The sequence below is a fragment of the Bidens hawaiensis genome, unplaced genomic scaffold (assembly GCF_021521415.1).
Source record: "Bidens hawaiensis isolate Kalapana, Puna unplaced genomic scaffold, B.hawaiensis_p1.1 tig00001087_1, whole genome shotgun sequence".
Taxonomy (NCBI): Eukaryota; Viridiplantae; Streptophyta; class Magnoliopsida; order Asterales; family Asteraceae; genus Bidens; species Bidens hawaiensis.
The window spans coordinates 1,476,548-1,548,636 of record NW_027491062.1 but is presented as its reverse complement, the minus strand read 5'-3'; the positions used below and the strand labels follow the sequence as shown (position 1 = coordinate 1,548,636).

The following is a 72,089-nucleotide window of genomic DNA, read 5'->3' as shown; positions in this document are numbered from 1 at the left end:
GGAGGTGTGTATGGTTGGGCAGGAATATGGTGCGCAGGTGAGGATACGATTGTGGGGTGGTTATTTGTGTTAGATGAGACAGTAGTGGGATATGTGTTTAATTGGGAATGTTGGAATATTAAAGGTGATGGCTCATGATCCAAAAAAGAATAATCCGATTGTTTTGTGGATACATGTTTGCTAAATGGGAAACATGTTTCATCAAAGGTCACATGGCGTGACAAAATGATTTTGCCTGTTGAGAGATCGAGGCAACGGTATCCGCGGTAATCAGCCGGATAACCGAGGAAGACACACGCGTTGGACCGGAGAGCAAGTTTGTGTGGACGGGTAGATGATATGTTGGGATAACATGCGCAACCAAAAACACGCAAGTGAGCATAAGATGGTTGGCGGAGGTATAGGGCTGTGGTTGGGGTTTGGTATTTTAGGCGAGTGGTTGGAAGGATGTTGTGTAGGTAGCATGCAGTATGGAGCGCTTCTACCCAAAAGGTGGGAGGTAGAGAGGCATGGGTAAGAAGGGTTAGCATGATCTCATTTAGACGCCGTATCATGCGTTCGGATCTACCATTTTGTTGTGATGTATGCGGACATGAAAAACGGAATTGAAGACCATGGTTATTAGCAAATGATTTGAATTGATTGTTGTCAAACTCACCCCCTAAGTCACTTTGAAAAGATTTAATAGGGGTGTGAAATTGGGTTTGAATATATTTGTGAAAACTGGAAAACTTTGCGAAGGTTTCCGATTTAAGTTTAAGTGGGAAAACCCATGTGTAATGTGTGTAGTCGTCAACAAGTACCATGTAGTACTTGTACCCGTTTTTACTAACAATGGGCGATGTCCATAGATCACAATGCAATATATCAAAAGGTAAAGCGGTACATGATTGTGAGCTAGAAAACGGTAATCTTTTACTTTTAGATAATTGACAAGACTTGCAAACAAGATTCTTAGGACATTTATTACATGAAATAAATTTATTGGAAACAAGAAAATCAAAGACCGGTAATCCCGGATGTTCCAAGCGATCATGCCAAAAGTCTTGAAATGTAGAGGCCAAAACGGTAGGTGAAACAGGATACGTAAATGGGTAAAGGTGACTCGAGCATTGTGGCGGGAAAGAATCCGTCCACTCTTCAGTTCCTTCACAGAAAAACCAAATGGGTCAAAGTCAACTGAGACATTATTATCAATTGTAAATTTATGAACCGAAATTAGATTTTTAATAATGTCGGGAGTGTAAAGCATGTTTTTAAGGTGTAGGATTCGTGAAGGTGTTTTTAAGGTGGAGTTTCCCGATCCATGTACTTTTATGCTAGCGCCATTACCTTCAAGAATCGAACCATGTGGACAATTATACAAGGGAGTATGTATCATACCTTGGTCTCCGGTTAGATGGTCAGAAGCTCCTGTATCCATGTTCCACTCCCCATCATCATTGTTCATATTTAATGCTTGAAAGGCCTCACCAAGCTGGGTTGGGATAAGTAGGTCGAAATCAGCCATGTTTGCTGATGGGTTTGAGGGAGTTTGAGTTTGTTTGTGGTTTTGGCCCGAGTTATGTTTCTGTTCACGGACCGAAGGGTTCCAGTTATATGGACATGCCCATGGAGCCCAGCCGGATTGGGTTGGGTAGGGGCAGGGTGGAGGTGTCCACGGGTATGGGCTGGTCCAGTTGGGCCAGGGCTGATTGGGCGTGTACTGGGGAGCCCAATGGGTCTTCAGTTGAGGTGGTTGGCCTTTAGGGCGTGTGGAACTGCTACCCTGTGAGGAAGATTGGCGTCGGTTGTTGTAGGTTGGCCGGGAGTTATTGCGACGGCGAGGGGGGGCTTCCGACGGGGTGACTGCTATAGCAGTTGGAGGTGACAACTTATCACGCGCAACTATGCGTCGATGATCCAAGTCCAACCTTCCTATAGCCTCTTCCCAATCTGGCTGAGATTGGTTTATGATTGAGGCAGTCGTGTCGTATTCTGTGGGCAGACCATGGACTAGTTGCATAACTAGCTTTTGATCATTCACAGGAACATCAACGGCTTTTAGTTGATCACCTACTTCCTTGATCTTTTGGCAATACGCCTCAATCGATGGCATGGATTTCAACGTGATACTGTTGAATTCATGCTCCAAAGCCGTTGCTCGAGCGCGCTTGTTGTTGAGGAAAATCTTCTCAATGCGAGACCAAGCTTGAAATGCCGTGGACTTGGTCTCAAGAACACGGACAAGAAGATCATCAGACAAGGTTCCATAAATCCATTGAAGGACGATGGCATCGATTTCCGACCAATCGGGAAACTTTGGATCATCTTGGGCGGGTGGCGGCGTACCGTCAATGTGAGCTGAGACTTTGTATCCTTTAGCATGTAGTTTAAAAAGCTTGACCCACGATGGGTATGAAACCTTCACACCGTCGAGCACACGCACCTTATTTTGAATGTTGGTAACGGTGTAAACGGGATGAAGAGGTTTGAGGTTCATTGAGCTTTCTGCTTTATCACCCATGGGTGAGAGGTTGGAAAAACAGTTAACAAAGGAAAAAAATAGCAAGCCGTAGCTTGGTGGCCGGAAATAAAGAAAAGAAAACGGTGGTAAGGAGCCCTATGCTCTGATACCATGTAAAAAATTGATTTCCAAGGATGATTTTCATTATTATTAAAGATCCTATATATACAAGAATATAGCTAATTTACAGGAGCAGATCATGCTCATATCCTTAGACTTAGCTAATTGATTTGACTAAAAATAGGAAAATCTAAATAATAATAATACAGTTAATAAATATTACATTTATTTTAATGAATCGAAAAGTCGAGGTTGTCACATTCTCACCCTGTTAAGAGAATTTCGTTCCGATGGGGTTTGAGTTTGCGTCTAAGAGTAAACTGGTTTCATGGTGTTAGAAACTTATACAAAAGGTTATAAAACTGAAGAACAAGATGATTGAAAATGTTAAGAAGGATTTAGCCATAAAGAGGAAAGTTTAGAATTGAAGGTAAGATTGATGAATTTTAAGGAGAATCTGTTTAATTTGTCCAAGTTGCAGGAAAACTGACATAAGCTAATATGATTTGTAAGGGACAACGATAATATTTTCATCATGCGATAAGGTGGGGTTGAATCTCCGGTGTATGTTTTCAATCTTTTTGCGATCTTCGTGTTCTTATTTGTAATATGTATGGATTTGTGTGTGGTTTGGTTAAAAACTGTATAAACTGTACTTTGATTCTGTAATAGTTGTCTTAAAGTTCTATGCATCGTTTTCAGTTTAACTAAAATTTGACAATTTAAAGTAAAAAAAATTATCATAGGAATGATGATATATTTGCTAAAAGATGCATATACTCTTATGCCTTCAACTTCATGTTACACACGCTATAGTCATCAAACACAATCCCATTTCTTTAATCCGATAAATAGTGAGGGTTATGTCAGTATTTATCATAAAAACTACAATTCATTTTCATCTTAATGAAATGAAATTAAGAAAGAACTAATTAATGACATTACAAGGGAGATATATGTATTTTATCTACACTTGCAGTTTTGTTTCCACACCTACGCTGAGCTGAGTTCCGATGAAGTTTCTTATTGTCCACGACGACTCCAGGTCTTTTGTAGATTTAATTGAATATGTGGTTATGTTCGAATTTATAGAGGTAAATACCAAATACCCTTAAGAACTACTCACGGTTGAAAGGGCACTTCCTCAGGAGTCACCCGCGGGACATATAAACCACCCGCTATGAGTGAGCAATTTAACCGCCATAACCGTTTAACCGAACCATAACCGACATAAACGGTGGGTCGGTTTAATGAAAGTTTAAAAACCGTCAAATACGGGTCGGTTTCGATTAAAAATAATTTCAAAACCGCCATAACCGAACCGACCCATTTATTTAACCAACAATATGTTTGGGATTAACTTCCACCAAACATGTTTGATGGATCATGTCATTTTGATGTTTTGATTAACGTTTGTTATCAAATTAAATTGAATTACATTGTTGGATTATATAATGTCATTCTTTTTTTGAATATTTGGTATTAATATTAATGATTATATACTTTGTTAGATTATGCCATGTTGTTTTTTGTAATAACTGGTACCAAACTTTTAAGTCCAATTACATTTTTTTGGTTACGGTTAACCGACCCATAACTGACTCACTATAACCTACAAAACCGATTAACCATAACCGCCATAACGGGTCGGTTATGGTTATGGTTATCCATTAACTGACATATCGGTTTTGGTTAGGGGTGTTCAAGAAATCCGAAATCCGAAAAAAAACCGAAATCCGAACCGAAACCCAAATAAACCGATCCGAATTCTTATTCGGATATTCGGATCGGATCAATCCGAATATCCGAATAACTAATTCGGATTCGGATATGGAATTTGAAAAAATTCGGATTGTTCGGATTATTCGAATATCCGTTTAATCCGAATAAAAAACATGTTTTTAGTGGTATTTTCCGGTTTCGTATATTTATTAGACTATTATTTGAAGTTTAAACTTTAAATTTGTGTTAAGAGTAATTCGTATTTTTTGGTGTGTATGTTTATTGTGATTTTAAACTATTAAATGTTAGGAACAAAAAAATACGAAAAATTTTTAGGTTAATTTCGGATTATTCGGATATTATCCGAATCCGATCCGAATTGAATTCGGATAGATTCGGATCGGATAGAAATATTCCTAATTCGGATCGGATCGGATTTCGGATAGGGTCCAAAAATTTTCAAATCCGAATAACCCGAATAATCCGTTATCCGATCTGATAAACACCCCTAGTTTTGGTTATGGGTTTGACTCAAAACCGACCCATGCACACCCCTACCATCCGCATAACTCAAGAAAAAGGAAGAACAATAATAAATCTTAGAGATTATGTGCGGGAGGATCCAGACGCCCTCGCCCTCAGAAGTCATCCGCAGGACACTGTTCTCACCTGCGAAGATAACCAAAAGGCAACGTCAGAGGACATCTGTAATTAACCAACTTATTTCTAGAAGATTTACCAAGATCATTTCTTGGAGAGCACGAGACGTACCAGCCAATAGAAAGAAGACAGTTGGCCAAGTTGTTATAACCGTGCACATGGCCAGAATAGCTCATCCTATTATATGAAGACACGTGTCCAGGATGTTATAACCGTTTACATGGCCTAGAGGGTTCATCCTATTGGGTGCGAACACGTGTCCAGGTTGTTACGAAAGCATCTTCTAGGAAATGACAGTTGGGCCAATCATATTCCCACATCATTCGTCTATAAATACCCTTCATCATCTCCATGAGGTATTCATTCACTCCCCAATATCTACTCAAAATACTTAAGTACTTTATCTTTATCGGAACTGTACTTATTCTCACGCCGGAAGGTGGTTAGGGAAGACCCCCCCCCCCATCTTTTCCTTCCCGTAACGAGCTCACGGTGGTTGTTTTGCAGGTTTTCTGTCATTGGACTTAAAAGATTATACTTGAATCGTTGTTTGTTAGTTGTTTGCCCCGTACCCTGTGGACTCATTAGATCTAGGCCCTTAAGAAATTATATCTGTGTTTCTTCGTAATTGAATTTGTGTATGGTGTTTTTGCACTTTTGTAACTTGTACTTCACATCCAAGAGTTAAGTGCCACTACTCACTTTTGTCTTGTTGCCCTTTTATGGTAACATTTAGGACAGGTGGTTTTCTAATTATTTATTAAATTTCATTATGGATATGTTAGCCTTTTGCTCTTGTTTCTTTGCTTACTCAACTCAAATTTTAACTCCATTGAAGCTTTCTAGAAATCTACAATATTGATGTGTATATCCCATTTTTGTTTGTGGATAGACCATCAAAATGATAATGATAATGTTACTTAGACAATAGTGTGTGTGCATATGATCATTTGTAGATCTTTTTTCTTTACACGGTAAGATTTTATTAAATTGCAAATGATACATAAAACTCTTTAAGACAACTATTACAGAATCAAATTAAGCAGAATAACACACATTACAAATAAGAAAAGTTTAATACACAAATTCTACTAGTCCACCTTATTGAATTCGAAAGTTTTATTCTCGACTTCAAACAAACTTACATTGTTAACGTCTCAATTCATGTTAGCTTCTGCGAGTTTTACATCCAACTTGGACAAAACGGATTCTCCCCAAAACACATCTTCATTCGCTATTTTCTTATCAGATTTCCACTTTTCAACCTTATTCTTTATGCTCTCCAAGTCATTCTTAACCTGCTCAATCGTCTTGTTCTTCGGTTTTATGACCTCATTCATAAGTTCCTCAACCTCCGCAACAAAGTTACTCTCGGAAACCAACTCAAACCCTGTCACATTTGCATGCTCATAGCATCTTTGTGTAAACTTATACCTCTTTGGCCTAACTGCCAAATACTTAGCTCCAGTATCTTCACCTTTGGAGTGTCGGTAATAGTTTGCTATATCCAATGGCTCATAGACTCTTCTGAATCGAGTCCCTAACTCGACGAACTCATCCCACACTTCAAATTCATCAGGTAAGTCCTTACGCCTTATCATTTCAACAATTACATCCCATATCTTAGCTTGCTCTAAACGGTTCACGTTAGCTTCAAAGTCGTTTTGAAGATCGTTTTGGAGTTTGAAAGCTTCGTAGTAATCATTTGGCCCATCCCCGTGTTTTTCTTTGTACTTGAGGATCTCGTCTAATAAATCTTCAATGATCTTCGGTTTTTTGTTTTTGGTTTCGGTTTCATTTAATTTGTACTTTCTCATCGATTCTTTTACCTCATTCTCGTTCTTTTTCTTCCTCGCTTTATCTTCTTCCACTGCTAATAGACACCATTTTGCGCTTGGAGTCTATAAAACATAAATGTACGGTTTAGTTTGAAAACCCGAAAATAGATACAAGAAATGCATTGAGGTGGAGAAATTGAGCGACGGGTCTAAATTATTTTGCATCAGGTTGAATTGACCCGAAACATTTTTTTCCTTTACCAAATTTGATTAAAAAATGTTATATTGAACTAATAATACGATGGGCTTTGGTATTCTTTTTTTATGACTAAATCCATTAATTTATAAAACTTTTGTGATAACATTCTCATTCAAGACTAAGGTATAGAATCATACTAACCAGTTCAAATAGAGCTTTGTTGCTTGTATGAACCCTCGCACTACTGGTCTCGTTTGACGTCCACAAGTCTTCATTAAGGTCTTGCAAATTAACCCGTTGTTCCAACTGTAATCCGTTCTTGTTCAGTTCTTCTACATAACCAAAACTTTCAGTTAAACTCTCAACAGCAAATTGAGCTAAATCTTGATCTTCATTGGGTAACTGCAAGAAATAAAACAACAGCTGCATAGCAGCATTCGGGTTTTCTACAAGAAGTTGTTGTCTGGGTGAAGACGAATCTTCGCCTCGAGTACAGTAAACGTAAACACCAAAAGGCCTGTAAGGGCTGACTTCTACAAAGTCAACTGATAACTTCTCCTTTAGAGAATTTGTAGATTCCACAAGATCATATGCGTCGTGGCTTGCAACCGTTGATGCATTAATCAACACGTCTTCAAAAAACACTCCAATACTGATATGATCAAAATCAGTGGTTCTTTCGGTATGTTTTTTGGTGAAAAGGTTGGACTTTTTAGCGGTCAAGCTGTTGACTTTTTGTTGGAAGAAACTTAGGATATTAAGTAGATGTTCTTGAATGGATGTTTTTGGAGCTAGCATCATACGAGGAACAATGTCACGCTCCATAACGAAATGGGTAAAATAACCCGCCCATTTCTCTCTCTGCACTGCGTGGGTAAGGGTCACGTCACCTATAAGCGGAGACCCAAAAGTCACACAACCAAATATTGGAAGTTTGGTTTTTTTTTTTCCTTGTGTATTCATCAAGCATCCATAGTGTGACAAGACTTGCTATCGCTCCGCCTGTTGAATGTCCGGTGAATAATATCTTTTTACTTTTTTTAACCATTGTCTCCACCTGGTAATTATTTTTCCACAATATTAGTTTGAGGTGTTCAAATTGAAAAGAACATTTTAGAAACTGAAAGTTATGGCCGTGGCGAGTAGAAAAGTGGGCCCCAAAAATATATATTTTAAAAAAAAAATATTTTTTATATAATTTTACTGAAAGTCTAATGTACCTCTTCTTTTAACTCGGACTTATTCAAAAGATCTTGAAACTTTTGAAGAAGTGATGCATTGACTTTAGCAGGTTGACCCTCGGCGATACGCTGGAGAGGGGAACACAGTACGGTCAACGTCAGTAACTCCAAAATGATCATTTTGGTAGAAATCATCAACCTCCATTGATCCTTTAAATGCAATGATGGAAACATCCAATGAGCCTTTCTTGCTAGTAGTAATAATATAATCTTTATTGTGGTTATAAGCTTTCATGGACTGACTATAAGCTGATTTGATCAGCTCATTAGTTAGAATTAGTTTGCATGATTCTCTTTCTGCCTCCATTTTTTTTCTAAACACTCACTGTTTTGTAAGGTGTAAGTTAATGCATGTGTCCTTGTTCATGATCAAAGTTATATAGAAAATAAAAGGAAACTAAGACCAAGACTTTTCAAGTAGTGTGGAACCATGTAAGTTTAAATTACACATGAAATTGTGAGGTGAGTTTCCTAAGAAGTTTCCAAGGAATTTAACTTGCATTTTGTCTTCATTACTAAATCTCAAGGCAACTTGGCTGAATTTTGTACCTTAGCTTGTGTTTTCTTACATGAAAATTTACAAAAACTTTATTATTTGCGTGTTTTATCTTAACTATTATAGGTTAATTGGATTTTGATAATCCAAACTATTACATAACTATAAAGGTAAGGTACCAAAAAGACCCAAATACCCTTAAGGATTACCCTTGGGTCAATCAGAAGTCCCTCATAAGGCACCCGCGAGACACATAAACCACCCGCATATTCAGTTGAGGAAGAAACACCTTCATAGCGCATGCGGAAGCATCACAGCACCCTCAAAGATCATCCGCAAGAAGGAATATCCTTCCGCGTAAATAACCACGAGGTAAATGCTCCGGGACAGCTGTCAATAACCAATTATCTTCTAGAAGACTTGCCAAGATGCTTTCTTGAGCAATACGTGATCTTTCGGCCAAATAACCAGTGACATTTGGCAAGGTCGTTATAACCATGCACATGGCCAATATTCTCCCGTTAACCAATGATAAAGTGACACGTGTCCAGGTTGTTATACATGCACATGCAACGTATAAGATGAACCTATTACATACGGACACGTGTCCAGACGGTTATGCAGGTATCCTCTTAAAGGACAGCTGGCCCAATCACCTTCCCACACCCTTCGGCTATAAATACCCTCTAATCATCATGAGGTATTCATTCACTCCCACTATACTCTCTCAATTTACTTAAGTGCTTATCTTCTACAGACCAGTACTTATTCTCACGCCAGAGGGTGGTTACGGGAAGACCCCCCTCTTGTCCTTCCCGTAACGAGCTCACGGTGTCTGTTTTGCAGGTGTTCGTCATCGGACTTTAGGAAGTTGGGTTCATATCATTTGGCAGTTAACCGTATCCTACCCTGTTGACTCATTGGATCTAGGACCCATTAGTGGGGAGTAGATCCGTGATTCTTCATTGGCGTCATCCGTGTTTTTGTTAGAACATCAATTTTTGTTTTCGAAGTTACGATATGAATCAAATTCCTAAAGGGCCGACGGGGACCTCAGAACAAACCCCACGTGTTACTAACCTAGAAACACGTGAGAGAGCAACGTCATTGTTTGCTCAGAATCTTACTCCGGATGAGCAAGATGATGTTGTGACACCCGGAGGTTTTACTTTGGGTGGTTCATCAACTCGAAGGCATCTTACCCCACTGGCAGACGCTGCTCCAGTGGGTACAAGAAATGTAGTAACACCAACTGGTACCCAACCCAACGATCTAGGAGGGGTTACAGCTCAGAGAGGTTCCAATTTGGGAGATCTTGGGCGAATTATGAGAGAAAATCGCCGGACTTACCTAGAATTGGACCTCGAAGAAAATTCAGGTGACACAGCCCCGATGAAAACTCATACAACAAGCCATAGATCTGAGGGACTCTTGTCTCCGGATGAGTGGTTCCGTATCCAATAAGAGAGTTTGGTCGCTGAATATGGACGAAGGGTACGGAATGAACGACTTCACGCCCGTACCCTAAGCTATGATGATCCTCCTAGGAGATCTATTTCTCCTCCGATAAGAGGAAGTCATATTCAGTACAGTCACCCAGAAGAGCAATACCAGAAAGAAATTCCAAGGTAACGTCCTCATCCCCGCATAAATATGCGAGTACCGTCTTACGAAGAAGAACTAGACGGACACGACTCGACATATCATCCGGGAGGTAGCTATTACAGCGGAGACAGCCGTTTTCTTCCATTTGGAGAGGCTAGTTATCCGTGATCGGCTATTTGCCACGCAGAATATTACAGCAATGCGGAACACGATTTTTCCAAACCATATCGCCCGGAATCATTCGCAGAAAAATCCGAGTTCATTCCGGCCTTCGCGACAGCTCCGTTCCCGATAAACGCAAAAATACCAACATCCGTTGGGATATATAACGGGATGACAGACCCCAGTGATCACTTGCTGAGGTTCGAAGCAGTTGGAGGAGTCAGTGGTTGGATTCTTCCATACTGGTGTCATATGTTCGCATTGACATTTACTGGAGCTGCACGAGAATGGTTTGAAAAATTGCCTTGCGGACACATTAAGAGTTGGAAAGACTTCGTAGCAAAGTTTTCCCAACACTTTAGTCAACAAAAGAAACACACTCGTGACCCGTCCGAAATACTTGATGTAGTAAGGCGATATAATGAATCCATTGAGGATTTCATTACCCGTTTCAATAATGAGAGCCTTAATATTGGCGGGGTTAGTGAAGACATGCTGAGGGGAGCATTCCGAAAGAATGTAAATAGTGATGCCCTGATTCGTACTCTAACCGGAAGAGATGGTATGCCCAAATCTTGGGACGAAATCATGACGTCAGTTAAGCTATTCGCAAGAACTGAAAAAACCTTGGGATCCGGCGGTCAAAAACAAGTGCCAAGAGTCAAATTCCAAACCCCAAGATCAAATAGACAGGCCAAGGGGCCAATTTGGTCTAGACTGCAACCAAGTACAGAAGCACCAAAGCAATTTGATGTGAGATCATTGATTAGCAACAAGAACAAACGTAACTTTCCCGCACGTTCTTCCAATAACAGTTGGACTCAGTTGTCAAAATCTCCATCAGAAATCCTCACGACAGAGAATCTGACTTTCCGCAAGCCTCAACCATTACCAAGGAAATCATTCTATGAAAGTAATAAACATTGTACGTACCATGATGACATAGGGCACAACACAAACGAATGTGTGGCCTTAAGAAATGAAATAGAGGCAGCGGTAAAAAACGGAAAGTTAAACCATTTAATCAAGAATGTAAGACCAGGGGCTGGTAAACCTCCCGCAAAGGACAACCAGGGCCCGGCCAAAAGGCAAATAAAAGATCTTAACGTTCATATGATTCACGGAGGCCAGCAGACCAGCGGGAAGAGGAAAGAATTTGAGGACGAAGAGTGGAAAAATGAGTCAGTCATATTTCCTCGTATCAAAGGAGGACCATGTAATAAAAACCCTTTGATAATTACTGCCTTATTCAGACACTATCGGTCGCAATATGTGTTCTTCGACACTGGTAGTACGTCCGACATTATGTATGAACAGTGCTTTGAGCAACTTGAGGAAGATGACAAAGAACGGTTGCGACCTATTCACGCACCCGTCTCTGGGTTTGGTGGAGAAATAATGCATCCGCGGGGTGTCATTACTTTCCCGGTCACACTTAGTGATGGAGTTCACTCAAGAACTGTTGAATTCCTAGTTTTACCAGCAACATCCAAACATGATATTATCCTCGGACGAGAGGCAATTGGTGACTTCAATGCTCATCCGTCCACAACTCACGGAGCAGTAGGGGTCCCGACCCGAACTGGCGTAGCAATAATCCATGTTAACCGACATTGCTACACAACTGAAATTTCAAGGCCGAACATAGTTTCCAAACAAAACCAGAGGACTGAACCGGAGAAATGGGTTCTCAACAAGAAATTTCCCGATCAAACCGTAGTAATTTGTCCGGCTATCTCCGAAATCGTCCGAACTTTTCTGAAACAATTATTGACAAAGAATATCGACATTTTCGCATGGCAGCCCGCGGACATGACAGGTGTCCCGCGGAACATTTCAGAGCACAAATTGAAGGTGAATCCGTTGATCACCCCAATTGTACAAAAGAAGCGGAAAATGGGCCCCGAACAGACAAAAGCCATGAACGAGCAAGTGCAAGACCTTCTTCACACCGGAATCATCCGAGAAATCAAGTACCAAACATGGGTGGCCAACCCGGTGATGGTCCCAAAAAGTAACGGAACATGGAGGATGTGTATAGATTACAAAGATCTAAACAAGGCATGTCCAAAAGATTGTTACCCACATCCGGAAATTGACTTAAAGGTAGATGTTGTGGCCCCATTCAAATTCAAGTGCTTCCTCGATGCCTACAAAGGATATCACCAGATTCATATGGCGGCTGGTGATGAGGATAAGACAGCGTTCCGCACTGACCAGGGCACATTCTGCTACAGAATGATGCCTTTCGAGTTAAAAAACGCGGGGGGGCACATATAAAAGGCTGATGGATCAAGCCTTCAAATGTCAGATAAGTCGAAACCTCGAAGTTTACATGGACGATTTAGTGATCAAAAGCATCGAAGAAGATTAAATGTTGAGGGACATAGAGGAAACTTTCGAAACACTGAAAAGCATCAACATGAAACTCAATCCAGCAAAGTGTTCCTTCGGAATGGAGGAAGGGAAGTTCCTCAGGGTAATCGTTACAGGCACGGGTTTCAAGGCTAATCCAGACAAGATACAAGCAGTAACCCGCATGCCATCCCCCGCATCCCTCAAAGAAGTCCAAACACTTAACAGGAGATTGGTAGCGTTAAATAGGTTTTTGGCAAACCACGCTGCTAAATCTTATCCGTTCACTTCAACTCTGAGAAATTGCCTCAAAAAGGCGCAATTCAGATGGACTCCGGAAGCCGAGCAAGCGTTCCAAGAAGTCAAGAAGTGTTTAATGGAATTACCCACGTTAACTGCTCCACACGCAGGTGAACCATTAACACTATATCTGTCGACATCCAACATTGCTGTGGGGGTTGTCCTATTGACGGACAGGAAAAATGTCCAAACTCCAATTTATTACGTCAGTAGAACATTATCGGACCCGGAAACAAGATATTCGATTTTGGAAAAGCTGGTACTGGCACTGATCTACGCCGCCAGAGGAATCCGCAGATATTTCCAGGGTCATCCCATAAATGTGTTAACCGGATACAAACTCAAGAACGTGTTGAGTAAGCCCGAATTGTCCAGTCACCTAGCAAAGTGGGCCATTGAATTAGGTGAATACTCGATCGAGTATAAACCAAGACCGGCAATCAAGGGACAAGTGCTGGCGGACTTTGTCACAGAAGTTTCGCAAGACAAAGAACAAGAGTGTTTGATTGAACAACAACCCCAAGCACCTCCGGAACAAGGACAAATTTGGTCATTGTTTACGGACGGAGCCTCGAGCAGTGAAGGATGTGGTGCTGGCCTAAGGCTAGTTAATCCCGAGGGACATGAATTTACATACGCCATCAAGTTGGACTTCAAAAGTACCAACAACGAAGCGGAGTATGAAGCCTTCTTGGCAGGCCTGCGGATAGCGAAAAAGCTTGGGGTGAGACACTTAGAAGCACGGGTGGATTCTATGCTAATTGCAGGACAAATAAATGGAACATATGAAGCCAAAAATGACGTTATGGCCTCTTATTTGTCACAAGCGAAGGTCTTGATCCGCCAATTCAACTACTTCAATGTTGTTCACATTAAGAGGAGCGAGAACAAATCGGCGGACGCCTTTAGCAAACTAGCTTTAACGAATTTCGAGCATTTCGCTAAAGATATTCGTGTGGAAGTTCTTGATCATCCATCCGTCCCACAAAATCAAGTCCTGGTAATTCAAACTAGCACCGAATCATGGATGACACCCATAAAAGCTTACTTGTCTTCCGGAGCGCTTCCAGCAGGAAAAGCTGAGGCTCGGAAAATCAAGCACAGAGCTCTGAATTATCAGTTGACTGATGGTATTTTATACCGGAGGTCATTTCTTGGCCCGCTCTTACGTTGTGTAGACGCAGAAGACGCAAATTACTTAATTCGAGAAATCCATGAAGGTATTTGCGGATTACACGCGAGACCAAGAATGACAGTTGCAAAAATTATGAACGCAGGGTACTATTGGCCTGGCATGCACTTGGACACTGTGCAAGAAATCAGAAAGTGTGATTCATGCCAACGTCATGCCCCCAACACCCTGCGTCCAAAAAACGAACTGGTTCCGGTAACATCTGCCTGGTCGTTCCAAAAGTGGGCTATTGACATTATGGGACCTTTCCCAGAAGCTCCAGGATGAGTCAAATTCTTGATAGTGGCCATTGATTACTTCACCAAGTGGGTAGAAGCCAAACCAGTTGCCTCGATAACGGCATCAACCGTAAAAAAATTCCTTTGGGAATTCATTATTTGCCGGTTTGGCCTACCACAAGAATTGGTAAGTGATAATGGGACCCAATTTGCTAACAGCGGGTTACAGGATTGGTTGAAAGAACTTCAAGTCACTCAAGTCTTCACATCCGTAGCACACCCGCAAGCAAACGGTCAGGTCGAACGAACCAACCGAACTATCAAGGAAGGGATTAAAGCGAGGTTAGGTACTAAACGAACGGGTTGGGTTGACGAATTGCCCCATGTACTCTGGGCCTTCAGCACCCAAAAGAACTCTATCAATCTGGAAACACCGTTTAGCCTAACCTATGGTACAGAAGCCATGATCCCGGCAGAAATCAGGATCCCATCCGCGAGGGTTCTGTTAATCAACGATAACGATCGTGAACTCCGGATGAATCTCGATTTTCTCGAGGAAAGACGAGAATTAGCATCGATTCGCGAGCACAATTACAAAAGACGGCTTCAAAAATACTACAACTCGCGGGTCCAAGTATGCGAATTCGAGGCGGGAGACTTTGTCTTCGGCAACAACGAGGCATCCGGACAGGAGCCTCCGGGAAAGTTAGCCCCAACTTGGGAAGGACCCTACAGGATGAAACAAGTATTAACCAAAGGTGCCTACAAGTTGGAGAAATTAGACGGGACTGAGATTCCTCGGACGTGGAATGCAGCACAGCTAAAGAAATGCTACATGTAGTGCTCCTAGTTGTCTTTTATTTTCGGCCCGCGCGCCCACATAGTACAGTAATTGTGTAATTCCTTTTTCTAAAAAGGCTCATGCCAACAAATGAAAAACATTGAGTTAGTTCCACTTCATTCCGATACGCTGTAATCTTTTATTGACAAAAACAAAGTTTCGGACAGACACTTATATTATAGAACATAAAACAATGTGCACCGGAAGAAAACAAGACTTCTTATTGGATAGTCAAATGAGATTACAAGCAAAAAGAGTATTTACAATAAGGACCTATACACCTATGGGGTAGCATCTTCTTCTTCTGTGGTGTCATCAGCTTCCTCTTCTCCCTCATCAAGGTTATAAATTCTTTAATTGATCTATGGCATCTTCTTTGTCCGCAAGCTCCGATATATGATCGGAGAGGTAGAATTTCAGAGTGTCATAATCCTTGGTTTTCTCGATAAGGATGGAAGCGGTATCCACACCAGCCAAGACATACTCCTCCGGCACTTTACCTTCGGAAGCAAAATTATAGCCTTCCTCAAAGCCCATTTGTCGACCTGCTTATTCGGAAGCGCGGAGAAGTGTAAGGCCCCGTTACCGGTAACCCTACTTTCGTGTTGGATTTACTCATAAACACAGTTCTAAATATCAGAGTTAATTAAAAACTTTACGCGGAATATAAAACTTTCATAAAACATTACATATCGATTCATAATCATGTCTTAAAACATTCCTCTTGTCTTTCAAAATCAAAACATAACTTAATAAACATATCAGATCTTCAGATGCCAGGCTTTAGTCTTCTGCCATGTGTCCTCCACTCAAGCCAGCTGTCTCAACCTACTCACCTGCGTGCATACTAAAAGTCAGCTACGCTGAGTGAGTTCTAGTTAATCATACAATACCATACAATACCATATTACATACATACGTACTTAACCTCATAACTTTCTTTCATACACACATAAGTACTCATGCCTTCATTCTTACTTACATACTTTCTTTACATTCATAATCATACGTTTTAAAGAGCCTTTCGCCCTATAACCTCACAGATATTATAAGGGTCTGGTCCCTAACATCACAGATGTTATAAGGGTCTGGTCCCTAACATCACAGATATTATAAGGGTCTGGTCCCTAACATCACAGATATTATAAGGGTCTGGTCCCTAACATCACAGATATTATGAGGGTCTGGTCCCTAACATCACAGATATTATTAGGGTCTGGTCCCTAACATCACAGATATTATTAGGGTCTGGTCCCTTGTTTTCGAATATTAGTAGGGTTCAATTCCCTCTTCGTTACCATACAACATGCAACATACCTCGAGTATTATTAGGGCTTGGTACCCTTTTCGTAACCATACAACCATACAATCGTCATTTCCTTCTTTTATTAACTTTATTACGTTCATACACATAAACATACATATCATACTTGCCATATTTATAACGTTACAACCTGACAGTACGTTCAATATCCGAAGATCGTTCACGAACCATCAAGCAATCATTCATACATATCACATATATCACATATGGCTTTATAACGTTCCAACCTGACAGTACGTGCAATATCCGAAGATCGTTCACGAACCATCAAGCAATCATTCATACATATCACATATATCACATATGGCATACATTTATCACTTAGGATAAATGTATTAACAACACATCAAGTATGCACACAGCCCCGAAAACATAACAAGGAATGGGGCTAGAAACTCACCTGGATCCTGTTACGCTCGCCGTTGATCGTAATTCCTTTCTTTAACTGGGCTCGGCTAACTGTATAATATTTACACATATCAATTAACTACTACTTCTCGTTTTGTATTTCTATCTATAAATGACCCACAACGAACGGGGGTCCGGGGGCAGCGCCCCTGGCAGCGGGGTTCTAGGGGCGGCAGCCCCTAGCGGGGTCCAAGGGGCAGAGCCCCTGGCTGGGGTTAAGCTGCCAGGTCAGCTTGGAAAAATTTTATTTTCGATAACTGCCTTAACACATTTTCCATTAGGTTTTTAATTTATTTTCTAAGCGAACTTCACTTTAGGCGAAGTTAAACCTTAGGCGAACTTGGCTTCAGGCGAAGTTAAACCTTAGGCGAACTTGGCTTTTAGGCGAAGTTAAACCTTAGGCGAACTTGGCTTTTAGGCGAAGTTAAACCTTAGGCGAACTTGGCTTTTAGGCGAAGTTAAACCTCAGGCGAACTTGGCTTTTAGGCGAAGTTACCATTTAGGCGAAGTTGCCATCAGGCGAAGTTGCCATCAGGCGAACTTATCAGGCGAACTTGGCTTGCAGGCGAAGTTCATCAGGCGAACTTAGCTTGCAGGCGAAGTTCATCGCTTGAAGGCGAAGTTGCCCAGATGAAGGCGAAGTTGTCGCGCTGCAGATCTGTTTGCCCATAACTCCTTCGTTTCTTAGCCAAATAACTCGATTTTGGTACCCACGGAATCGTATGATCGGCGCCTACAAATCCCAACCTTCAAATCGGCCTAAAATCGACGTTTTAGGGATCCGATTTGGGCAGTTGTGTTTCGGGTCCGATTAACCCGTCAAATCCTAACCATTTTCAGTAATATTAGCTTTGCGGGATTAGTTCTTACCTTTCCAACTCAGATCTACCAGCAAAATCTCGGGTCTCGACTTCGGATCTCGGTCGGTTATGTGTGTGCTTTGAGTGTGTAAAAGAGAAAGATGGAAATAAAATGATATCTTGGGCTTGGGATGGGTATTTATAAGCCCACGGACCCAAGGCCCATTCTCATTTAACCCATCTTACGTAATCTAAGCCCATGACCCGTTCCTTACTCGACATTAAATAACTAAAACGTGAAATCACTAAACATAACTTTCTTTTATTTAACATTATAAAAATTTTAGGATGTTACAAGAAGTATCGCAACACAGTTCCCAAGATCGTCACTGTTCCGAACAACAGTAATAACCTATTAAGCACAACAAACAGATGTAAGCTCATTCACATCTAAACGGATTAAGTTAAACAGACTTGATACCTTGGGAATCGCTGTTGAGAGAAGCCACTTCTTGTCCGCTTGAGCTCGGATAAGATCCATATTATGATTAGCACACTCCAGCGCTTGGTCTCGACTCTTAGCATTAAGGTCAGATAAGCGCTTGTCCTTAGCTGCTGATTTGGCTTGAAAGGTCTTAATCAGCTCAGCTTGGTCGTCTAGTTGTTTCTGAAAAGCGACCTTAGCTTCCTCAGCAGCAAGTTGTTCGGCTTTCGCCACTTCCATAGCTCAATGACTGTCCTGAGCATCAGTCAATGCCTTGAGAGCCTCTTTCTTGGAATCAAGAAAGTTCCACTCGGTTTCCTCCAACTCATCATTCATAGCTAACCAATCCCGACGAAGTTCCTTGTTGGTAGACACAGCGTTCGCCACATGATAAGAGTTGGAGTCGAACAGATCTTTGCGGACGCGGCGACGTTGTCGTTCCTTCTCTGCGGGAGGAAGACTCTCGTCGAGATATTCCTGTAAAACCTCCGCATCATTCAGTACCGATTCCGCCGTAACGTTCATCGGGGATGATGCGGAGCAGTATCTTCACCCGTTTGAGAAGAGGAAGTTTGCCCTCTGTGTTTAGACACATTAGCCCCACCCTGATCTTGGAGATTGTGTTCATCATGGGGTGGAGATGTGGGAGGCTACTCAAACTCACCAACCTCTTTTTCCCTGATGGGAGAAGAGTCTGATAGATTGATCGGCTCTCGAACAGTGTTGAATGGAGAGGTTGGCGGAGTTGGAAGTTGTACAGTAGTTGAATCCTTGAAACCTAAAATTTCAAGGCAAAGCTTTCTTAGCTATCAGTAAGTGACAAGGTCAAAATATAGCCATAAGGGTTTAAAAACTGACCTTTGGAAGCATCTCGGGAAGACAGCTCTCGAAGACGAGCACCCACGTCAAGAACCTGGGTCTTTTCCTTCTTCTTCTTCTTAGGCGCACCATCGGAAGGCTGCGCGTTCCACTGCCAGCAGCCTTAGAAGTACCCGCATCCAAAGCCTGAGGTTCACCCTCCACGGATTGAGGACCACCTTCCTCACCTGTTGGCGGATCGGTGGTGGTCTCTAGGTCGTGCTTACGGGTCAAACCTACAGTGGAAGATGAAGGGTTAGTAGTACCTATCGGCAAACCCCCTTCACAGAGTGATGACTCTTCGCTGGATGACAGAAGAACTATCACTCCGCTCGAGGTGATGGTGGTTAAAGGGCGAGGCTGAAAAATACCTTCGCATTTCTTGACAAATTCCTCACATCGGGCATACATCGCCTCAGAAACAATAGGCTCCGGAGTGAGAGTCGTGGAAAACACAAAGTTACTCCGCGTGCGATCCAGAAATGGCACATCATGTTGTGTAATAAGGCGGTGTACCATCATGCCACCCACCTTGTCCATAAGGGTGGAAAGAATTGTACCCTCGCCTGCAATTAAAAACATGTTAAACAACGAAAACCGAGCACCCGGAAAGATATAAATGAAAACTTACTTTCGTCCGAATTCTCATAATATGGTTCCAGAGTAGGGAATGGCCATAAACGGCTCATCTTGGCATGAACCATCGCTCCCTCATGAATAGGAAGCATGGGTGTTGGAGTCCTGGTCAAAGCAAGATACCAAGTGTGTCCCTTATATTCGGAAGCAAATACTTCCGGCAGCTTATCTTTGGGTTTTCGACGCGTCATAGTAAACGGGATAACATCTTCCCGAATCCAAAAAAATTTGGATTTCCATCCATGAATGTTGCGGAGCCATTCAAAACCAGCAACCCCTTTCCTGGTAGTAGCAAAACTATACCAGCCTTCACGATAAGTCATTTTGTAAAAACAGCAAACATACCGACGGAAGGGTCATAATCACACGCCTGACAGCAGAATTCGAAATGACGAATTCTAAGCATCCCGAATGGATGGATCTGAGATAAATGAATCCCATACGCTGTCATGATTGATTGAACAAACTTGGTCACAGGCAATCGGAAATACCCGGTAGTAAAGTGATCCAAGTAAACAGCCATTTTCTTCGGCGGAGGCGCCGTTGCAATGACTCCTTGTAATGGACGTTCGGCTTCCCATTCCGGAGGGAAGCCATACACGTTTTTAACGTCATCAAAATCTTTCTCTTTGATCTCGCATCCGACTTCGCTAGTAGCATGAGTATTCTTCTTCTGGGCGGCCATTTTATGAACAAGATATGAAACGGATATAAGAAAGAAGAAGTTCTTTGATATGAGTAAGAGAGAAAATATGTAAGTGATAAGAATGGATTGAAGACTTCAAGGCCTATTTATACCCATCGCAATTAATGCGACCGTCTGACTAACAGAAGAAAGAGAAAATTCCAGGCCACAGAATGACTGACACGTCAGGCGAGGGATTCGAAAAAGTGTATACAGGCTGTCAAGTGGACGATTTACACGTCTCGTCAACCGTCGCTTATACCCCCTCTCTGCCACGTCGTCAGCTCATTCCAAATTGCACAAGTACAAAAAAGACAAGATATTTCACAACAGATATTATCAACATAGAGCTTCTTTTCATTCAAAATATTGATCACAAAATACATGAAAAAAAATTACAAGCCAAAATTTTAAACACCTACAACCATCCTATGGGTTAGGAGGCGTTGTATCTTCCGGAGCAATATGCGCCACATCTTCCGCCTTGTCATCATCGGACTCATCATCATCCGATTCATCATCAATATATACCCACAATTGCTTCACACCATCTTCGGATGAAGCAAATTCCGGAAGCATATGTTGCAGCGGGAAGGTCAGATCATCATACTCCTTCACCCGCATATCCAACTCGTGCTTCGCGTCAAGGCCAAAGAGCGGGTGACTCTCAATAGGTTGTCCGGATTGGGAAAATGCTAATCCTTCATCAAAACCTTTCACCCGGCCAAAGCCTTCCGAAGCAGTAGTCAGGTTCACGAAGCAGTCGGTAAGCTCCGTGCTCCTCTTGATATGACGAATGACCTAATAACAAAAGCGTAATGAACACGTTAATACGAAAGGCATAAATAAAGCAGCATACGAAAGAAATCTTACCGAGTCAAGGCCACGGTTGAGGAAGTAATGCCTCTCCCATTCGGCACGTTCCGCCTTATCACGAAGCTTCTGTAGCTCAGCAGAAGCTTGGTTGCTTGTCTCAGTTTGAGACTGCAAGAGGGAGTCGTATTCAGATTGCATTTCAACAATAGTCTTGTCCTTAAGCTCAGACTGCTACCCTTGCAATCTCAACGCTTCCTCGAGCTCTTGAATCCGGGCGTCCTGACGGGACACCTCGTCCTGTGCCCGCGCCAATTCGTCCTTCTTTCTTTGAGTTTCGGCTCGGGAAGCTTCAAGAGTGGCATTAGACCTTTCACAGGCCTCTTTCCAACTCTTAGCAGCAGCAGCGCTTCGGTATTTCTCTAGCTTGAGTGCAGCCTCAATGTCGACCTGCTTCCATTTTGCCGCGACTGCTGGCTTCCGCTGCTCCTCAGCAACCTTCACGGCCTCGGAAGCCGCACCAAGCTTCCCGCCCATTGTCCGCTACTCCCGCAAGATTTCTTGACTACAAGCCAAGCTGTTCGTCAAAGAAACAACTAAATTAGTATGAAGTTCTTGGCGGGAGCGAGTCTTCTGATGTGCTATCTCAGCAGGTGGCATGCAATGTTCGACAAAACTCATACAAATTTTTGGGTTGGAAACCCGCGACCCATTGACAAAGTCCCAAGGCGGGACAAACAAATCATAGTCTCCTCCTAATTGCACGTTCCCAAAAAAGTGAGAACTTGAAGTCCCGAGACGGATAGGGGAGGAGGAAGTCTACTGGGGAGCATTCTGCGAAGAACCTCCCCCAATCTCATGGGCAAACGGTCCAAAATGGAATTCTCCTTCCTCGCCTGACATAAAAGGCGAAGAAGTGGAATAAAATTGAGAGGCGGATCGGAGGGGAGATTCATTAACCCTGAAGCCCTCAGCGGTAACCTCAGGGTTATCATGTTGAAAACTAGCAACGTCCCCACCTTGGAAAAGGTAATCCAACGGCCCAGCAGTCGTCGGTTGAACGCTAGACCCCTCCACAGTCGTTCCAACAAGAGGGGTAACAGGCTTCTCTGCCTCTTTCTCCGGAGGAGGCGATGGTTAGTTTTCAACATTTGGTTTCGGCATTGATAGCTTACCAAATGTGTGACCCTTAACAATGGATGGATCTGCATAGCACAATCAAAGTCAGATCTCATTATCTTATACAACAAAAAGCTAACATTTACGAACGTACCGGTCACGGTCACCAGTCGCTCTGAAAGGCTGGGCGGTAGTGGTTTCCACAGACGATGGGTCCAGCGTTTCTTCATTTTCGATTCTTCCGGCGTCCGAAGCACTAGTACCCGCATCACTCGCCTGCGATGCGTGGAAAGACCTCTTCTGGTAAAGCTCTGCTAGTATATGATAGGCAGATGAAACCTCAGAAGCATCATCTGAGCTTTCCTCCTCGAGGATGGCAGAGTCATCACTAAGAATGACGATCGTCCCGTCGGAGGTCAGCACATTAAGAGGAGGTGGGTTTAAGATGGACGCACCTATTTCAAAGATAGTATCCGAGACAACTGGCTCGGCCCGCACATTCACAAGAAAGAGGAAATATTTGGCATTCCTTTCCATGACAGACACTTGCTTAACATCGCTGATAGTTTTCCCAACACACCCCTTGTCATCATACAAGGCGTTAAGCATAGATCCAAAATATGAAAAACAAACGCAGAAATTAAAATAACAGAAACTTTGGAAGACCACCCAAAAGAAAATCAATAAAACTTACGGCCGTTCGGCTCAACGAAAACAGGCGACTCAGGCCCGCCCACATGAGAGCTTCTACAGGAAGTGCTTGTCACACCCCGACCGATGGCGGATTATACATCGGGGCGCCACGTATTGTTTCATTACTCGTGACACTATTTGGGTGTCAATATTTAATAAATACATTTTCATTGCGCACGCGCAGAACACCAATCGTAAAGTAACATAAATCATATCATAACTCAAAATATTCAAATAACATAATTTGTCTTGTTACATTTTAATCTAGGTCCAAAGAAAAGAAAACATCCTACGTGTCCTTAAGATTCCCAAAAGCAGCTACAGCAAACCTGAACATGTGTTAAAATAAAACGTCAACACTTGCGTGTCGGTGAGAAATCAAGTTTAATAGATATAAATAGATAATAACAAACACTGCGCGCAACATGTGCTTAACTGGGGTTTAACATAGGGTGTAATCAGATTGTGATCAAGCCTAAATAGATCATAGCTCATAGTTCAATCCGTGCTCCCAATTGAGCACAAAAACGAGAAATCATACGTGCATGTGTAAACAAAACAAGAAAACCGTAAACGATAGGTCTCCCGTGTTCATCTAATGGATCCATGAAAACTTCGGAATAGGCCGAACAAAGCGGTTAATGATTCACACATACAAATAAACAGCCAAGTAAACGTCCATAACACATGGGGTTTTGCGCACATAAATTTCATAAACAAGTTTAAGACTCAAGTTGTACGAACACATGAACATCCCAAAACGTCAAAAATAAAAGGGGATTAAGTACGAGATTACTCACCTGAAAACGGTGCGTTGAAAGATAACGCAAGAATCCAATTTTTAAACAAGCACAAGTTAACCTATAAATAAGAGGTTATTGGTTTAACGATTGGTTTTTATGTCTTGAATATATGCAGTAAGTCACTTAAACAAATTATTTAAAAGGAAAAAAATTATATATTAATTATTTACCGAGACTCTGGGCAGAACAGAAGAGAAGACGGAGGCAAAGAGAGGAGTGGCGCTGCTGGGGAACTACGGCAGAGAGCAAAGGGAGAGAGATTTGGGGAGTGTTTAAGTGTAGTGTGTGAAGTGTTAATAAAATTAGCTTAATTTATAGGAAAAACCCAAGGGAACACAATCCCTTGAAAAGGGGAAAAGATCTTATCAAATCAAGCAAAAGATACTAAAAAGCACAAGAAAACAAAAGCAAAAGATATCAAAAGATATGCCGGCAGCTGCAGGGGATGGGGAAAAGTTGACAGGTTACAGATCAAAGCATGGGAGGTGTCAGATAAAGCACTGTTCAAGACATGCAAAAGAAGATTTCAAAAGATTATGTCAGTCACTTTTTCTGTCAACCAATAGGATTGGTGCGCATGCTGCGCCGAAAGTGGCTTTTCGGACAGATGTCGGAACTGACCTACAGTGCTCTTACAAAAGATAAGATATTTCAAAGACATACAGGCTGACCTAAACAGAAGAAAAGACTTTAGGTCTAGCGCGAGAAAACTCGAGCGCGCGCGAGGGCGAAGGCAGACAGAACAATCCTTAGCGCGCCGCGGGAAGAATTACAATCCTTAGCGCGTCGCGGGAAGAACTACAAATCCTTAGCGCGCCGCGGGAAGAACTACAATCCTTAGCGCGTCGCGGGAAGAACTACAAATCCTTAGCGCGTCGCGGGAAGAACTACCATTCTTAGCGCGCTGCGGGAACAGTTCGCCTCGCGTATCGCAGGAACAGTTGGTCTTCGCGCAGGCTTCCTTGTAAGGAGTCTGGCGCGTGGAGCTGCGCAGACATCCTTAGGCGGGAAGAACCAAAGGACAAGCAAGAGTTAAGAGAAAAAGGGTTTCAAGGCTTAAGGGTTAAGCAGAGGGGCGGGACGGCTACAAGAGAGAAAAGAGGCGGGACGGCGACAAGAGAGAAAAGAGGCGGGACGGCGACAAGAGAGAGAAAGAGGCGGGACGGCGACAAGAGAGAAAAGAGGCGGGACGGCGACAAGAGAGAGAAATTATTATTATTAGTAAGTAAAATAAAAATATATATAATTTATTAAATGTTAAATTTACAAAGATTAATAATCAAATTTTAAATCATAAAAAGAATCGGATTCGAAAACGGGTACCTGGGTCGGGTCGGATTGGGCAGTTGTCACAGTCTCCCCTACTTTTAGAAATTTCGTCCCGAAATTTATCTCGAAGTAGGATGCGCAGAGAAAAGGTGCGGGTACTTGATCTTCATTTGATCTTCCCTTTCCCAAGTGAACTCGGCTCCGCGCTTGGACTGCCAACGAACTTTGACAATAGGGATGCGACTGCGCTTGGTTTGCTTTACCTCGCGATCCATAATCTCAACAGGCTTCTCAACGAAATGCATAGACTCATCAATTTGAACTTCATCAAGTGGTATGTGGAGGTTCTCGTCAGCTAAACATTTCTTGAGATTGGATACATGGAAAGTTGGATGCACATTGCTGAGCGCGGGCGGCAGGTCCAGTTTGTAGGCAACTTTTCCCACCCTCGCAAGAATCTTGAATGGACCAACATAACGAGGTGCAAGCTTACCTTTCTTCCCAAAGCGGACAACACCCTTCCAGGGCGACACTTTGAGGAGAACAAGATCACCAACTAGAAATTCGAGAGGATTCCGCCTGCGATCTACGTAACTCTTCTGTCGGCTTCTGGCAGTCAGCAGATGATCACGGATCTTGGCGATTTTATCGGTTGTCTCTTGAACTAGTTCGGGTCCTGTGATTTGAACTTCACCCACTTCGCTCCAACAAATTGGTGAGCGGCACTTTCGACCGTAAAGTGCTTCAAATGGGGCCATACCGATGCTGGAATGATAGCTGTTATTATAAGAGAACTCGATCAGGGGTAGGTGCGAATCCCAATTACCTCCAAAATCAAGAACACAAGATCGAAGCATATCCTCAAGGGTTTGGATGGTTCGCTCAGACTGTCCGTCAGTCTGAGGATGATATGCAGTACTCATGTCCAAACGAGTTCCTAACGCAGTTTGGAGGGATTTCCAAAAGCGAGATATAAAACGGACATCGCGATCGGATATGATGCTCAAGGGAGTACCATGACGGCAAACAATTTCTTTAACATAAAGATGCGCAAGTTGTTCAACACGGTAGGTTTCACGAATGGGCAGAAAGTGGGCAGACTTGGTCAATCGATCCACTATTACCCAAATGCTATCATGTTTGCTTGCGGTCAAAGGTAACTTGGTGATAAAGTCCATTGCTATACTTTCCCATTTCCACGTAGGAATTTCAGGTTGTTCGAGCAAACCAGATGGGCGTTGATGTTCAGCTTTTACCTTAGAACAAGTTAGGCATTTAGCTACGAACACAGCAATATCCTTTTTCATACCAGGCCACCAATAAGAAAGGCGCAAATCTTTGTACATTTTGTCAGCACCAGGATGAACGGAATACCGAGTTTTGTGCGCTTCACTCAGTATGACAGAGCGAAGATTCTCATCATTGGGGATCCAGATGCGATTGAGATAACAGAGAATTCCGTTCAGGTTAGGGACTAGATGTGCTTCCGCACCACACGCTAACTCGGCGCGTAGGTTGCCTTTGCTGATCGATGCGCGCTGCGCGTCGCGAATGTGCGATTCAAGATCGTTTTGGATCGGCGCTAAATGAAGCTGCGTGCGCGGCAAGATACAGTTGAGTTGACTGGGTTTGCGGCTGAGCGCATCGGCTACCAAATTAGCCTTTCCAGGGTGATATCGGATCTCACAATCGTAATCGCTGATGAGTTCGTTCCATCGGCGTTGTCTCATGTTAAGTTCCTTTTGATCAAAAATGTGCTGAAGGCTTTTATGGTCTGTGTAAATGATACACTTAGTCCCATAGAGGTAGTGTCTCCAGATTTTTAAGGCAAATACAACTGCACCAAGTTCGAGGTCGTGAGTCGTATAATTCTTTTCATGAATTTTGAGTTGCCTAGACGCGTAAGCGATAACCTTGCCTCGTTGCATAAGTACACAACCGAGACCTTGGTTGGAGGCATCACAATAAACGACAAAGTCATCAGTACCCTCAGGTAACGCTAGAACAGGAGCTTCGCACAACAATTGCTTGAGCGCTTGAAAGGCTTCTTCTTGCTTCGAGCCCCAAATATACGGTTTGCCTTTGTGCGTTAAAGCTGTTAAAGGCAAGGCGATTTTTGAGAAGTTCGAAATGAATCGCCGGTAGTAACCAGCTAAGCCCAAAAAGGAACGGATTTCGGTAGGAGTGGTCGGTGCAATCCAGTTCTTGATTGCTTCAATCTTGGATGGGTCGACATGAATACCCATCTTGTTTACAACATGACCAAGAAACTGTACTTCATCAGACCAAAACTCACACTTGGAGAGTTTGGCATAGAGTTGTTCGGTTCGAAGCTTTTGCAACACCAACAGAAGATGTTGTTCATGCTCGGCCTTGGTTTTGGAATATACCAGAACGTCATCGATAAACACGATCACGAATCGGTCCAAGAAAGATCTACACACCCGGTTCATTAGATCCATGAAGACAGCGGGTGAATTGGTTAAACCGAAGGGCATGACCAAGAATTCAAAATGACCGTAGCGGGTTCGAAAAGCAGTCTTGGGAATATCCTCTTCGCGGATACGCAACTGGTGATAGCCAGAACGGAGATCGATTTTGGAGAAACAAGAGGCACCTTGGAGTTGGTCAAAGAGGTCGTCAATACGCGGTAAGGGATACCGGTTCTTAATGGTGAGCTTGTTCAGCTCGCGGTAATCGATACACATGCGAAACGATCCGTCTTTCTTTTTAACGAACAACACCGGAGCACCCCACGGCGAAGAGCTAGGGCGAATGAATCCTTTATCGGTCTGAAGTTGACTTGCCAATTCTTGCATTTCAGCGGGTGCAAGTCGATAAGGAGATTTGGCTACAGGGGATGCACCGGGGACAAGATCAACACGAAACTCGACTTCTCGAGTGGGAGGTAAACCAGAAAGATCATCGGGGAAGACTTCAGGAAAGTCACGCACGATGGGAATTTCAGAAAGTTTCTTCTTTCCTTCATCGGGTTTGACCACATGAGCTAAGAACGCTACACATTTCTTCCGCAAAAGTCTTCGGGCTTCAGTGCATGACATAAGTTTAAGACCGTTAGATGGTTTCTCGCCGTAGATATGAAGATCTTGACCATTTTTCCGAGGAATGCGAATCAACTTCTTGGCGCAGATTACTTCGGCGCGATTTTGCGAGAGCCAGTCCATTCCAATAATCACATCAAAACTTCCAAGAGGCATGGGAATGAGGTCGATTAAAAAATCATGTTCATTAAGGTTAAGCGTGCAATCTTTGATCACGGAGTTTATTAAAATAGTTTCACCATTAGCCAATTCAACTGAAAAGTTTTCGTTTAAGTTTACTCATGGTCGCGCAAGTTTTTGTTCAAATGCGCGAGAAATAAAACTTCTATCGGCGCCAGTATCAAAAAGTATAGATGCATATTGTCCGTTAAGTAAAAATGTACCATTAACCACGTCATTATTCGCTTGCGCTTGGTGCGCGGTTATATTAAAAGCTCGTCCGCGCGTCACTTGGTTTGAAATTTGGTTAACCGGATTAGCTTGCGTAATTTGTACTTGCAGTCTCGGGCACGCGTTCCGGAAATGACTGGGGTCACCGCAGTTATAACACGACCTGGGTCGTGGATTAGGGTATGTTGGTTGTGGGTTTAGCGGGTAAGTTGGTAGTGTTTGTGCGATTGGGTTGGCGGGAAGGACTCTACAGTTCTCAGCAGTGTGACCAGTACGGCCACATCGGTTACATTGTCGACACGGGACTTGAGTTGGACGGTGAAGTCTACAGGTTGGGCAAAAGGGTTGGTTTCCTGTGTAAGGTTTCTTAGTTGACGGGGTAGGGAGTGCGGGATTGGTTAAGGCATAGTTATGGACTACAGGGGGTGTTGGGTAGGTTGACAGTGGGTTAGGAGCGTATACTGGAGGTTGGTAGGCGGGTTGCTGGACAACGAGCGGGTTGGTAAGCGAGTAGGTTTGATGATTGGGTCTGCGCCTACGCTTGAGGTTGTTACGGTTTGAGGGTTCTGGCTTGGTTTCTGTTGGTTCTGGGACAGTCTTGGTGAGTTTGTTCTTTTCGGCTCCCCGCAGGAACAGAGTTCCTGCCCTGACATGGTTGTCGCTGAGCACAGCGGCCAACTCGATGGCGTCAGAGAGGGTTGCTGGGTTCCTGGCCCATACAGAATCTTGAATTTCCATGGGGAGACCCCCAAGAAACTTCTCGATGGCTCGGCGGGAAGGGGTAACTAGGTGTGGGACCAGCAAACTTAGTTCGTGGAAGCGCATAGCTTACTCGCGCGCTTCGCCACTGAACTGCTTCAAGTTCCAAAATTCCTCCTCAAGGCGCTTTATTTCGTTAGGAGGGCAGAATTCTCTAGTCAAAAGTTCCTTGAATTCCTCCCAGAGCATGCTAGAAGCAGCCTCTGCGCCATGCGCGTGAGCTACTCCGTTCCACCAAGTAAGCGCCCTTGATTCTAGGACACTTGAGGCGTATAAGGTTCGTCGGTCTGGAGGGCATTGGGTATGGAGGAAGGTGTTCTCAATTTTCTCGAGCCATTGGAGCATTACGGTGGCTCCTCCAAGCCCTGTGAATTTCGGAGGGTTACCCGCATTAAAGGATTTAATATTGTATCCGGAGGGGTTGGTATTATTTTGGTTTAAGGCTTGGGCTATTGCGGCGGCCATTTCCTGGGAACGACGCTGCATACGTCTGCGCGCGGCTTCTCTCCTCTGATGACGGCGAGCTGATAGCGGAGGCATTCTATAAAAGTTTTAGTTTTTGTTAATATCTTGGTATGGGAAATCGTTTTAGCGCAAAGTATATCGTTGTAAAGCTTGTTTCACGGAGTTAAATGCTATCAGATTTTGAAGTAAAATATGGATTTAAATGCAAACTTAATACAGGTAATGAATTCGAATTGAAAATCGACAATTCATGCATCACCATGACTTTCCGAATTCTCAATTTAAAATATCGAGTAAATGAATATTGGAGATTGACAATTCATGTATCACCATGACTTTTCAAATCTTCAATTTAAAATATCGAGTAAATGAATATTGGAGATTGACAATTCATGTATCACCATGACTTTTCAAATCTTCAATTTAAAACATAAAGTGAATGGGGATTGAAAATCAACTATTCATGTGTCACCATGACTTTTCGGATTCTCAATGCTAAATCCCAACAACAAACGAATATGCAAGTAAAGAAACAAATTGAAATTTAACAATAAAAATCGAAAGATCGCGAAATAAACATGAAATCATGTGCTGCGTATGCGCAAGCATATTTTGTAAATATCGAGTAATTAACAATTAGCGCGCAAACATGAGATATTTCTCATGCGCGAGAAGGGACTCCTAGGTATTCTAGGTCGTTACGTCTAACCACCTATCCTAAAGTCACGGAGCTCTGATACCAATCTGTCACACCCCGACCGATGGCGGATTATACATCGGGGCGCCACGTATTGTTTCATTACTCGTGACACTATTTGGGTGTCAATATTTAATAAATACATTTTCATTGCGCACGCGCAGAACAACAATCGTAAAGTAACATAAATCATATCATAACTCAAAATATTCAAATAACATAATTTGTCTTGTTACATTTTAATCTAGGTCCAAAGAAAAGAAAACATCCTACGTGTCCTTGAGATTCCCAAAAGCAGCTACAGCAAACCTGAACATGTGTTAAAATAAAACGTCAACACTTGCGTGTCGGTGAGAAATCAAGTTTAATAGATATAAATAGATAATAACAAACACTGCGCGCAACATGTGCTTAACTGGGGTTTAACATAGGGTGTAATCAGATTGTGATCAAGCCTAAATAGATCATAGCTCATAGTTCAATCCGTGCTCCCAATTGAGCACAAAAACGAGAAATCATACGTGCATGTGTAAACAAAACAAGAAAACCGTAAACGATAGGTCTCCCGTGTTCATCTAATGGATCCATGAAAACTTCGGAATAGGCCGAACAAAGCGGTTAATGATTCACACATACAAATAAACAGCCAAGTAAACGTCCATAACACATGGGGTTTTGCGCACATAAATTTCATAAACAAGTTTAAGACTCAAGTTGTACGAACACATGAACATCCCAAAACGTCAAAAATAAAAGGGGATTAAGTACGAGATTACTCACCTGAAAACGGTGCGTTGAAAGATAACGCAAGAATCCAATTTTTAAACAAGCACAAGTTAACCTATAAATAAGAGGTTATTGGTTTAACGATTGGTTTTTATGTCTTGAATATATGCAGTAAGTCACTTAAACAAATTATTTAAAAGGAAAAAAATTATATATTAATTATTTACCGAGACTCTGGGCAGAACAGAAGAGAAGACGGAGGCAAAGAGAGGAGTGGCGCTGCTGGGGAACTACGGCAGAGAGCAAAGGGAGAGAGATTTGGGGAGTGTTTAAGTGTAGTGTGTGAAGTGTTAATAAAATTAGCTTAATTTATAGGAAAAACCCAAGGGAACACAATCCCTTGAAAAGGGGAAAAGATCTTATCAAATCAAGCAAAAGATACTAAAAAGCACAAGAAAACAAAAGCAAAAGATATCAAAAGATATGCCGGCAGCTGCAGGGGATGGGGAAAAGTTGACAGGTTACAGATCAAAGCATGGGAGGTGTCAGATAAAGCACTGTTCAAGACATGCAAAAGAAGATTTCAAAAGATTATGTCAGTCACTTTTTCTGTCAACCAATAGGATTGGTGCGCATGCTGCGCCGAAAGTGGCTTTTCGGACAGATGTCGGAACTGACCTACAGTGCTCTTACAAAAGATAAGATATTTCAAAGACATACAGGCTGACCTAAACAGAAGAAAAGACTTTAGGTCTAGCGCGAGAAAACTCGAGCGCTCGCGAGGGCGAAGGCAGACAGAACAATCCTTAGCGCGCCGCGGGAAGAATTACAATCCTTAGCGCGTCGCGGGAAGAACTACAAATCCTTAGCGCGCCGCGGGAAGAACTACAATCCTTAGCGCGTCGCGGGAAGAACTACAAATCCTTAGCGCGTCGCGGGAAGAACTACCATTCTTAGCGCGCTGCGGGAACAGTTCGCCTCGCGTATCGCAGGAACAGTTGGTCTTCGCGCAGGCTTCCTTGTAAGGAGTCTGGCGCGTGGAGCTGCGCAGACATCCTTAGGCGGGAAGAACCAAAGGACAAGCAAGAGTTAAGAGAAAAAGGGTTTCAAGGCTTAAGGGTTAAGCAGAGGGGCGGGACGGCGACAAGAGAGAAAAGAGGCGGGACGGCGACAAGAGAGAAAAGAGGCGGGACGGCGACAAGAGAGAGAATGAGGCGGGACGGCGACAAGAGAGAAAAGAGGCGGGACGGCGACAAGAGAGAGAAATTATTATTATTAGTAAGTAAAATAAAAATATATATAATTTATTAAATGTTAAATTTACAAAGATTAATAATCAAATTTTAAATCATAAAAAGAATCGGATTCGAAAACGGGTACCTGGGTCGGGTCGGATTGGGCAGTTGTCACAGTGCTCGCATCGGTGTAGGCGGAGTAGTAAGTTTACGAAACCAATCACGCTTCTCATAAGCAGCTGGCGTGATGTCATTAAGAGCGTCGTTCGGAGATCGACGAACCATGGCCTCCGGTATCACATCTTCGGAGATCCAAAAGAACTTCCTCTTCCATTCCTTGGAAATTTCTTCAGTAACGTTACCAATAGTCCTATCGGGCAAGCTATGACAAGTGAACCACCCATTCCGGTTAGCCATCTTTTAGAATACAACGAATCGATCTAACCGAGGTACCATGTCATGCGCCATACACATGAACTCGAAGTGACGTATCCGCATGACGACACGAGGATGGAGTTGAGATAAGTGAATCCCAAACGCCTTGACCACTCGTTGAAAAAACTTCGTGATGGGAAGACAGAAATTCCCATGAACAAAATAGTCGGCATATAAGGCCATCTTCCCTGGAGGTGGAAAGCTGGCTATAGAACCAGCAGAAGGAAATTCCGGTTCCCACTCTGGTGGAATACCATAAGTTATAATAAGCTTCTGGTATTCCCCTTAGTCCCAGCAGACCTCTATTTCGTCAACTTCAGATTGTATTCCATTACAAGAAAACTCGTTACAGTATTGAAGCAAATCAAAGGTTTCAAAGAAAAGAAAGGAAGTTAATGTTCAGAAGACAAAGACAATAAAACTTCTAAAATAAGTTAACTCCATCTATTTATACCCACCGCAATTAATGTGATGGGATACAAACAGTAGAGAGAGAAAAAGCAATCCAGTAGATGATCGACACGTCACGCGGGAAATTCGAAAAAGTGGAAAAAATGAACAGTCGGGTAAAGTTACAGCCGTCATAAACGTCCTGTCACCTGCACACGCGCCTGCGAGTGGTCAACTTGTCCTTTTTCATGATTATCCACAACAACAAAAGATATTTCTCACCAACTCGTAAAGTCAAAAACCCCCAAATCCACATTAAGTCCAGAATTTCACCTGCATAAAATACTTCACACGGAAGAAACACTAGACTGGGGGACTTATAGAGGTAGGGTACCAAAAAGACCCAAATACCCTCAAGGACTACCCGCGGGTCAATCAGAAGTCCCTCATAAGGCACCCGCGGGACACATAAACCACCCACATATTCAGTTGAGGAAGAAACACCTTCATAGCGCATGCGGAAGCATCACAAAACCCTCAAAGGTCATCCGCAAGAAGGAATATCCTTCCGCGTAAATAACCACGAGGTAAATGCTCCAGGACAGCTGTCAATAACCAATTATCTTCTAGAAGACTTGCTAAGATGCTTTCTTGAGCAATACGTGATCTTTCGGCCAAATAACCGGTGACATCTGGCAAGGTCGTTATAACCATGCACATGGCCAATATTCTCCCGTTAACCAATGATAAAGTGACACGTGTCCAGGTTGTTATACATGCACATGCAACGTATAAGATGAACCTATTACATACGGAAACGTGTCCAGACGGTTATGTAGGTGTCTTCTTAAAGGACAGCTGGCCCAATCACCTTCTCACACCCTTCGGCTATAAATACCCTCTAATCATCATGAGGTATTCATTCACTCTCGCTGTACTCTCTCAATTTACTTAAGTGCTTATCTTCTACAGACCAGTACTTATTCTCACGCGGAGGGTGGTTACGGGAAGACCCCCCTCTTGTCCTTCCCGTAACGAGCTCACGATGTCTGTTTTGCAGGTGTTTGTCATCGGACTTTAGGCAGTTGGGGTCATATCGTTTGGCAGTTAACCGTATCCTACCTTGTTGACTCATTGGATCTAGGACCCATTAATGGGGAGTAGATCCGTGATTCTTCAATAACCATGCTTACAGTTTGACTAACGATAATCCCGACTTTCACTTTTGTTATCACAAACAATCTTGATAGTATAATATATTAATAATCATAGATTTATACTTGGTTTTAATTGGTATAAATGGACTTTATTTGAACTGTTAAGAACTTGAGCTTATTTAATAAATTATAATTTTTTTATTTGGTAAAAGTTTTAATAACTTTTTGTTTAGTGAAAATACATATATTACAATTTAAGAAACAGTGGGCAATATGGCCAATTTTTTTCCTCATAAAACAATTAGGTTGATCGTATAAAAAATTGGGTCGTTTGATATTTCAGCACAATCTACATAAAACGTGAAAAAGATCGGTGTCAGTCAACCCGACACCAATATTGTATTTCCTACGTTCTGTTCTTGAGTTTTTTTAAAAGATGAAAAGGAAAGGAAAACTAAGGATAGTTAAAAAATGGGTGTTCTTGAGTTTTTTTAGGATGGAAAGGAAAGGAGTAGGAGGAGTTAGGAGTGATTAAATTAATGTAGTTTCCCAATAAGTATTCCTCCCAAAAATGGGATGATTACTAAGGATAACTATATTTTAACATAGTTATCCTTTCCTTTCCTCTAATTTCATTATAACTCAAGAACACACCTAACTAAAAAATATTTCCTTCCATTCCCTTCCCTTTCTTATCCTTCCCTCTCATTTCCTTTTTCTTTCTTTGTTAAAAAACTCAAGAACAAAGACGCTAATTTTTGGAGTGAGTTGGAATTGAAACAAACCTTAGGCCTGGACTCTTTTATTATTTATGGAAATAAACATAGAAACAAAGTTAACAATATTTATTTTTTGAATATGCATTTATTTCAACTGCCAACAAATATTATAAACTATTTGTTTAATAATATTAACACAAACCAAGCTACATCTGGATAATGGGTAAGCGAGCAACAAGCTGCGTCGCTATCCCCTTTTAAATCGCAAAGCCCATTCTACAGGCCCGGCTCCGAGAACGGTTAAAAAATTTTGGGCCATAGACGAAAATATTTTTAAGCCTTAATAAAAAGGGGTATCTTCACATCTTGTTGGGTTAAACAATTTAGTTTTTACATAAGCCTTAATTTTTTGGGTCTTATAATTTGGTTGTGTAAAAACTATTTTTTTTTTATAAAAATAAGTTTAAAAATATATCAAGTGAGGTTAGAACTCACAAACTTTTGGTTGAAAATCACACCCCTTTACCACCAGACCAAGCTAGTGGTTATGTAATTATGTTTAAACATTATAGATACATATTGGTTTTCATAAAAATATATATATTTTTTAAAAAAAAAATATCCGGGCCTATCGGGGTGTCGGGCTGGGGTCCGTCGACCACCCGGCCCTCCCTTATAGCCGGCCCTGCTATTCTACAAAAAAACGAATCGTCTCGGGCTCTGCGAGTCACTGTAACCACCTTCTACACCAGCTCCAAAAAGCGAATCGTCTCGGGAGCTAGGGATCCAAATGTGTCGAAGGCAAATGAAATGAACACGTGCTGAATCTCCAAACAAGCTGCCTCATGTATATATAAAATAACGTTTGATGTTATTTTATTTATAAGGGATATAATTACAAAAAACGTCCATATCGAAATATTAGACAAGATTACAATAGTACTTAAGGTGGGTTCCTCTATGAAAAACAAAGTGAAGGTTCGTCGATTTGTTATAAACGCGTATAAGGGTATTCATGGAAACGAGTAAGGAATACCAGTAAATATATATTTCAAAGATTCCTTTTGCTTATAACACTTTCTTTGATCTTTACAATGAAATAATTAAATTTTAAGGTTAGCCCATGTCATTGTTTTATAAAGTATTGGTTTTAAATACTTCAAACTTTTACTCGTTGATAGAGAACACTTTCAACTAACAATTTGTCTCATATTACTCCCAACTTGTAACCTATTTTCTTTAGTCACTCCCGAACTTAATGGATCTTAACTCCATTAGTTTTGTTGCTGATGTGACACTTTTTAGTGAGATGGCAAGCTTATGCGGCGTTTTCTTTAGAACATGTGGGTTTGAACTTCCACTTCATTTTCAAAAATTAAAAAACTAAAAACAAAAATAATAAATCCCTAGAAACAACATCATCACCTCTTAGATCTAACATAATATTAATTTCACATTCTTCAATAGAAACAACTAGAACCGTCGGTTCTAACCAGAACTGAACCGGAAACCGTTTTCACCCAAATATAAGAACCGGACCCGAAATACAATAATACGGTTTGGATCTAGCGGTTTGGTCCCATATCTTTGTTTCTTTCTCAAAAATTACCGTCCAAGTAATCTTTTCCCTCTGTAGATTCAGATGTAAGACACAGAGCTTAATTTGATGTTTAGAGAGAGATCTTGGATATAAGGTATGGAGGTGAGAGAAAGAGAGATGGAGATGGACATAGGAGGGTTTTAGAGAGAGGAATTGTGCACTATCAATCTTGGTTTTATGAAAAGTAAAAAAAAACAATGTCACTAGTTTGCAGAAGAGAGCACGTGTGTAAAGTAATAATGCTTCAAGTGCTTGTGATTTGTGTTTAAAATGTTGGAGCACTATAACAGTAAGAAAATGTGAGTGACACCGACCTTCATAATTAATATATATATATATATATATATATATAATGATATATAATAGGATTTCAAAGAGGAAAAATCATATCAAGGAGTTCACATCTACCTCCTCAATCCAAATCCCTGATCTTTTCCCTATGCTTAGAAAATACACAGACGTCGGAGACTCGTCTCTATACATTAGCAAATGCTCTGGAACCATCCGGACCGAAGAACACCGGTATTCGTGGATCCCTCCAGGCAAGTTCATTAACAACATTAGACGGGAGACCTGTAGGTCCCCCCCGGGGGCGTCGCCAATCGATACGAGATCCGCACGAGGTCTAGGAGTGCGGAATCCTCCTAGACTCGTTAATGGTGTACAAGATGAAGAACACAAACACGTACACGAACAAATACACGAACAAATACAAGAACGGGATAAACAAATCTGCAGATTCTTTATAATACTAATTAAACAAACACGTTACATACCGTAACATAAACAGAAACACGTCCGACCCGAGGTGAGCTCTACCTCGGGTCGTCCCTAACGACACTCTCTCTCTGTTTGTTCTCTCTCGACACTCTTTGTCTCTTACTCTTTCTAAACAAACAAACTGCTCAAAACACACACTAATTTCTGGATTACTAAACCTAAACAAGACACACGTATATATATATAAAACATTCTCGGGCCTGGGCTTCAGTAGGCGAAGTTGTTCTAACTTCGCCTGTGGCAGAAGTTGTTACAACTTCGCCTATGGCGAAGTTGCTCTAACTTCGCCTATGGCGAAGTTGCTCTAACTTTGTACTTCCACAACGCTGAACAGAATTGCATAGCGACGGTCACAAAACATGCACCAACAGACTCCCCTTTGACCGTTGCTCTCAATTCTAACAAACACAAAAGATCATCTGTTACAAAACATGCACCAACAGACTCCCTCTTAACTGATGATCTTCTGTTTGCCCTTCAACCAGCCGTGTCTGAAACTGTCATGTAGCTTCACAAATCTACCAATCACCCAGCGTCTTCCATATCAGATCTCCCCTTCAGTGTAAGCTTCTCCGACTATAACGATTGAGGTCTTTGAAATGCATGCATCCTCGTGCCAATAGATCATCTCAACCAATCACGTGAGTCCATCTGACTTCACCAACACGTGAAGTTGGGCTTCCTCCACAACTTCACCAACTCGTCGGCATACGATAAGGTTTAATCTTCAACTACTCAACATCAAGTGATCAATTTCATCACAAAACCACCTTGACAGAATCTAACACATGACCATTAATTAATCCGAAGCATCTTCAATCACCAGGGATAACGATCAAGAACATAAACACTTTAGTTCCCGATTAAATCCAACTTGTTCCAGAATTTTCACTCTAATAAATAAGCATCACGTTTCAGGATCCAATTCTCGAACGCCTTGAAAATAACATAAATAATATGCTCTGACCGCAATCCAGTAATGACAAAAATCTTCAGTTCAATTTGACTTTCTTCAGTTGGTCAACCTCGAACAACAACAATTTCATTGCCCACAAACACCCAAATATGTGTCAATATCCAGTTTCAATCAATATCCCATTCACAAACTCAACTCCATATCCAGAGTTGACACGTATTTGTTCACACGTAGGACCCAGAGATAACAAGTTTCACTCGTTGACGGAACAACATCTTCGGTCTCACAATAATCGTGTACACCGGGCCATACAGACGAAAACACCAAAATACTCTTTTTTTTTTTTCTTCGTTAACTTCGCCTAAAGTGAACTTCGCCTAAAAGTCAACTTCGCCTAAAAGTCAACTTCGCCCCTCAATAACTTCGCCTGGCCATAACTTCGCTTGGCTGCTAACTTCGCCTGGCCAATAACATCGCCGAAACCCTACGAACAGTGACGGCAACTTCGCCTGATGAACAATAACTTCGCCTGCGGCGCTGTTCGGCCAGAAACGCACAGAAACGTGCCAGAAACACCAAAACGCAGATCTCGAACCATAGCATAAGAGCCTAAGGCTCTGATACCACATGTAGGTCCCCCCGGGGGCGTCGCCGATCGATACGAGATCCGCACGAGGTCTAGGAGTGCGGAATCCTCCTAGACTCGTTAATGGTGTACAAGATGAAGAACACAAACACGTACACGAACAAATACACGAACAAATACAAGAACGGGATAAACAAATCTGCAGATTCTTTATAATAATAATTAAACAAACACGTTACATACCGTAACATAAACAGAAACACGTCCGACCCGAGGTGAGCTCTACCTCGGGTCGTCCCTAACGACACTCTCTCTCTGTTTGTTCTCTCTCGACACTCTTTGTCTCTTACTCTCTCTAAACAAACAAACTGCTCAAAACACACACTAATTTCTGGATTACTAAACCTAAACAAGACACACGTATGTATATATATATAAAACATTCTCGGGCCTGGGCTTCAGTAGGCGAAGTTGTTACAACTTCGCCTATGGCGAAGTTGCTCTAACTTCGCCTATGGCGAAGTTGCTCTAACTTCATACTTCCACAACGCTGAACAGAATTGCATAGCGACGGTCACAAAACATGCACCAACAAGACCATATTGTTCTTGGCCTGTTTAAGAATATTGGTCCTATCTGAGAATCAATTGATTGTTCAGTTTATACATATTCATGCCCCGAGTAAGGATGATATATGATTGGATATTAGTCAAACTGAGAGGAGTTTTAGGTATGATGTTAAAATGGTAGGTTATTGTTTGGAGATCAGTCAGATTCAAGTATGATGTCGATATGGCAGGTGGGTGGTGGTGGTCGACGGTGATGTGGTGGTGGGTGGCCAGGAGAGAGAGGGGGGGATAGATAGAGATGGATTATAATTTTTGTTATAAGTTTTAGGTATTTTAATGTTCAATAATGAAGTGGAGGTTGGGATCACATGTTCTAAGGAAAACGCCATGTAAGCATGTCACCTCATTAAAAAATGGCACATCAGCAACAAAACTAACGGGGTTAGGATTCGTTAAATTCGAGAGTGACAGAAAAAACTAGCTTACAAATTCAAAGTGATGGATCATAAATCGTTATTTGAGAGTGTTTCCTACCACAAGTAAAAATTATTTAAAATCAATATCCCTTAATTTATTTATAGTTTAACCAAGCACCGCATGTTTCATCAACTATTATTTCTAGCATTGCTGCTTAATCTGATAATCTCTCTAACTTAAGGTTTTTATAAGTGTCTGCCTATATAGGTTTTTGAGAAATTATTTTTAAATTTACGAAATAAAGTTAATAAAATACAAAATGGAGCTCCGTAACACAAGTATATTGGTGTGGGGGTAGAAATCAAACGGAGATTTTAGGGAAAATTCCTTAAATGGCTATTTTGAGAAGAGAGAAAATGATAAATAGCTTAAAATCTTTACAAATTCTTAAATAGCTCACTAAATTTGGACTGAAGCAACGAGATCCAAATGCCATTTGGGACATTTAAAAAAAACGTCAATTTTGATTCGGATTAAAACGTGTTATAAGCAAAAATAAGTTCGAATTAGCTAAAAAAAGTACCACTTTTGGTTGGGGTCTTGATATGGCTTTAGTCATAGACTTAAAAAAGTAAGAAAAATGTTATTTTTTTCATTCTGCCTTTTATTTTATTTTATTTTATTATGACACTTAACCATTTTAATATAGTCATAGTCACAAAAAATGAGAAAAATTTTCATTCTGCTTTTCATTATATTATTTTATTTTATTTTATTTTATTGTAGCACTTAAATATTTTAATATGGCTTTACTTATAGTCTTAAAAAATGAGGAAAAATGTTATTATTTTCATTCTGCCTTTTTATTTTATTTTATTTTATTTTATTGTGCCACTTAACTATTTTAGTATGACTATAGTCACAGTCTTAAAAATCATTTTCATTCTGCTTTTTATTTTATTTTATTGTGACACTTAACTATTTGAATTACTTTGATAAACAGGTCAAATGAGATCTCATCATTTTTATTAAATGGGTCAATATATAAGTGGGTTCAAACTCATCATTTTTAGTGAATGCTTCAAACTTAGCATTTTTTTTAGTAAATTAGGGAAAATTTATAAATTTAATAAGAGTGAATTACGGTTTTTATCCTTGTGATTTGTCTAAATCTGCGGTTTTACTCCAATAGTTTTAAATTTGTGATTTTCGTCCATGTGGTTTCATTTCACTTGCAATTAGACCCGAATTCATTAACCCCGTTAAGTCTGGTCGTTAAACCCATCAGCGTGTCCCTCACGTGAAGGGCATTTTTATCCTTTTTCTCCCTAAATAAACCTCAGTCGTAAATCGCAAGCCCCTCACGTGTATTCAGGGGGGAAAGGACAAAAGTGCCCCTCACGTGAAGGGTACGTTGATGTGTTTAACAACCAGACTTAACGAAGTTAAAGATTTCAGGTTTAATTGCAGGTGAAATGAAACCACAAGGACGAAAATCGCAAATTTGAAACTATTGGACTAACACCGCAAATTTGGACAAACCACATGGACGAAAACCGTAGTTTACTTGTTTAATAAACATCTCAAATTTTTCATGTTTAGTAAATAGGGCAAAAACTACCATGTTTAGTAAATGGGTCAACATTATAATTTTGGAAAACTGGTCAAACTAATCGTTTTTAGTAACTGGTTCAAACTTATCACTTTTAGTAAACGAGTCAAATGGTATCCTTTTTAGTAAATGAGTCAAAATTGTAAGTTTACTAGGCACGCTAAAGTTGTTATTTTAATAAAGGGGTAAAAAAATACCAGGTATGTCTGAGTTGCAATGCATATACTACTTCAAGACTTTCAGTTACAAACAGTTAACTGTATTATAGTTAGATAAAACAGAATGTTATTGTTTGGGAAGAGTGGTTTTAAAATCCACCGCATGTTTTTTAGTTCTACTGTTAGAAAGGGTGTTGCTACACTTTTTGTATGGATGCATTGGGCCATGACGCCTACTGATTATTAGTTTTATTTAATTAATACAGTTGTTCAAATACAGAGTATAGATATAAATCTAACATCAAGATGTGTTTGATTTAATATATTGGTGTCCCTAAAAATAATCAACATAACATATTTTTTTGAGTGAAAAACTTGACTAAGTGTGAAGCAATTATTTACCACTTAATTTCGAAAATATGAATCTACTGTTTGTTTCCTAAATCAAAGATACAAACTAAACGTTGTTATATAGATGTGGTTTACAATATGAAATGGATATTCTGCATAATGTCGGTGCACTAGTGTGTTATTATTGTTAAATGTTAATTTCCAGTCACATGTTATGTCAGATTTGTTAATTATGAGTCATTTAGCAAGTTTTTTGGGTTTATTTGGGTCATCTTAAATTTAGTCAACGGGTCATAATTTATGAGAAAAATGAGTTTGGGGCCAAACAGGTCATTTAATAAATAAAAAAACATATCAGTTTGGTTGATGTCAACCGTTTTTTTTTACCCAAACCAAACTAATACTTTTTTAAAAAATTACCCATGTTAATGTGAACTTGCTTTACCCTAGTAAATGGCAACTGAGACATTATCTTGACTTTGAAATCTTGGCACATGTTTGAATTTATTTTTTGTAACATAGAATACACGGTTAAGGAGAACTATTACATCAACAAATATGTTATTTGTAATCTTTTATCTCTTGATACGTTTACAACCTTTTCTTATTTGTTTTTTGTTTTTTTTCTTACTCTGTAAACTTATTGATTTATTTGTTTGCTATCTTACTTTGTTTACACAATTTTTTTTTGTTTTATAATGTAATTAAGAAACATACTTACACAAATGGTTCTCATATCTTGAATTCTTGGTTTTAAACTTTTATAAATTGACAACTTTATTACAAAATATAGTCGTTACATTCCTGTGTTGATGTTTCCGTCAATCGAACGGATAAAGTACTAGTTATACATAAGATATAAAACAATTTCAACCTATTTGAACTTACATTCAACTTACAAGACAAAAAAGTTACTAAAATTCTCATTTTCTATAACCGCCGAACTAACCTAGAATATGGTCATAAAGGAACAAAGAAAGTAACAAAAGAACATAATGTTGTCATATTTCCGTATAAAAGTTGGAAAACCCTATAGCATATAAGTTGCTTGTGGTTCAATGGCAGAGCACTCACTTTACAAGTGAGAGGTAGGGAGATCAAACCTCACTACCATCAACTTATATGGGAGATATGAGGGATGACCCTGACTTGCTAGGGTTCGAGTCCTGATCTCACCCGGTTTTACCGGTTCCTCGCTGTCGTGCCGTTTGGTGGGTGTGGGGGTCGGGTTTTATCCGGTGAATCCCTCAACTGGTGGACCGCTAGGGGCTCCGTCCGTCAGGACTAGTGGCCGGCTCGGGCTACCTTTAGCCAATGGGGGCCGCGTACGGGGTACCCGGCGTTACTTAGTTGGTCGTTCAAAAAAAAAAACCTATTGCTTTCCAAGTGATCCAAAGGATACTTACCGGCGTTATGCCTCTAAGGCGACATTAGGACGTCTTAGGATTATATCGCGAGCGCTTAAGTGGATCACATTTCCGTATAAAAAATGAATCTTTATGTATATTTAATGGATCGATGTTACATACTATTGAATTATTTGGCCTAACATTTTAAAATCCAAAGGGTTAAAAAGGTGTTCACTCTTAATGGACATTTTCCTATAGGTATTTCCGTATTTGTTGTGTTTGGTAATAACCTTTTGTATTTTGTGTGCAAGGTGATGAAAAAAACATATAATAAAAAAGCTGGTGCCACCAGCTTCTTGTTGGACCATAAATAATGTTTCGTGTCACTTACACGCGGAAATAATTTCCATTTTTATGAAAGTTTTAATCAACAAATAAATTACCATGTTAACCCTCACAAGACCAAAACATTTGTTTTCAGATTTCACCTTTAATATTTTTTATTTTTTTGGGTTTAATTTATATTACTTCGAAATAAGAAATGTGATTTTAACTTCTATTTGTTTTGTGTATGAAATAAAATAGAACTCCAAGATCCCAAGGGAATTAACTTTGGGAGGTTTATGTTGATTTGATTTTCGTTTCAGATCGAACGTTTGTGTTATCAACTATGTCGGACCAAACCTTGACATATAATATAGTTTCAAGAATTCTCATAACTAACCGACCAACACTAGTTTATAAACAGATCAGCAAAAAAATCGTTTGTATACGATCGGTCCGTTACATTTTCAATCTATGTTACACTTGAAAAATAGTTCTAGCAAAAAGTACGGATGGCGCCAATGAACACATATCACAATCTATAGCGGTCTCTCCAAAATGACCATGATCATTATGGTATAAGTCATGGACCTCCATTAGTCCTTTAAATGCAATTAGTTACTTTGGTTCACAAGAATGTTTATTTTTTAAATATTAGGTATGGTATTATAAGCAATTAGCTAATATACAGTTATTGTTATTAAGAAAATTACAATCTTGATGTGTTAGAGAAAGAGCATCTAGGAAAATGACTTAGTTTTAAGATAAATATATATCAAAAAGTTGATCATTCCTTGGCTCTTTTCCTATAAACTGTTTTTAGTAACTGAAAGCAATGCATAGAACTTTAAGACAACAATACAGAAACAAAGATGAATAACTATACATAATACAATGTTCAAAACAAATCACACAAACATTCACACATGTTACAAATAACAAAACCTGAAACTTTTATTCATACAATCTTACCTTATTAACTCGATCTCACAAATCTAGTTAGGTTTTACGAGTGTTGCCTCCAACTTAGACAAAGCAGTTTTTCCCCAAAACACATCTTCATTTATTATTTTCTCAACAGCTTTCCAATTCTTAATTTTTTCCTTTATGCTCTCTAAATCCTTCTCGACCTCTTCAGTCGTCTTCTTCTTTTTTATGCTATCTTTCGTAAGTTCCTCAACCTCAGCAACAAAGTTACTCTCAGAATCCTGTTCAAACCCCGTCACGTTTGCATGTTCATACCATCTCTGTGTAAACTTATATCTCTTTGGTCTGACTTGCATATAAGTTAATCCCTTATTATCGTCACCTTTCAAGTGTCGATAGTAATTTGCAATATCCAACGGCTCATAAAGTCTTCTAAACTGAGTCGCTAATTTCACCAGCTCATCCCACGTCTCAAATTCGTCAGGTAAATCCTTACGCATCACCAATTCAATAACTACATCCCATATTTTAGCTTGTTCTAAACGGTCCACGTTAGCTTTAAAGTCATCATGCTCGTTTTGAAGCTTGAATGCTTCGTAGTAATCAATTGCTCCATCATCGTGTTTTTGTTTGTACTTGTGTATCTCGTCAATCATATCTTCATTGATCTTTGGTTTGATTTTGCTTTTATCTGATTTATATTTTCTCATGGATTCTTTTATCTGATCCTTGTTTTCTTTCTTCCTCTTTTCAGCCTCTTCCACCGCTAATAGACACCATTTCGCAGCTGCAGTCTGCAAACACAATTGTAACATCTTAGGCAAATCCCACATCGGCCGTGGACAAGAGAAATCTTTGGTTCATAAGTAAATGCCCTGCTTCTTAAACCACCAACGTGTTTTGGGCTTAACGGTAGTGGACGAGATGAGAGCTCCACAGTTAAGCATGCTCAGCTGGAAGTAGTAGCAGGATGGGTGACCTCCTGGGGAACTCTTCAAAGAAGGTATTTGAGGTGGCAAAATTGGTGGGTCTACAGGGGTTTGAGTCAAGTAAGATTTTTTGTTTTAAACGAGTTGTTTAATGTACATATTTTGTTACATTTACACATTAAATGCTTGAACTTATAAATTTTATATGAAATTCATGGATTTTATGTTTTACCAAAAAAAAAAATACTTTTATGCATTAATCATTCGAAAATTTACCTGATCTACTTGTTAAATCAAAATATTTAGTCGGTTTTATGTATTAAAGTACACTTTGACATGCTTTTCTACTGTAGTAATCTTTTCAATTTGATTAATTACCATAATCGACTCATTCGTAAGTAAACAGGTAAAACTGTAAAACAAATAAGTACTGACCAGATCATATAGCGCTTTGTTCTTGGTACGAACCACATCACCAGTAGTACCATTAGATGTCCAAAGCTGCTCATTAAGGTCTTGCATATTAACCCGTTGCTCCAACCGTAATCCGTTCTTGTTTAGTTCTTCCTCATAGCCAAAATTTTCTTCTAAACTCTCAAGAGAAAATTAGCTAAATCTTGACTTTCATTGGGTAACTGCAAGAAATAAAACAACAACTGTAGAGCAGCATTCGGGTTTTCTACAACAAGTTGTTGTCTAGGTGAAGATGAATCTTCGCCCCGAGTGCAGAAAATGTAAACACCGAAAGGCCTGTAAGGGCTGACTTCTACAAAGTCAAACAATAACTTCTCCTTTAGCAAATTTGTAGGTTCCAAAAGATCACATGCTTCATGGCTCGCAGAAGTTGATGCATTAATCAACACGTCTTCAAAAAATTCACTAGCTCCATTAACGGGGTTGACTTTTTGTTGGAAGAAGTTAAGAATACTAGGTAAATAGTCTTTAACAGATGCTTTTGGAGCTAGCATCATACGAGGAACAATGTCATGTTCCATGACAAAATGGGTAAAATAATCCTCCCATTTCTCACGCCTGACCGCGTGGGTGAGGGTCTCGTCTCCTATTAGAGGGGACCCGAAGGTTACACAACCAATTGGAAGTTTGACATTTTGTTTCCTCGTGTATTCATCAAGCATCCACAAAGTGGCAAGACTTGCTATCGCACCACCGGATGAATGACCGGTAAATAAAATACTTTCACCTTTTTTTACAGCTTTCTCAACCTGAAAATCCATAGTTGACTTTCATGTCAGTCCAACTTCTAAATTTTGTAAGCACAAATTGTATAAACCAAGATAAGTTAACTACATAAATCATAAATCAACTTTTACATTGAAACAGAAGCCAAATGAGTAACAAACTGTCCAGCTAGCCCTTTTTAAGTGAAAAATTTTTGTCTTTTGAAAACTATATTAACAGATCTTGGGGTCATAACATTACTATGCATGCATAACCTGTTAGACCCGATCAAAATAAATATGAGAAACTTAAAAACCAACTTTACCTCTGATTTGAGCTTGGACTTTTTGGGCAAAAGATTCTGAAATATTTGAAGAAATGATCCGTTGACTTTGGCAAGTTTACCCTCTCCGATACGCTGGAGGGACGGAAACTGGAGAGACGGAAACAGATCAACCTTAGTTTCTCCAAATGATCACCTTGGTAGAAATCATTGATCTCCATTGCTCCTTTGAATGCAATGATTAAAACCTTAATTGATGACGATGATGATGACGCCAATGATGAAACACCATGTTTCTTAGTAAGATAATCTTGATTTTGATTGTGTTTATGAGCCTTCATGGAAAGATTGCAAGCTGCTTTTGTGAGCTCATCAATCAGGATTAGTTTCATTTCACTCTCTCTCTAAAAGACACGGTTTTGTATGTAAGGTGTAAGTTGAATGTATGCATGCTCTCCATCAAAGTTGAAGTTTATATAGACAAAAAAAATGATAGAAAAAATCAAGTGTTATTTAAAAAATTAAGAAGATCAAGTGGACATAGATTTGAGAAATTGTAAGTTTCCATGGAATTCAACTCCCACTTTGTCTTAAATAAGATATTAATTGTAAGTTCAAACTGGATTGTCGGTTCTTGGGCAGCAGTTTGAGGTTTTTACATGGAAATTTAGGAAACCTAATTATCTGAGGGGTACTGAGTACTAACCGCGCGGGGAATACCGCTGCTATCACCGTGTGAAACAACAAGAGAGTGATACATTGAATTTTTTGATAAACATTTATATGGATAAACAGATATTATATAAAAGTTTATACTGATTTATTTATTGTTGTAATGCTATTGTGTGTGTATTTTTTTTAGTTTATTTACCGTAAGAAGTTAATAATATATTTTAACTTATTTTGATTAATTTATATTGGTTATGTTCATTTTTAAATGAAACGTTGAATGAAATATCTACTTAATTTTTATATTTCGGTTATGTTCATTTGTTATAATTTGGATATTATTTTGTGAAACTTCACATTTAAGTTAAACTTAAAAGAAAAAGAATTGCTAATGTAACTAAATCTATATTGAGAAATTAAATTAGGGTTTGATTACAGGGTTTGTTTTATATTTTACATTTCTAATATTTATATATTTTTTTGCATTTTATTTTTATTTATTTTAAGAAAACTAATAATATACTTAAGGTCTTATGATAAAAGAATTTCTTAAATAAATGAGATGTTATAACCCGTTTAAAAGCTATATGGGCTTGATGAGACCCATCATCCGCTTATTTTTTTTACTATAAAATTGTTTCATAATTATAAATTATATCTTTTAAAAAAAACGGATATTAATTTTTAGCACATCCCTATTTTATAGGATTTTCATATTAAATATATGGTAAGATTAATTTTTAATATAATAAGATGTTATAACTCATTTAGTGGTAATCAAGGTTTGGTGAGACTTATACACGTGAATTCGGGTCAAATGCATAAGAAATCACCATTTACAAATAAAACAATCTGATGGCTTGAAAGAAAATAGGAATGCTTCGTTTATAAATACTTAAGATTTAAGATAATATTTTAATTTGTAATAGTGTTATAATGGTAAAAAAAAGGTATAGTGTTATTATTTTGTTTTTGTTAACAAGCTAACTTGTATACCTGATATCCACATGTATTTTAAAACTCGACGGGTAATTACCCGACGAGTAATTAGTCAGGTATATGACACGATTTTACAAATTGGTGTGGGAATGAGATTATCATTTGTATTTACATACCAGTCTTGGCTAGTTCGTTTGTACAAATTCTTGAAACTATAGATCACGATTTATTTCTACTATGTATAAAAAAAATCACTTGCTTACAAATTTTGTACGTTTATATTTTGAGACTCGTTCTTCCTTCATACATATATATATATATATACTAGTTTTTATCCCCCGTATTACGGAGGCTGTTTTACATTACTAGTTTTTAATATTTATATACTTTTTTGAGTTTATTTTATTTATTGTAATGAAATTTATAATATACTTAGAGTTTGATGATAAAAATGTTTCACAAATAACTAAGATGTTATAACGCGGTTTAAAAGTTATCTGGGTTTGGTAAGACCCAAGACCCGCTTATTTTTTTTTATTATAAGATTGTTTTTTAGTATAAATAATATTTAAAAAAAATCATATAATAATTTTTAGTATATCCTATTTTATAGGATTTTTACATCAATAATTTGGTGAGAATACTTTTTAATTTAATGAGATGTTATAACCCGTTTAAGGAATATATGGGTTTGGTAAGACCCATACCCATAAATTCGGGTCAAATGCATGAGGAGACTCCATTTAAAAATCAAGCAAATCTGGTGACTTCAAAAAATGGGGGAGCGACCACATCGCGACACATAGAATTTTTGGGTTTTCGTTTATATATATTATATATATATATATATATATATATATATATATATATATATATATATATATATATATATATATATATATATATATTATATACATTTACGACTTACAATCTTGATTGGATTGGGTCGTCACAACCTAATGTGTTAATATATATCAAGAGGATGGTGAAAGCATATTTTAATATTTAATAATCATCAATATATCATTAATAATATCAAGAATCGCTTACTCAAGGGACGACTATATATAGTCAACTTGTACCTTGACCTTGTCTTGATTAGGATATCACACGGCAATCATGGACCCCGGTTTCAAAACGCGTTTGTTGTTAGAAATACTATGTACTTTTTGTTGATGTTATGTTTTCAATTTGGGTTTTTACATGAAAACTTTGTCTTATTATTTGTTACGGAGTATTTCTTGTTGTTTAAGTGTGTCCGGGAAGCCCTTAGACAAACTCCACATCATGTGGTTTTCTATATACTTTCACTCTTCAACCTTAGACAAACAAAATTTCTTAATAAAGCTCTAGAGCCTTAACGTTTTACGAAAATAACTTGTGACTTTGTGGAAATGATACCCTAAACAAAAAGTACTGTCGCGAATAAAATTTTAATTTCAAGAGAAATCATACGCCCTAGACCAAGATTAAGAAAAGTTTTAACGTCAAAAAATTTGTAGGATCGTTTGCATAATGATTTGGTTAATAAAATAATTAATCATCAACTATAAATTATTAAAAAAATCCCAACGTATATTTTTTTTTCTTTTGCATATATTGCTAAAAGATCAAATAAGAAGTTTGATTATCCTAAAAAAGTTAGAAATGAGTGTATTTTTGTCTAATACCTTAATATTGAAAACCCACTTAATTTAATTTTAAAAACCCACTTAATTAAAACCCACTTAAATTTTCACTTATCTTCTACAACCACCACCACCCACCGCCACCCACCGCCACCACCTTGCCAGAAAAGTCTTCGGAAATTTTGTCGGAAAATAAAACACTATGAAAAACACAATGAAAAATACACAATGTAAAAAACACAATGGAATAAACACAATAAAAATAAAAGCACAATGACAAAAACACAATGAAAAACACAACTAAATTACACAATATAAAAAACACAATGCAAAAAACACTATGGAAAAATAAAACACATTTGTATAACACAATTTTGTAAATTAAAACACAATTTTGGTAAAACACACTTTGTAAAAAACCCACGAAATTTTTTTTTTTATATAGCAATATGGTACTCATATAAAAGATAAAAAAAACTCGTTATTATGGTGAAATTGTTTTGAAAAAAAATGTCATATAAAAAAGTTATGAGCGTTTTAAAATGATGGGGGTATTTGACATGTGCCTTGCATGTGGAGAGAGAATGTCAACAAATGTATTATCCCTATTATGCCTTTACCCTTATTTTACACTTTATGATCTCTAATCTAATCTCAACCATTCAATTTTAAAATGAATGAACAAAATTATTTTTTATCATTCTTAGGAAAACTAATATTCTTATTATAACTCAACCCTATTGTCAAAAACATAAGTTGTGATCAACGCATCCAATAACATGAAACGTTATATGCCATTATGCCAATGTCATTGTTACATTAATTAGTTTTCTTGTACATTTAATATGCTCTTCGACAAGTTTCTTTGTTATGGGCCCCGATTAGAAATAGGAGATATCTATTGGATCAAAAGATTTGTAACCCTCTTTTTTTGGGCTTGTTGAGGTGATGATAGGCCCAGATCATAGCGAATGTTATGTTGGTTGACTGATCGTATAATAGTATTTAGAGGTGCATAAATCGGGTTTTTCTACTATCCGGACATAAAAACCATTCTTGGTGTTATAGGTGTCAGGTAGGGAATGGAACCGGGTACCCTATACCCAAGTATTTCATTACCTTATTTTTGGGTATAAAAAAACCTTTTCTTGATCGTATCTTTCAGGTATAAATCGGGTTTTTAAGAGGCTGCACCTTTTTGGGGGTTTTTTTGATTTTTTATGCGTACTTAATCCATACTTTACAAATAGGGTTGGTCCGGGTACAGTTTCAGATTCTGGTTTTTATGGACAGTAAAACCTGGACGTTGGTGATGAGTTTAGGCGGAATCAATCAGTTTTACTGTCCCCCTCAAATTATATATATATATTTTTTGTTTTATTTTTGGTTTTTAGCTTCGATATCATAACACACGACACCGAAACCAATCGAATTCACGTCGACTTATCGCCCAACGTCGTGGACCGACAACCCTTGGGTTTTACCAACTTTCCCCGCGCAATTGCGCCGGCTAAAACCCTAGTTAACACTAACCTAATTTTATTCAAGAAAACAAAGAATGGATAGATGGATGTGCATGTATGCATCAACAGTATATAATAATAATAATAATAACAATAATAATAATAATAATAATAATAATAATAATAATAATAATAATAATAATAATAATAATAATAATAATAATGACAAGAACGTATGATGTGGTTCTCCCGGCGTCCTTGTGCTGGTTATTTTAATGTCATCAATATTTACATTAGTATAAGTTGATTTAAGTAAGAATAAATGACGAACCATAATAAACATATATATGAGGCAGAATATGTAAAGCAGAAGCTCATTCAAACACTGCATATGTGAACATCTAAGGATATGAGGGCAAAATCACTCAACATGAGGGTTTCACGGGGGCTCCGCCCCTTTCGCAGTGTTAAGGCAATGCCTAGCTGGGCCTAATGGCCTATGGCTTATAGAAGCTCTATTAGAAATCTTTAAATTTACGTAATTAGTGAGAAGTTGCATAAAATGGTGAACAGTGAGAATCTATCACCAGTGGACCGAAAGAATACGAGCCACACTGAGACAAGAATGCCCGGTTTGTAGATGAGCGAAGCTCGAGCTATACTTTTCAGCTCGGTTTAGATCCAAGCCGAGCTCTAATTGGCTCGGTTGTGATTTAGAGACCCATTTTTTTCACTTTGTTCGAAATTCTTAGAAACGACTCTCTCTATTAGGTTATCTGTTGTATTCATCATTTACCATTCTTCACTTCAACCTACATCACCACCTCTCCATCATTAACCGTCACCATGCACTCAACCTACATTATATTCGACATTCACTCTTTTTATATTTTTTTAAATCAATTAATATTTAGCCTTTTGTTTTGAAAAAGTTATGTTAGAAATTTAACCTATCCCAGATTTAATTTATAAGTCCGTATGGTCAAGTATACTATATAAGTGTCCATTCTAAAATGCTACAAATATTCAATATAAACGTGTACATATTTCTGCTTGCTTCAAAACGACAAAACCACCTTATTAGCGAGCCGAGTGGTGACCAAGTCTTTGCAGTTTTTAGTGACACGTAACGTTTGCAAACTACGTAGTTAAGTAATCAATTATCAACACGTAATTAACACGCAAAGTTTTGTCTATATATATGTCACATAGTTCAATCCAAAAACACAATACAATTATACACACATACACAATATCTCATTCTTTTTATTATATCAAAAACATACACATTTTCACACACTCAAAGTAGGAAATAGGGGTGATTTGGGAAAGCAACCAATCCGCACCCGAGGCGGCTGTCGGAAGGCTTCTAGTGCCAGACCTTCTTTTGACAAGCTTCCGGTGAACAGATGGAAGATTAGGAAAAAAAATTCTCAAAGAACTTATATGTGTAGGAGGCCGGAAACAAGCAACCGAAGTCGGAGTTACCAAACCAGTGGTAGATCAAGAAGCAAGTCAACTGCTTCAAGAACTTGGTTTAACTAAATAATATCTTGCTAGCATGTATGTGTACGTTTTGAACGTTGTATATACTTTGTTTCTTTTTTTTTTATTTGTTGCAAACTAATTATTGTACAGAAACGGATTGAAATAATAAACACTATAATTTGTGATTTATGTAAATAACCCTATGGACTAAATGATCTACGCTAAATTATGTTTGTTCTTTTAGGCTTTTAGCTTTAATTAGTTACTTTCGTATTGATGCATAACTATATATTGTTTGGGTGTGATTTCCTAACATGACATTGTGTAATAAAATGTGATTTATAAGCTAGCATTTAATTTCATTCAAGAAAAAGGGGTGGATGTGCATGCATGTATCAAAAGTAATAAAGATAATCATGTCATTTTCATTTTAATTGGGTGGCCGGTAAGGTGTAAAATAGAAGGTCTATCTTTTAATCCCCGTAAATTATAACATTTAATTAAGAAAAAATAAGGATAATTATAATTAAAAAGAACTTGTGACGGTGAGCCTAAGTGGTGATGTCAACTTATCAATTTATCAACACGTAATTAATTAACACACAAAGTCACCAACTTCTTTCTATATGTACATATATATCACATTTTTCTAATCCAAAAGCACGTACAGATAGTTATACACAAAATATCATTCTTTCTAATTATATCCAAAACACACACATTTTCACACTCTCAAAGTAGGAGATGGGTGACTTGGGAAAGCAACCGACTCGCACCGGAGGCGACGGTCGGAAGGCTGCCGTACTTTCTTTAGGAAAGCTTCCAGCAAACAGACAGAAGATTAAGAAAATAATTCTCAAAGAACTCGTATTTGGAGGTCGGAAACAAGCAACCGAAGGCGGAGGCACCAAACTTCCACCAAGTAGGTGTAAGATCAAGAAGCAAGTGTTTAAAGAACTGTTTTCGATCAACACTACACTAGTGTTGAGTTTGAATAATATCTTGTTAGCGTTTATAAAGAAATAAATTCTTGGTACGTTTGTACGTGTTTTTGATTTGTTACTAAATAAATGATTATTGCTCTTGATAAAAACATTTATCAATAAACATTATAATTTGCTTCGGTGTGATTTCCTAACACGATATCACGATATCGCATAATTTATTTTTTACCGATAATGTTACTCCTTGAATATTTCTTAACACGTAGTCACGTACAAAATTGTTTTTTTTTAAATGATGTTGTTACTCCTGTTCTATTATGAACACCAATAAATCTGAATTACACTCATGCCAGATTTGAACCTGAGACCTTTTCAATTAAAAGGCAATAGTGTATCTAGCAAGTGAGCTAGTTCTACATCAGGGGCGGATCTACAGTGTATCCAGGGTATGCCCGGGTTACCTCTCAACTTTCATGGCTAAGTACAAAATTAGAGCAAAATTTGTTTTTCATGTATTAGGATACCCTGACAAAATACTAGGTTACCCCTGAAGAGTACTGAGATGAAAAAAAGAGTGAAACTGGATTGCCGGATTTAATTTTTTTTGGTGTCACCAAAGGCTCTACTAATAGCAGGAACAATAAAGTGAGTGAGTGAGTGAGTGAGGAAGATGACCTAATACTAATATGTGATTACTGGACCATTTAAACAACTAAGTCATGCCCCATTTCAATATATAAAAATGGTATGGGCCTTTATAGATATTGAGAGACCAAATGTTAAATTAAATTGAAACCACTTGTTTCTTTCTTTTTAACAAACTTCTTAAAAACTGTTGTATTTTATTCACTTTATAAGTTTGTTTAGTTTATTAATTTCAGAATAAGCATTTAGTTTTCTTTTTAATTTTTGAATAATATTATCTTACTGTTACGAGTCTAAATTACGTTAAACTAATATTTTAGTATTATTATTGTTCAAAGGCTAAATTTATTATTTCTTTATGAAGAGTTTTTTTTTCAGTGAATTAATTTTTGTTGAAGGGCATCAAATCATTTAAATATCAATTTGATATTAATTTTGTATAAAAATATTTTTTCTAGTAAGGTATTTTAATATCAATATGATATCAAGATAATGTTAAAAGAAGTTGAGATTTTAGTGTTTGTAACAAGTTGATTATTAAAAGATAATAGTCATCATATGATCGAGAATACAACAATAACAGTTAACCCGGACTCTCCAATTATAATGTTTTGGTACCATCAGGGGCCATAGTTAGGGATGAGAAAATGGTTTTATAGATACGGAGCTCATCCCTAGCCATAGGTTAAAAAAAATCATGTTACCCCTGAAAAAATCTTCTAGATCCGTCACTGTTCTACATTGAAATGAAATTGTATAAATAATATGGGATTTATACAATTTCATTCAAGAAAAGGGATGGATTTCAGAATTTGCATGGATCAACAGTAAATAAAAGATAATAGTTACAAGAAGTTGTGATATGAATCCTCTTAGCACTCACCTACAAAACTCATTTGGAATGAATTGCAAGATCGAGAAAAGGAACTCAGATTTATGCATTTAGCGACCGAGGGATAAGGGAACAGTATCCTCTAACGACCTTATGTTGGTGATTTTAGCATCATCAATAACTCAATACTAACATTAGTATAATTGGATTTACTTAAAACTAAATGATAAATCATAAAGTTATTTGTTGCCTTCGTCATTCAGTATTCTTCATTTTCTTAGTAGCGCTATATCATAATTTCTTCATCATTCACCGTCACCACTTTAATTGTATATATACTCATCATTTAATATTCACCTTTTTAAGGTTGTTTTAATACAATTAATATTTAAATGATATTTTTCAACTAAATATAATAAATAATGAAATTATAATATATTACGCTTTGCCTAACAATATGCAACAAGTGCTAACGTTGGACGCGTTGTATATCTTCTTGTGATAAAAGTCGTTGATTAGTAATAAAGGCGTCTAATAACTGACAAGTTGACCTCTTGTCGTGCGGCTGACTTGATCAAGCCATAAAAGAGTAAAACCGAGATTCCAATACTTTCAAAATGTTGACAAATAATAAATAATTGTATAGCTTTCAAGTTGACCTCTTGTCGTGCGGCTGACTTGATCAAGCCATAAAAGAGTAAAACCGAGATTCCAATACTTTCAAAATGTTGACAAATAATAAATAATTGTATAGCTTTCAAGTTGACCTCTTGTCGTGCGGCTGACTTGATCAAGCCATAAAAGAGTAAAACCGAGATTCCAATACTTTCAAAATGTTGACAAATAACAAATAATTGTATAGCTTTTGCAATCAATTCATTAAAGTTTCAATTAATCAATCCAAAAGTCCAAACACCACCTACATGTGTAACATATCTCAATAATCCAGAACAGATAAGAGTATCCGGTGAGTTACGTCGGGCACTCGGGCTGATGGTATTGACACTCATATAGCTTATAATAAAGAAAAAAAACATATTTAAAACTACATATAGTTGGTTGGTAAAGCATGTTGCGGCTAGTCAACATGAATTCGATCAATATTGGGTTACGACTCTGAAATAAAACCCAATAACCTAAATTCGTTAATGATCAAATGCTAAAAATTAACATATTTAAAAAAGAAAAAAAAAACAATACAAAACAAAAAACGCAACAAAATAACATGTGAGTTGCAGCGGCAAATTAACATGAATTTTGGTGGAATCGACTGTATTGGCACTATAAAAAACAAAATACGCTAACTAAGAAAATTGTTTAAAATAGAAAAATAAAAACACAATGCAAATAAAAACTATTTATAAAAAAAACATAGATCAACCACGTGTCGTCAAGTAGATCAATCTAGTCACTTGTGACACTAACTTTCATCTTTAATCCATAGTATAATTAAATTAACGTCGTTGGGTTGCTCACGGCGGCGGTGACGGTCAGGGTGGCATCCGTGGGGGCCAAATATTATTGTTCCCTTCTATAAAACATAACCATGCATTTATTTTGCTAGTGGGTGACCAAGTCTTTGAAGTCATTTCTTGTAATTAGAATTAAGGTGACATGACACACAACAAAGAAGCCGTCAATGATTCATTATTAACGCGTAATCAATACAAAAAGTCACTAGCCCCACTTCTACATATACTTGATATATATACAAGTCACATATTTCAATCTAAAATCACATACTAACTATACACAAAAATCACATTCTTTTATATTATATCACAAAAAACACACATTTCACACAAGGTAGGAGATGGGAGAATTGGGAAAGCAACCGATGAGCACCGGAGGAGGCTGCTGGAAGCGGAAGGCTTCCGGACCTTCTTTTGACAAGCTTCCGGCGAACAGATGGAAGATTAAGAAAAGGATTCTAAAAGAACTTATATTTAGAAGCGGGAAGCAGGAGACTGGAGGCGGAAGAACCAAACTTCCACCAAGTAGGTGGAAGATCAAGAAGCAACTGTTTAAAGATCTGTTTTGGACCAACACTAGTGCTTAGTTTAATTATACTTGCGGATTTGGAGAAAGTGAAGGTGTATGCATAGCAGTTATTGTAATGTTTTTTTATTGTTGCATTTGTTGACAGGTAACTCGAAGGAAATTAAGGGTGATACGGTTGATTTCAAGGAATAGTTATGGAGGAGATCTAAAGTGGGGGTCTAAAATGAATAACTTGGTGCGTAAGTTATTTTTTTATTTATTTAAATCAGATGTATAATATGATTGTATTTCCAAATTTAACGTGTCTTGTTCTTTAAGTTTTATGTCAGTAAAAGGCTTGTGGGTTTATTTGTTTGCGTTTATTGTAATTCGTTTCAATATAAAAAAGAGTCGGTCGGTTGTGATCAATATCTATGTTCTTGATATCTCTGATCAGTATAACATGAAATGTGTGTTTAATAAATGCAGTTATATCTTTATGACTTTATGTTTGAGGCATATAAGAATATAGTATTAAGTGTATGGTTTACTAACGAAATATTGTATTAGAAAATGGGATCAAGCATTAGAATTTATTCAAGAGAAACAGGAGTTAACTATCTATTAAAAAAAACAAAACAAAAAAAACACAAGGAGCTGTACGTAATGTGGATGAAGCCATTATTTGTTTCTACTAAATAACTTTTATCGTCACTTATGTCGGGAATACTACGTGGATTTGCACTCGTGGTGGTCAAATGTACGAACACAAGTCGTCTAGAATCTTCTTGTGCTAGCTGACTTGTCAAATTCTTATTTAAAAAAAGTTTATGACTACTTCAAAATTTAAATGGGACAAGTTTGGACAAGCATTTTTCAAGTGATTATTGCAAATTCAAAACTAACACTAATCACTTTATCATAATTGATGATAGTAATAGTTATAGTTAAATAATTATACATCAGATTATTTTATCAAAATAATCAAAACTAAAGCAAACTCTCTTTACACCAAAACCATGTCGGGTTAATCGGGTTTGTTCACACAAGTCAGCGGGTAAACGGGTAAACAGATCACATGTGTGGTTCGAACCCTTATACATCCCCTTTGTCTCACATTTAACCCAACTAACATTTGTCAACTGAGCCAAGGATCAACGACACTACTGAAGTTCAAAACTATGCTATTTAAGTATGTCCTTATACTTAAAAGAAACAGAAAAATTACAAATAATTCCCTTTGGGGGTCACCTCTCCGCCATGGAATACCTAAATACGACACGACTTAAGAAAGCAACCGATCACCACCCAATTCAAGATTACCAAAAGGCCGCCGGACAGTCCTTTAACGAACTTCCAGCAAACAAATGACATAAAAAAACCATTATCAAACAGTGATATTCAAAGATTACAGACGACGGTTAACTATCAACTAGTAACTACTTTTAACAAAATGAATCAAAGTATTTCCCAAATCAAGTTCTCAAAACAGCATAATGGTTAGATCTTAATAACTATGTGTGCTTATATTCATGCACCAATATAGAAAACAAAACGATTCATACTTCATAGCCCACCACAACATTTGTTGAATATTACGACGAAAAATGCTGAGATTGTGCAAACTTAATTTCTTGAAGCAAATCTTTTGCCATTTCCTTCTCCTGCAATCACAATTAAAATCCAATCAAATAACTTCATAAACACTTTTTGTTAAAAAGATAGTGTCAAATAAGATAACAAAAATCAAAACATGTCAAAATGGACTCGTCACATAGATTAACGGGTTGAAACACGTTATGTCCAAAAAGATTTAGTTTTAAACTTACCCATTTGACCCGGTAGAGATAAAGTCATAAAACATAATCTATATCAACAAACATGCAACTTACCGGGCCATTGTAATCAAGAAGACGAATGCAATACACCTCGGCATCTTCAAATCTTCCATGCTCTCTACAATAACTTGAAAGGAACGATAAAGCTTCAACTATATTCGGCCCGTCTCGTTCTTCGTCTTCCATTCTTTCTAAATCTTTCTTATAATAATAAGCAGCCTCATCATTTTGCCCTAATTCTTTATGCAAGCTAGCCAATTTATGAATCGCAATAGCTTCCCGATCATTACAATCAGTAGCCCGTTTGTAACACTTAATCGCTTTATCAATCATACCGATGTCATTCCGTTCATAACACTGACCCATAGCAATCCACAGCCGTGAATCGCCCGGCTGCAAAAAAACCGCCTTTTTAAAATAATGAAGAGCGTAATACGGCATTGCCATCATTTCATAAGCCTGTCCGAGCCCATACCATGCCCGATAATCACACGGGCTTATATCCACGGCCCGTCTGTAAGCATCAACCGCAGCAGGAGTGTTTTTCATCTCAACATATTCATGGCCCATTAACGTCCACGCAGATAAAAACTTTTTATCCAATTTTAATGCGCGTTGAAAGTACATAACCGACTTCTCGTGAAGACCCTTTAAACTATAGTAGTTACCGATTATACAACACGATTCGGGTCGGTATTTATCGGTCGAGAAAACTCGGTGAGCGAGGTAACTTAGGCCCGAGGCGCATTCTTTAGCATACAACACATTGGAATACATATCCATGTCATCAATACGATACGGGTCGGTTCTAAGAAGCTCTTCAAATATAACTTCCACGTGTTCAAAATCGCGTAGGCTGTATTCGGCTTTCGCGATTTGGGCTTTGATGTAATTACTTGAACCAAAAGTTAATTGCAACTGATCGTATTTGGTTAAAGACTCGTTATGCATGCGTAATTCATGGTATGTGCTTGCAAGGAAGAAGTCTTTCATCCAATGGTTGTTGAGTTTGAGCCCATTTAGTGTGTCGGTTGTGGTGCATAGGGATCGGAGTTCTGACCATGTGGTCCAGTTCCATGGGTAGGTGTTCACTGACTCGACTAGTAAGGTTCGGGCTAGGTTTTCATTGCCTTTTGCTTTGAGGACAAGACCGTATAAGTAGAGCCCAAACGAGTCGATTGAACCGTTGTTGCGAGCCGCGGCTAGGTCTCGTTCTATGGACACGAGTTCAGCGTTCACAGCATCGGGTTTACCTAAAGGTCCCTCAAGTTCAATTGTCTCTTCTTCTTTTCTCTTTTCACCAGCCTAAAATAAACAAATGAGAGTCACATATTAAATATATGTTATTTCAGTTAACAATCTAACTTTTTAAATAAAATGATTTAACAGGTTTTAATTTTTACGCAGATATGAATACATTTGGGGCCACTTTTGACCAGTTAAGAGATTAAAAGCAAACTCAAACCGACATGTTCTTAAGTTGAAAGGTCAAATTTCCACCAATAGCCACAAATGAGAGTCCATATACATTAAAAGCTTGAACTTCAATTAGGTTCAAAAAGCAAAATAAAAATATTCTATTTGGCATATAAAGATATAAACTCAGTAATATCTTATGTAGAATTTACAGCAATCAAGAAAACCAAAACAAACTGATATTCCAGCTATATATCGTAGTAGAGTAAATACAGAAAATATTTAACAAACACGTACAGAAACCGAAAAATATCTGTTTTCGGTACTTTCCAAGAAAAATTATATCGCATGTGTTCAGAGTCATGAAATGACAGTATGGCCTGGAAATGTAAGACCGTGTTCTTTGACGTATACACCACAAAAACTAATAACATCACAGGGATATTCAACATCAATGGTGTTATCAAATTCTGAAATAGTAAACAATAAATGTTGTAAAAAACATCATGTTGATTTACAACATTATCATTTAATCGAACACTTGGCGGGCACGAAAACAAGAATCCTTGAACAGTAAATTAAACAACTAACAATGCCCCGAGTAATCCCCCAACAACAACTTGATCAAAACCCATAAACTAAATCATATAAAACAACCGTAAGTACCATCATGTGAATTTACACCATTAGCATTTAATCAAACACCTGGCAGGCACGCAAACAAAAGGCTTAAACAGTGCAGCAAACAACTAACAATGGCCCAAGTAATCCCCCCAGCAACAACTTGATCAAAACCCATAAACTAAATCATACAAAACAGCCGTAACAAATACAATCATGTCAATTTACACCATTAGCATTTAATCGAACACCTGGCGGGCATGTAAACAAAAGCCTTAAACAGTACAGTAAACAACTAACAATGCCCATAGTAATCCCCCAATAACGACTCGAACAGAACCCATAAACTAAATCATATATAATAACCATATCATGTACTACAATGTCAATTTACACCATTAGCATTTAATCGACCAGCTGGCGGGCATACTCTAGCAGAACAAAACCCGTAAACAAAATCATTAAAGGAACACGAAAACAAACCAAATAAAGCGCATAACACTTCAAGAACAAAGCTTTATTCCCGGTCTGATCCGACAACACATGAGCAACTCTCCTATACTCCCTACAATTAAAATACGACTTCGCGAGAAGATACAAATCGGTATCCACCGCCTCATCTTCCTCCTCAGGCACCGGTGTCGAAACATACGAAGTACCCGCAATCGGAGTACACGTAATCGTCTCATCGGTAGCCCGAAACCGACGAAGAATACTCGACGAACCGCGCTGTAACCGGGTGTGCGAAGGCGGGTTCTTTGTCGGGTCGTGTTCGATACCCACCAATTGTTCTGCAGCCCTGTGAATTGTTCAAATTTGAATTCAAGATTAAGTTTTTTTTAAGGGTTTTGAAATTGGGTGAAATTGGAATAAGGGTTTTGATTGGTTTGATTACCATTTGGATGCAGAGTGGAGGCAACGATCGGTGAGGTGTTGGATTGCGATTCGGAGCTCCGTACGGCAGGTTTGCTTGTCGATTACCATTTGGAGTTGACTGTGTGTGTGTGGGTGTTGAAGTGGGTGAGATATTGGCGGTATTTGTGAATTTTATGTATTGTTTTTGGGGGAGATTACCATCCTGCTTTGTTTTTTTCTCTCCGTACAGCCGTACAACCCCAACGGTCACCACTAACTTCACCGGCCATTCTTCGGCCAAAGACTCCACCGATACTAAGGATTTCACCCAAAAACTTTGATTTTCGGTTTGCCCGGCCAACCGCTCACCAACTACCGTCTCTCCGACCGACGATACGTACAAAGGCAAGGAAGGTTTGCTCTTTTTTTGCAGGCCCAGAATACCGTTTCTCCGGCGATACACTCAGTTGTGTTACCGTTTCTCCGGCGAATCACCGAGCGACGATACGTACAAAGGGTTGAAGTTCTAAACACCTGAAAACCATCTCGACACAGCGACTCTTTTTTTGTCTCTGTTTTTGCACTAAATCTTGATCTCCGGAAAATCGAGCCGAGATCTAGTGTTTACCGGAGAGCGTCGAACTACAAGGTTAACGACACTGCAAGGGGAAAAGGTGTAACTTCCTCCGACCAAAAGGAGGGTTTGCTTTTGTTTTGCAAGTCCAGACGACCGGCCAACCGAAGCTTCACACCGAAAAGACATCCCCGGAAAGATTTTTAGTTGGGCTCCTTCCCGGATTCAGGCGACCAACATTTGGGGGGATTTGGTTTCTTTTCTCAGAATCTGACGACTGATTGTTGGCAGCTTCTTGGATCTTAGCTGATTCACCCTCTGCCGCCACCGTAACACGTCGCCGGAGCTCCGCCGTCGCCGCCGCTCAACGCCGTCGCCGCCGAAACTCAAGGGTTGTAGATTGTGTCACGTTTCTAGCTTATTCTCGTTAGCTCACGGTGTCTCATCCCGGTTTCAATATTGGTGACTTGCTAAAATCCCGGTGAGATCGTTTCATATCTTTTATTTTTGTTGGCAATAGGCCTTGATGCTGCTAGAGTAGTCAGTCCAATTTATCTGTTACTGTGTGCCGTGTGTGTAACATCCTAAATTTTAATTATAAATAAAGAAAGTTATGTTTTGTGATTTCACGTTGCTAATTATTTAATGTCGAGTAAGGAGGGAGTTGGGCTTAGATTGCGTAAGATGGGTTAAATGAGAATGGGCCTCGGGTCCGTGGGCTTAGAGGGATATAAATATCCCATCCCAAACCCAATCTTTCATTTCCACCTTCTTTCTTCACACACTCAAAACACACACATACTAACCGATCAAGATTCGAAGCCGAGACCCGAGATTTTGTTGATAGATCTGAGTTGGTAAGGTAAGAACAAATCCACCAAAGCTTATATTACTGAAAATGGTTAGGATTTGATGGGTTAACCGAACCCGAAACCCAAACTGCCCAAATCGGACCCCTAAAACGTCGATTTTAGGCCGATTTGATGGTTGGGATTTGTAGGCGCCGATCATACGATTCCGTGGGTACCAAAATCGAATTATTTGGCTAAGAAACGAAGGATTTATGGGCAAACAGATCTGCAGCGCGATAACTTCGCCTGCAAGATTAAGTTCGCCTGATGAACTTCGCCTTCAAGCGTAACTTCGCCTTCAAGCGTAACTTCGCCTAAGGATAACTTCGCCTACGGCCAAGTTCGCCTAAGGTATAACTTCGCCTGAAGCCAAGTTTGCCTAAGGTTTAACTTCGCCTGAAGCCAAGTTCGCCTAAAGGTTTAACTTCGCCTGAAGCCAAGTTCGCCTAAGGTTTAACTTCGCCTGAAGCCAAGTTCGCCTAAGGTTTAACTTCGCCTGAAGCCAAGTTCGCCTAAGGTTTAACTTCGCCTGAAGCCAAGTTCGCCTAAGGTTTAACTTCGCCTGAAGCCAAGTTCGCCTAAGGTATAACTTCGCCTGAAGCCAAGTTCGCCTAAGGTTTAACTTCGCCTGAAGCCAAGTTCGCCTAAGGTTTAACTTCGCCTGAAGTGAAGTTCGTTTATAAAATAAATTAAAAACCTAATGGAAAATGTGTTAAGGCAGTTATCGAAAATAAAATTTTTCCAAGCTAACCTGGCAGCTTAACCCCAGCCAGGGGCTCTGCCCCTTGGACCCCGCTAGGGGCTGCCGCCCCTAGAACCCCGTTGCCAGGGGCGCTGCCCCCGGACCCCCGTTCGTTGTGGGTCATATATAGATAGAAATACAAAACGAGTAGTAGTAGTTAATTGATATGTGTAAATATTATACAGTTAGCCGAGCCCAGTTAAAGAAAGGAATTACGATCAACGGCGAGCGTAACAGGATCCAGGTGAGTTTCTAGCCCCATTCCTTGTTATGTTTTCGGGGCTGTGTGCATACTTGATGTGTTGTTAATACATTTATCCTAAGTGATAAGTGTATGCCATATGTGATATATGTGATATGTATGAATGATTGCTTGATGGTTCGTGAACGATCTTCGGATATTGCACGAACTGTCAGGTTGTAACGTTATAAAGCCATATGTGATATATGTGATATGTATGAATGATTGCTTGATGGTTCGTGAACGATCTTCGGATATTGCACGTACTGTCAGGTTGTAACGTTATAAATATGGCAAGTATGATATGTATGTTTATGTGTATGAACGTAATAAAGTTAATAAAAGAAGGAAATGACGGTTGTATGGTTGTATGGTTACGAAAAGGGTACCAAGCCCTAATAATACTCGAGGTATGTTGCATGGTTGTATGGTAACGAAGAGGGAACTGAACCCTACTAATATTCGAAAGCAAGGGACCAGACCCTTATAATATCTGTGATGTTAGGGACCAGACCCTTATAATATCTGTGATGTTAGGGACCAGACCCTTACAATATCTGTGAGGATAGGGACCAGACCCTTACAATATCTGTGAGGATAGGGACCAGACCCTTCATAATATCTGTGATGTTAGGGACCAGACCCTTATAATATCTGTGATGTTAGGGACCAGACCCTTATAATATCTGTGAGGTTATAGGGCGAAAGGCTCTTTAAAACGTATGATTATGAATGTAAAGAAAGTATGTAAGTAAGAAAGAAAGTATGTAAGTAAGAATGAAGGTATGAGTACTTATGTGTGTATAAAAGAAAGTTATGAGGTTAAGTACGTATGTATGTAATAAGGTATTGTATGGTATTGTATGATTAACTAGAACTCACTCAGCGTAGCTGACTTTTAGTATGCACGCAGGTGAGTAGGATGAGACAGCTGGCTTGAGTGGAGGACACATGGCAGAAGACTAAAGCCTGGCATCTGAAGATCTGATATGTTTTATAAGCTATGTTTTAATTTTGGAAAGACAAAAGGAATGTTTTACGACATGATTATGAATTGATATGTAATGTTTTATGAAAGTTTTATATTCCGCGTAAAGTTTTAATTAACTCTGATATTTAGAACTGTGTTTATGAGTAAATCCAACACGAAAGTAGGGTTACCGGTGACGGGGCCTTACAAGTTGGTATCAGAGCAAAGTTCAAGAGATTTAAGCATCCTACATGCTTAGACTTGAACAGAGAATGGGATTTAAGTAAGAAAAGAAAGAAGATGCCAGTTCAAGAATGCCATGTGTCGCTCAAGCAAGATCAGTAAAGGTGAAAGGCATGATTAAATGATATATATTAATGAGAAAGAAAAGATATGAGATTGGTACGGATAGGAATAATTGATTGTTGATTTGACTAACTACTTATGTAGAACCGGCACAAATAGACTCATAAAAGGAAGTGTATAGGACACGGAAAGTAACGTGATCAGCTAATCACAACTGGCCACTGTTATTACCTGTTAGCCTTACTATCCTTGTACTAAACGGTTCCTTGAGTGACGATGTTTGTGTTTTCCCCTTTAGAATACTAATGGCTGGAGCTGGAGAATTTGTTGAAACTGGGGGTCGCACTGGACGTCGTGGCAGGCCTCGTCTTGTCCGGCAACCTTCGGTAGAAGAAGCTTCCCACACCGAAGATGAAGGAAGCGCAGCGGGAGGAGACCAGAACAACAACGAAGAAGTTCAACTTAGCCCCGCAGTTCAAGCAGCCATCGTTCAGGCTGTAGTTGCTGCTGTGAAGAACCTGAATCCCGAAGGATCTGCTGGAAGCCGTGAGCGAACTGCTGAAGGGGCGGGTGGTGATGGTAGAAAGGATGGGGAAGGTGAAAGAGGGGCCTCGAGTGGGGATAAGTCTGTGAAAGTCGATGATAGGAGAGGAGGACAAGGTGGGTGCAGCTATAAGTCCTTCAAAGGTTGTGACCCGCCTAAGCTGACTGGTTTAGGAGACGCAATCGCTACTCTCCAGTGGATAACCGCTATGGACAAGGTTATCCGCATTAGCGACTGCCGTCCCGACCAAGCTGTGGGTTATGCTACTCAGTCATTCGTAGATGAGGCTATGTATTGGTGGGAGAGTGTGGAGCAGAGGAAGACCCGTGAAGAGATCAAAGAGATGAAGTGGGAAGATTTGAAAGAGTTGGTAATGAAGAAGTTCTGTGCAGATGCCGAGGTTGAAAGAACGGAGATGAAGTTCCAGAATTTAAAAGCCGGTATGATGATGCATCGTGAGTATACCACGGAGTTCAACCGACTATCTAGGTTGGTGCCTGACATGGTTGACACTGAGGTCAAGAGAATCAAATGTTATGTGAGGGGGTTGCCACAAAAGGTCCGCATGTTAGTCAGGGCGATTCAACCTGCTACTTTTGATTCGGCTGTTGGACTCGCGGAAATGGTCTATGCTGACGTGGCCGCGGATGATAGGGTGGAAAGGGACGAAGAGAAAGAGAAGAAAGGGGTCACTCCTGCTAAACGACCCGGTACTCAGTTATGGAACTCCAAGGATAAGAAACAGAAAGTGTGGGAGAAGAGATCGTGTAAGACCTGCGGAAAGAGGCATGGTGGTGAGTGCAAGTGGGGTAAAAGTTCTAATGTTTGTCTCAAATGTGGAAAGGCTCATGGTGGAGAATGCAGAATGGGGTCGAATGCCTGTTATAAGTGCGGGAAGGTAGGGCATTATGCCAATGAGTGCAGTGCGAAGCCAGCATGTTACAAATGTGGCAAGACAGGCCATATGTCAAGGGAGTGCACTGAAGGTGTAGCTGGAGGTAGTGGAAAGAAGGATGCCGATCAAGCTAGGCCCAGAACTAGAGCCTACATGCTGACCCAGGAACAAGCCAGGCAGATCCCGGATGTCGTCACAGGTACGTTTCTAGTGAACGATGTTTCGGCTTCTGTATTATTTGATTCTGGTGCGAATAGAAGTTTTGTAGCTACGACGTTTAGTAAACTAGCTAAAATGAAAGGCTGCCGAGTGTCTGAAACTTTTGTAGTAGAAACCGCAAGTGACACTTCGGTGAAAATAACAAAAATGGTTAAGAATTGTAAGATAGAGTTAGAGGGACATGAGTTCCCTGTTACTTTGTATGTTATGGCCTTAGGAGGGTTCGATGTAGTCTTGGGTATGGATTGGTTGTCTGAGTTTGAGGCTCAGATAGTATGTAGAAGTAAGATGATAAGGTTAAAGTCATTGGATGGTAGTGCGGTGACGGTTTATGGTGATAAGGAGAGTTATGGGCTTAATGTCATTTCGATGATAAAAGCCGAGGGTTTGTTAAGGCGAGGGTGCGGTGCCTACCTGGCGTATGTTGTCAACGCTACGGCCGAGACGAAAGAAATGAAGAATGTTCCTATTGTGCGCGACTACCCAGAAGTATTCCCTGAGGATCTTCCGGGGTTGCCACCTGAGCGAGAGATAGAATTTCAGATAGATCTAGTACCAGGAGCCCAGCCCGTCGCGAAGGCGCCTTACCGTCTAGCACCGTCCGAGATGAAGGAATTGATGTCCCAACTGCAAGAACTCCTCGACAAGGGTTTTATCAGACCGAGTGTATCTCCGTGGGGCGCACCGGTTTTGTTTGTGAAGAAAAAGGATGGAAGTATGAGAATGTGCATAGACTATCGTGAGTTGAATAAGCTTACGGTAAAGAATAGATACCCCTTGCTTAGGATTGACGATCTGTTTGACCAACTGCAAGGTTCGAGTTGGTTCTCACGAATAGATCTCAGATCAGGCTACCATCAACTGAAGGTAAAGGAGGCAGACGTCCCTAAGACGGCGTTCCGAACGCGATATGGACACTACGAGTTCCTCGTAATGTCATTCGGTCTAACAAATGCTCCTGCAGCATTTATGGACATGATGAACAGGGTGTGTCGACCAATGTTGGATAAGTCAGTTATCGTTTTCATTGATGACATATTAATATATTCAAGGAGCGAGTCTGACCATGCGGAGCATTTGAGAGAAGTATTGGAAGTTCTGAAGAAAGAGAAGTTGTATGCCAAGTTTTCGAAGTGCGCGTTCTGGTTAAGAGAAGTGCAATTTTTAGGTCATGTGGTTAATCCGGAGGGGATTACCGTGGACCCAGCTAAGATTGAAGCGATAACGAATTGGAAGACTCCGCAGAATCCGACTGATATACGAAGCTTCCTAGGGTTAGCTGGCTACTATAGGAGATTCATCGAAGGTTTCTCCAAGATAGCCGCACCGCTGACCGGTATGACCCGAAAGTCGATAGTATTCAGTTGGGGGAAGTTTCAGGAGGAAGCCTTTGAAGAATTGAAGAAGAGACTCACGCAAGCTCCAATCCTTACTTTACCCGATGGTGATGAGGATTTTGTTGTTTGTGCTGATGCCTCGCATCAAGGGTTAGGTTGCGTGTTGATGCAACGAGGGAAGGTGATAGCCTACGCGTCTAGACAGTTGAAAGTCCATGAGAGTACTTATCCGACGCATGATTTGGAGTTAGCAGCTGTAGTGCATGCTCTTAAGATATGGAGGCATTACCTATACGGTACTAAGTGCACTATCTATACAGATCATAAGAGTTTAAAGTACTTCTTCGAGCAGAAAGAATTGAACATGAGGCAGAGAAGATGGTTAGAATTGATAAAGGATTACGACTGTGAGATTAAGTATTACCCCGGTAAAGCTAACGTGGTCGCTGATGCGCTAAGTCGTAAGAATGAGGAAGTCCTTGCAACCGTGAAGTCATACAAGTTGATCATGAACTCAAGTCTTTTTGAAGAAATCATCAAAGTGCAGTCAGAAGTGTTAGTAGACGAAGGGTTAGTAAAGAAAGAAAGGATTTATGGCCAGCAAGATGAGTTGATGGAAAACACTCATGGAGTTAAAACTAGATTCGACCGTATGTGGATTCCACGCCATGGTGATCTTAGAAGTCGAATCTTAGATGAAGCTCATAAGTCAAGGTACTCAATCCATCCTGGAGCTACAAAGATGTACCAAGACTTGAAAAGAGATTACTGGTGGCCAGGAATGAAGAATGATGTAGTGGATTATGTTAGTAAGTGCTTAACTTGCTTACAAGTCAAGGCCGAGCACCAAAAGCCTTATGGGAAGATGCAACCGCTAGAGATACCTGAGTGGAAATGGGAACACATCACCATGGATTTCATAACTAAGCTACCTCGTACAGCTAAGCAACATGATACCATCTGGGTGATTGTGGACCGTTTGACCAAGAGTGCTCACTTTCTGCCCATACGAGAGGCCATCTCGTCAGAAACGTTAGCAAGCTTGTTCATCAAGGAAGTGGTAACCAAGCATGGAGTACCGTTATCGATCGTGTCTGATAGGGATACACGGTTTACTTCGAGGTTCTGGAAGAAATTCCATGAAGCTATGGGGACGAGGTTGAACATCAGTACGGCGTACCATCCTCAAACCGATGGACAGTCCGAAAGGACGATCCAAACCCTTGAGGATATGCTACGTGCTTGTGTTTTAGATTTTGGTGGAAGCTGGGATGATCATCTGCATCTGGCAGAGTTCTCCTATAACAACAGTTACCATTCGAGCATTGGTATGCCACCGTTTGAGATGCTTTACGGTCGACGATGTAGAACCCCGGTGTGTTGGGGTGAGATTGGTCAAAAGGAAATGGGAAGCCTAGAAGTGGTTCAAGAAACGTCTTCAAAGTTCGATCAAATCAAAGCAAGAATGAAAGCCGCTCAAGACAGACAAAAGTCTTATGCAGATAAGCGGCGACGACCAATTGAGTTTAACGTTGGCGACTATGTGATGCTTAAGGTCTCGCCTTGGAAAGGAATTATCCGTTTTAGAAAGAGAGGGAAGCTAAGTCCGAGGTACATTGGACCATTTAAAATTTTGAATCGTGTGGGGGAAGTAGCTTATAAGCTGGATTTACCCGATGAGTTAGAAGGAATTCATTCAACCTTCCATGTTTCTCATCTGAGGAAGTGTCTAGCTGATGACACGTCTCACGTGCCATTAATGGACATTGAGGTTGATGAACAATTGAACTACATCGAGCAACCGATAAAGATCGTTGATCGCAAGGAGAAGCAGCTTCGTCGCAAGATTATACCCTTGGTGAAAGTGATATGGAAACACCGCAAGGGATCAGATGCTACTTGGGAAGTCGAGGATGAGATGCGCAAGTTTTACCCTAGTTTGTTTATGTAATAGTTAGGTTTCGGGGACGAAACCTCTTTAAGGGGGGAAGACTTGTAACATCCTAAATTTTAATTATAAATAAAGAAAGTTATGTTTAGTGATTTCACGTTGCTAATTATTTAATGTCGAGTAAGGAGGGAGTTGGGCTTAGATTGCGTAAGATGGGTTAAATGAGAATGGGCCTCGGGTCCGTGGGCTTAGAGGGATATAAATATCCCATCCCAAACCCAATCTTTCATTTCCACCTTCTTTCTTCACACACTCAAAACACACACATACTAACCGATCAAGATTCGAAGCCGAGACCCGAGATTTTGTTGATAGATCTGAGTTGGTAAGGTAAGAACAAATCCACCAAAGCTTATATTACTGAAAATGGTTAGGATTTGATGGGTTAACCGAACCCGAAACCCAAACTGCCCAAATCGGACCCCTAAAACGTCGATTTTAGGCCGATTTGATGGTTGGGATTTGTAGGCGCCGATCATACGATTCCGTGGGTACCAAAATCGAGTTATTTGGCTAAGAAACGAAGGATTTATGGGCAAACAGATCTGCAGCGCGATAACTTCGCCTGCAAGATTAAGTTCGCCTGATGAACTTCGCCTTCAAGCGTAACTTCGCCTTCAAGCGTAACTTCGCCTAAGGATAACTTCGCCTACGGCCAAGTTCGCCTAAGGTATAACTTCGCCTGAAGCCAAGTTTGCCTAAGGTTTAACTTCGCCTGAAGCCAAGTTCGCCTAAAGGTTTAACTTCGCCTGAAGCCAAGTTCGCCTAAGGTTTAACTTCGCCTGAAGCCAAGTTCGCCTAAGGTTTAACTTCGCCTGAAGCCAAGTTCGCCTAAGGTTTAACTTCGCCTGAAGCCAAGTTCGCCTAAGGTTTAACTTCGCCTGAAGCCAAGTTCGCCT

At 39.6% G+C, this 72,089-nt stretch overlaps 2 protein-coding genes and 2 pseudogenes across 4 annotated transcripts; 1 reads left to right on the top strand and 3 right to left on the bottom strand.

The window, feature by feature from the left end:
- Positions 1 to 5,967: 5,967 nt before the first annotated feature.
- Positions 5,968 to 8,474, bottom strand: LOC143557146 (protein EDS1L-like; annotated as a pseudogene). Its single transcript, XR_013139522.1, has 3 exons — positions 8,146 to 8,474; positions 7,127 to 7,982; positions 5,968 to 6,849 (listed from the first exon to the last, which is right to left on the bottom strand). The product of XR_013139522.1 is annotated as a protein EDS1L-like (transcript).
- A 2,126-nt stretch (positions 8,475 to 10,600) lies between these two features.
- On the top strand, positions 10,601 to 15,335 carry LOC143557720 (uncharacterized). Its single transcript, XM_077046729.1, has 3 exons — positions 10,601 to 12,464; positions 12,868 to 14,362; positions 14,714 to 15,335. The coding sequence occupies exons 1-3, from the start codon at positions 10,601 to 10,603 to the stop codon at positions 15,333 to 15,335; spliced, it is 3,981 nt and encodes a 1,326-aa protein (XP_076902844.1).
- A 29,495-nt stretch (positions 15,336 to 44,830) lies between these two features.
- LOC143557712 (protein EDS1L-like) lies at positions 44,831 to 47,634 on the bottom strand (annotated as a pseudogene). Its single transcript, XR_013139620.1, has 3 exons — positions 47,285 to 47,634; positions 46,216 to 47,003; positions 44,831 to 45,645 (listed from the first exon to the last, which is right to left on the bottom strand). The product of XR_013139620.1 is annotated as a protein EDS1L-like (transcript).
- Positions 47,635 to 59,102: 11,468 nt separating this feature from the next.
- On the bottom strand, positions 59,103 to 62,723 carry LOC143557140 (anaphase-promoting complex subunit 8-like). Its single transcript, XM_077046285.1, has 4 exons — positions 62,601 to 62,723; positions 62,189 to 62,504; positions 59,723 to 60,973; positions 59,103 to 59,494 (listed from the first exon to the last, which is right to left on the bottom strand). Exons 1-4 carry the CDS (start codon positions 62,687 to 62,689, stop codon positions 59,426 to 59,428), a joined length of 1,725 nt encoding a protein of 574 aa, XP_076902400.1. The 5' UTR covers positions 62,690 to 62,723; the 3' UTR covers positions 59,103 to 59,425.
- Positions 62,724 to 72,089: the final 9,366 nt, after the last annotated feature.

Excerpts from the sequence above, each read along its gene's own strand:
- LOC143557720 (XM_077046729.1), top strand. The coding sequence starts at position 10,601 with ATGACAGACCCCAGTGATCACTTGCTGAGGTTCGAAGCAGTTGGAGGA. Across the intron at positions 12,465-12,867 it reads TAACGGAACATGGAGGATGT|CAAAGTGTTCCTTCGGAATG; the intron begins GTATAGATTACA and ends AACTCAATCCAG. Across the intron at positions 14,363-14,713 it reads GCAAAAATTATGAACGCAGG|CGGGTTACAGGATTGGTTGA; the intron begins GTACTATTGGCC and ends ATTTGCTAACAG.
- LOC143557140 (XM_077046285.1), bottom strand. The coding sequence starts at position 62,689 with ATGGTAATCGACAAGCAAACCTGCCGTACGGAGCTCCGAATCGCAATC. Across the intron at positions 60,974-62,188 it reads AGTGTTATGCGCTTTATTTG|GCTGGTGAAAAGAGAAAAGA; the intron begins GTTTGTTTTCGT and ends TGTTTATTTTAG. Across the intron at positions 59,495-59,722 it reads TTCTTGATTACAATGGCCCG|GAGAAGGAAATGGCAAAAGA; the intron begins GTAAGTTGCATG and ends TTGTGATTGCAG.